Source organism: Ranitomeya imitator, chromosome 1 (assembly GCF_032444005.1).
Source record: "Ranitomeya imitator isolate aRanImi1 chromosome 1, aRanImi1.pri, whole genome shotgun sequence".
NCBI classification, from domain to species: domain Eukaryota; kingdom Metazoa; phylum Chordata; class Amphibia; order Anura; family Dendrobatidae; genus Ranitomeya; species Ranitomeya imitator.
In genome coordinates, this window is record NC_091282.1 from 651604636 (window position 1) to 651676724 (window position 72089).

The window sequence follows — 72089 nt, forward strand, 5'->3', positions numbered from 1 at the left end:
CTGCACAATTGGATTTGGGTGATGATTATACACCAGTGTTATTTGAGGGATGTACAGTGGGAAGTAATGTGAGTCCGAGTGCCCACATACCACACAATTGTCTTAGGCGACACCACAGAGCTGATTGTTGAAGAGGCTGACACTGTGGCTAAGGCCACGTTCACACTAGCAGGATTTGGTCAGTATTTTACCTCAGTATTTGTAGCCAAGACCAGGAGTGGAACAATTAGAGGAAAAGTATAATAGAAACATATGGTCCACTTCTGTATTTATCACCCACTCCTGGTTTTGGCTTACAAATACTGAGGTAAAATACTGACCAAATACTGCTAGTGTGACGGCAGCCTAATAGCGGGGGTCACCATACTGGTCGCCACTCTCTTTCCCTACAATACAGGTGGAATGTCCCTTTTAAGGTGTTATCACGTACAACGCCTGCGGCGACACCAGGAGCATGTGTGTCTGGACAGTCACCCCAGGAGCGTGTGAGCCCTGCCGGTGACCCCAGGAGCCCTGCCGGTGACCCCAGGAGCCCTGACGGCGACCCCAGGAGCGCGGGAGCCCTGAAAGTGACCCCAGGAGCGTGTGAGCCCTAATGGTGACCCCAGGAGCCCTGACGGTGACCCCAGAAGCGTGTGAGCCCGGGCGGTGACCCCGGGAGCCTGAACGGTGACCGTCCCTCTACAGCTCCTCCTGGCACACCTCTGCTAGGAGTGAGTTCTTACATGGAGCACTGCCGGGCTGATGTCAGTTATGGGGGGGTTGGTGTCTACTGACTTTTTATGTGTATTTTTCTGGCTGAAAAAACTATTTGGGGAGTGTCTGTTGATGCGTTTTTCTTAGTTTTTTTTTGCCTCTGAGTTTTCAACAAGACAAATTAATGTTAAAAAAAAAAACCTCCATGCTGGGACTTGTAGTGCTCGCAGCAGTGTCCCTTCTGGGCTGGAGGGAGAGCAGCCAGTGTCAGGGGCGTGGCTCCGGTCACGTGACAGCGCACACAGACTACAGTTCCCGGCATGCCGTGCGGCGGCCGCTGAGTAGTTGGCTTGGCTGGAGCAGGGCAGCTCCGGAGTCAGGAGGGTCCGAGCCCGGTGCTGAAGTCACACGGAGACCCCGGGGGAGGAGCCGCGGGGCGGCTCCGGGAGATGAGCACGACGCCCCGGCCGCAGGAGGCCGCTCCCGGACATGCGTGTGTGGGAACACTGCCCTACTACAGCGCCCGGCTCCGGCCTGCAGTGAGCGTGCGGCGGCGCCCAGCACAGTGACAGACACCCGCGCAACATGACGTCCAGGGGTGAGTGAGCAGTGCGGGGCTGAGGATGCCCCCTGGTGGGTGATGCCCGAGAGAGAGGGGCTAGGTGGGCACCCAGGTATTAGGCGAGGGCCTGACATACCAGATGTGGGGGTCTGACCTATGTAACGTGTGGGGTCCCACCTCCCTGCTGTGTGTGGGGGTCTGACCCATGTAACGTGTGGGGTCCCACCTCCCTGCTGTGTGTGGGGGTCTGACCCATGTAACGTGTGGAGGTCCCACCTCCCTGCTGTGTGTGGGGGTCTGACCCATGTAACGTGTGGGGTCCCACCTCCCTGCTGTGTGTGGGGGTCTGACCCATGTAACGTGTGGGGTCCCACCTCCCTGCTGTGTGTGGGGGTCTGACCCATGTAACGTGTGGGGTCCCACCTCCCTGCTGTGTGTGGGGGTCTGACCCATGTAACGTGTGGGGTCCCACCTCCCTGCTGTGTGTGGGGGTCTGACCTATGTAACGTGTGGGGGTCCCACCTCCCTGCTGTGTGTGTGGGCCTTACCCATGTAACGTGTGGGGGTCCCACCTCCCTGCTGTGTGTGGGGGTCTGACCCATGTAACGTGTGGGGTCCCACCTCCCTGCTGTGTGTGGGGGTCTGACCCATGTAACGTGTGGGGTCCCACCTCCCTGCTGTGTGTGGGGGTCTGACCCATGTAACGTGTGGGGTCCCACCTCCCTGCTGTGTGTGGGGGTCTGACCCATGTAACGTGTGGGGTCCCACCTCCCTGCTGTGTGTGGGGGTCTGACCCATGTAACGTGTGGGGTCCCACCTCCCTGCTGTGTGTGGGGGTCTGACCCATGTAACGTGTGGGGTCCCACCTCCCTGCTGTGTGTGGGGGTCTGACCTATGTAACGTGTGGGGGTCCCACCTCCCTGCTGTGTGTGTGGGCCTTACCCATGTAACGTGTGGGGGTCCCACCTCCCTGCTGTGTGTGGGGGTCTGACCCATGTAACGTGTGGGGTCCCACCTCCCTGCTGTGTGTGGGGGTCTGACCCATGTAACGTGTGGGGTCCCACCTCCCTGCTGTGTGTGGGGGTCTGACCCATGTAACGTGTGGGGTCCCACCTCCCTGCTGTGTGTGGGGGTCTGACCCATGTAACGTGTGGGGTCCCACCTCCCTGCTGTGTGTGGGGGTCTGACCCATGTAACGTGTGGGGTCCCACCTCCCTGCTGTGTGTGGAGGTCTGACCTATGTAACGTGTGGGGGTCCCACCTCCCTGCTGTGTGTGTGGGCCTTACCCATGTAACGTGTGGGGGTCCCACCTCCCTGCTGTGTGTGGGGGTCTGACCCATGTAACGTGTGGGGTCCCACCTCCCTGCTGTGTGTGGGGGTCTGACCCATGTAACGTGTGGGGTCCCACCTCCCTGCTGTGTGTGGGGGTCTGACCCATGTAACGTGTGGGGTCCCACCTCCCTGCTGTGTGTGGGGGTCTGACCCATGTAACGTGTGGGGTCCCACCTCCCTGCTGTGTGTGGGGGTCTGACCCATGTAACGTGTGGGGTCCCACCTCCCTGCTGTGTGTGGGGGTCTGACCTATGTAACGTGTGGGGGTCCCACCTCCCTGCTGTGTGTGTGGGCCTTACCCATGTAACGTGTGGGGGTCCCACCTCCCTGCTGTGTGTGGGGGTCTGACCCATGTAACGTGTGGGGTCCCACCTCCCTGCTGTGTGTGGGGGTCTGACCCATGTAACGTGTGGGGTCCCACCTCCCTGCTGTGTGTGGGGGTCTGACCCATGTAACGTGTGGGGTCCCACCTCCCTGCTGTGTGTGGGGGTCTGACCCATGTAACGTGTGGGGTCCCACCTCCCTGCTGTGTGTGGGGGTCTGACCCATGTAACGTGTGGGGTCCCACCTCCCTGCTGTGTGTGGGGGTCTGACCCATGTAACGTGTGGGGTCCCACCTCCCTGCTGTGTGTGGGGGTCTGACCCATGTAACGTGTGGGGTCCCACCTCCCTGCTGTGTGTGGGGGTCTGACCCATGTAACGTGTGGGGTCCCACCTCCCTGCTGTGTGTGGGGGTCTGACCCATGTAACGTGTGGGGTCCCACCTCCCTGCTGTGTGTGGGGGTCTGACCTATGTAACGTGTGGGGGTCCCACCTCCCTGCTGTGTGTGTGGGCCTTACCCATGTAACGTGTGGGGGTCCCACCTCCCTGCTGTGTGTGGGGGTCTGACCCATGTAACGTGTGGGGGTCCCACCTCCCTGCTGTGTGTGGGGGTCTGACCCATGTAACGTGTGGGGTCCCACCTCCCTGCTGTGTGTGGGGGTCTGACCCATGTAACGTGTGGGGGTCCCACCTCCCTGCTGTGTGTGGGGGTCTGACCCATGTAACGTGTGGGGGTCCCACCTCCCTGCTGTGTGTGGGGGTCTGACCCATGTAACTTGTGGGGTCCCACCTCCCTGCTGTGTGTGGGGGTCTGACCCATGTAACGTGTGGAGGTCCCACCTCCCTGCTGTGTGTGGGGGTCTGACCCATGTAACGTGTGGAGGTCCCACCTCCCTGCTGTGTGTGGGGGTCTGACCCATGTAACGTGTGGGGGTCCCACCTCCCTGCTGTGTGTGGGGGTCTGACCCATGTAACTTGTGGGGTCCCACCTCCCTGCTGTGTGTGGGGGTCTGACCCATGTAACGTGTGGGGGTCCCACCTCCCTGCTGTGTGTGGGGGTCTGACCCATGTAACTTGTGGGGTCCCACCTCCCTGCTGTGTGTGGGGGTCTGACCCATGTAACGTGTGGGGGTCCCACCTCCCTGCTGTGTGTGGGGGTCTGACCCATGTAACTTGTGGGGTCCCACCTCCCTGCTGTGTGTGGGGGTCTGACCCATGTAACGTGTGGAGGTCCCACCTCCCTGCTGTGTGTGGGGGTCTGACCCATGTAACTTGTGGGGTCCCACCTCCCTGCTGTGTGTGGGGGTCTGACCCATGTAATGTCTGGGGGTCCCACCTACCCAATGTGTGGGGGTCTGCCCTATCCCATGGGAGTCTCTATGTTGGCACCCACCTTTCCGCACCTCTTGACAGTAGTTTCCATGTTGGCTGGGTGTTTTGTGGTCCGCACTGTTGGCACCTGGGTCATACCTTTAGGAGGGTGCAACACTTTATATGTCCCTGGGCTGCCCATCTGTGTGTGGAGTTGGCACTGTTTAATAGGCAGTAACTACAACTCCCAGCACGCCCAGCTCCAGAGAAGCGTTTTATCATTGTCTCGGTGATCTGCCGTTTTGTATATGCAGCTCCTCTGCCGCTGTATGTGTCCCCTTGGTCACAGCTAGTGAGTGCTGTCTTTCTGCCCTTTGATCTCTGGTTGCTGAGAGGGCAGAGATGCAGTTGGCATTCCTGACACATGACCTGTCACTATTCCTGCGGGCGTTGGGCATATCTGAGTGATGAGGAGCAGACAGAGGCCCAGAACAGAATGTATAGTTTTGTGTTTTTTTTTGTTAATTTTATATCAAACAAAGATGCAACTTTCACTGCTTTTTTTTTTTGTTTGTTTTTTATTTGTTATATTTCTCCCCTTTCTTCCATCTCTCCGCTTGCTGTCAGTGACTGGCAGCAATAATCCAGTAGCTGAAATCTCACCACGCCCGTGTGCACTGACCGACCATGAACCCTGCAGCTGTGATTGTGCAGGGCAGGAATGTAAACAGAGGTGGCGCAATTCACTGTCAGCAAGCAGAGGATTTAAAGGGAACCTGTCATCAGGGTTATACATATTATACTAAAGGCGCTGGTATACTGACTTACTACGTACTGTCAGCAGTTTGGTGTTTTTTTATTATAGTGCCATTTGTTCCATGGCGCTTTACATGTGAGGAGGGGTATACATAATAAAAACAAGTACAATAATCTTAAACAATACAAGTCATAACTGGTACAGGAGGAGAGAGGACCCTGCCCGCGAAGGCTCACAATCTATGGGTGAGGATGGATGAGGATACAGTAGGTGAGGGTAGAGCTGGTCGTGCAGCGGTTTGGTCGATCAGTGGTTACTGCAGGTTGTAGGCTTGTCGGAAGAGGTGGGTCTTCAGGTTCTTTTTGAAGGTTTCGATGGTAGGCGAGAGTCTGATATGTTGTGGTAGAGAGTTCCAGAGTAGGGGGGATGCGCAAGAGAAATCTTATATACGATTGTGGGAAGAGGAGTTAAGAGGGGAGTAGAGAAGGAAATCTTGTGAGGATCGGAGGTTGCGTGTAGGTAAGTACCGGGAGACGAGGTCACAGATGTATGGAGGAGACAGGTTGTGGATGGCTTTGTATGTCAGTGTGAGGGTTTTGTACTGGAGTCTCTGGGCAATGGGGAGCCAGTGAAGGGAGTGACAGAGGGGAGAGGCCGGGGAATAGTGGGGGGACAGGTGGATTAGTCGGGCAGCAGAGTTTAGAATAGATTGGAGGGGTGCAAGAGTGTTAGAGGGGAGGCCACAGAGCAGGAGGTTGCAGTAGTCGAGGTGGGAGATGATGAGGGCATGGACTAGGGTTTTGCTGATTCTTGGTTGAAGAATGTACGGATCCGGGAAATATTTTCTGCTTGAAGTCGGCAGGAAGTGGAAAGGGCTTGGATATGTGGTTTGAATAAGAGATTAGAGTCAAGGATTACCCTGAGACAGCGAGCTTGTGAGACTGGAGAGAGTGGGCAGCCATTTACTGTAATGGATAGGTTCATTGGAGGGGTCACGTGAGATGGAGGAAAGATGATGAATTCTGTTTTGTCCATCTTAAGTTTTAGAAATCTAGCGGAGAAGAAGGATGAAATAGTGGACAGACATTGAGGGATTCTGGTTAGTAGGGAGGTGATATCTGGTCCAGAGATGTAGATCTGTGTTTCATCAACATAGAGGTGATACTGAAAGCCATGAGATTCTATGAGCTGTCCCAGGCCGAAGGTGTAAATGGAGAAGAGCAGGGGCCCTAGGAATGGACCTTACAGAACTCCGACAGATAGGGGGCGATGTGAGGAGGTGGTGTGCAAGTCATCATTAGAAGTGTTGATCTCTGTGCATCGGGGCGGTCCTGTGGTAGTGCCTGGTGCGGTGAGGCGGTCCTGTGGTAGGGGTGGTCCTGTGGTAGGGCCAGTGGGGTGTGGCGGTCCTGTGGTAGGGCTGGTGTGGTGGTCCTGTGGGTGGGGCGGTCCTGTGGTAGGGCTGTTGTGGTGGTGCTGTGGGTGGGGCGGTCCTGTGGTAGGGCCGGTGGGGTGGGGTGGTCCTGAAGTAGGGCCGGTGGGGTGGTAGGGCTGGTGTGGCGATCCTGTGGTAGGTCCTGTGGGTGGGGCGGTCCTGTGGTAGGGCCGGTGGAGCGGTCCTGTGGTTGGTCCTGTGGGTGGGGCGGTCCTGTGGTTCGTCCTGTGGGTGGGGCGGTCCTGTTGTTGGTCCTGTGGGTGGGGCGGTCCTGTGGTTGGTCCTGTGGTAGGTCCTGTGGGTGGGGCGGTCCTGTGGTAGGGTCTTTGTTTCTGCCATGGTCCCTCAGCTGTCTGTCTTATTTGGATTCCTCGCTGTCCTAGCCGCAGGCGGCACTTGTGCAGATTGATCTCTTGCTGGGCTTCAATAAATTGCTCCGGTAATGGCACATGCGCAGATTGATCTCCTGGCAGTGTTAGGGAAAACGATGTCAGTGGCGGCGCATGCATAGATTTAGATCTTGGCACAATGACGGGCAGAGGAGGGCAGCGCCAGATGATATGCCAGGAGAATAGTGATTGCTGTCCTCATAAATCCCATACCAAGGAAGAAAACTGCTCAAAAGGCAATTCCTGAGAATCTGAAATAGCTGTGGGCGTTGGGGCTGAGCAAAGTGCATGTTGTAGGAATTGCATTTTGAGCGATTGCCTGTTGTGAGCCGAGGATTGCAACCCTTTAGGCCTTTCCCTGCTGTCATTACACTTCCCAATAGATGGGGAGTTGCACTGTAAGCCGTGGAGGTGCGCAGAGGTCCTAGATGTGATGTGACTGCCGGGCGTGGCATGGGGGGGGGGGGTACAATGCCAGGATCTCGTCCACAGGCAGAGCAGGTGACCCCGGCCATGACACCCTGCTTCCTACCTCTGCAGTTTCCTCCCGCAGCCGCACCTTTTCCTGGACTCGGACTTTGCTCAGGTTGTGTCTTATCTCGGTCATTCATTTCTTGTTGTTTTTTGATTCGTGGAAGGAGGCGCCGCTTATAACACAATGTTGTCACCCACGAGAAATTGCAGAGAAATGATTTCTGGTCTGCTCTTCAGACTCGACATTGCTAATCGGAAGCAAAGCTGCAGTGTAAAGCATAGCCTTAGCTGCCTTGTTAAATAGAAATGCAAAGAGATCGGCAAGCCAGCATCGGTCCCCCATGCTTTACACTGAAGTTTTGTCTGCTGAGAGCATAAGGAGCCCATCCCATGGGAGTGGTAGCCATATTGCCTATCATCAGCAGGGTTTTCTATAGGACCTGGCTATCACGTTGCCCCCACAGTAAAATGAAGTATGGGGAAAAAAGTTATACCGCCACATGAGCAAAATCGCTGGTGGTTCAGCAGTAAAACCCTCTGGTAGTTACGGGGTTAATGTTCTGTGGGGTCCCGCTCCGTGACACAGATACAGAGGTGTCGCTTAGCGTTGGCAGATAATTCAATCAACACATCCAGAAAACTATTTATAATCCGCTATTCGTGTCCCCGCCATCATTGCCGGGCCATGAGATCCCGCCATACAGTGCAGCGTTCATCCTGATCCGCCAGTGACACCGGGTAGGGTCCTAGTGTCTCCTCATTGGTGTGGAGCACCCCCTGCCTAATAGGATGTGGGGCCCCCAATCGTCGTATGAGGCGCCACACATTTGTTAGTTTTGGAATGGTTTTTCTAGACCTCAGCTTGCTGTAAGGGAATGGGAACACGCACTTACAGCCTGACCCAGTGCTCCTAATAGCTGAGAGTTTGTTAGTTGTAACACTGGAAAGTGTTTTACAGTGTAAAACTGGAAACTTCAAGTTAAAGGTCCTCAATGGTGATGACCCATAAATGGCATGGAGGTCCATGTCAGTGGCGGCCACCCTTGTGTTGCTCTCTGGGCACACACCCGGTTGTCCTGCCCTGACACAACGTGCCGCCATGTGTACGAGGCTTACTACACCCTGACCTCTTATTACAGTGACTTTCCATGTTACATCAGTCCAACATGTGGGGTGGAAGCGATCAGCATGGCAGTTTACGGTACTCCCTGTCTAATCCTGTGGAGTCTTTGGATCTGGATGTAAGTGGGACTGTTCTCATTCACTGACAACAAGCCGAGATCTTATAATCACCAGGAAGCAAAACCCAAAGTCTATAAGAAGCTGCAGAACTGTTCTTGATGCATGGAGTAATGTCACTGGTGCTGGGGGACTGTATTGATGGGATCCCCCACTGTGTACTGTGAAAGGGGGCTGGTCACTGGTATGAATGTGCATTCATAGGCCCTCTCATTATCTTTAACAGCGGGAGTTCGAGCTCACACATCCCCATCTTTTCCCCTGTAGCCAAGAGATGACTTCAGGAAATCTGCCGGACAGTATCAGGTATAAAGCGCAGTTTACGCCAAATTCAGGATCAGGTGCGAGGGCTGCGGTGTCAGGACCAGGTGCACACTGAATGAGAGCTGCAGAATCAGGTGCATAAGCTGCGGTGTCAGGACCAGGTGCACGGAATGAGAGCTGCAGAATCAGGTGCGAGAGTTGCGGTGTCAGGACCAGGTGCACGGAATGAGAGCTGCAGAATCAGGTGCGAGAGCTGCGGTGTCAGGACCAGGTGCACGGAATGAGCTGCAGAATCAGGTGCGAGGGCTGCGGTGTCAGGACCAGGTGCACAGAATGAGAGCTGCAGAATCAGGTGCCTGAGCTGCAGTGTCAGGACCAGGTGCATGGAATGAGAGCTGCAGAATCAGGTGCCTGAGCTGCAGTGTCAGGACCAGATGCACGGAATGAGAGCTGCAGAATCAGGTGCCTGAGCTGCAGTGTCAGGACCAGATGCACGGAATGAGAGCTGCAGAATCAGGTGCCTGAGCTGCAGTGTCAGGACCAGGTGCATGGAATGAGAGCTGCAGAATCAGGTGCCTGAGCTGCAGTGTCAGGACCAGATGCATGGAATGAGAGCTGCAGAATCAGGTGCCTGAGCTGCAGTGTCAGGACCAGGTGCATGGAATGAGAGCTGCAGAATCAGGTGCGAGAGCTGCGGTGTCAGGACCAGGTGCACGGAATGAGAGCTGCAGAATCAGGTGCCTGAGCTGCAGTGTCAGGACCAGATGCACAGAATGAGAGCTGCAGAATCAGGTGCCTGAGCTGCAGTGTCAGGACCAGATGCACGGAATGAGAGCTGCAGAATCAGGTGCCTGAGCTGCAGTGTCAGGACCAGGTGCATGGAATGAGAGCTGCAGAATCAGGTGCGAGAGCTGCGGTGTCAGGACCAGGTGCACGGAATGAGAGCTGCAGAATCAGGTGCGAGGGCTGCATTGTCAGGACCAGATGCACGGAATAAGCTGCAGAATCAGGTGCGAGGGCTGCGGTGTCAGGACCAGGTGCACGGAATGAGAGCTGCAGAATCAGGTGCCTGAGCTGCAGTGTCAGGACCAGGTGCATGGAATGAGAGCTGCAGAATCAGGTGCGTGAGCTGCAGTGTCAGGACCAGGTGCACGGAATGAGAGCTGCAGAATCAGGTGCGTGAGCTGCCGTGTCAGGACCAGGTGCACGGAAAGAAAGCTGCAGAATCAGGTGCGAGAGCTGCGGTGTCAGGACCAGGTGCACGGAATAAGCTGCAGAATCAGGTGCGAGGGCTGCGGTGTCAGGACCAGGTGCACGGAATGAGAGCTGCAGAATCAGGTGTGTGAGCTGCAGTGTCAGGACCAGGTGCACGGAAAGAAAGCTGCAGAATCAGGTGCGTGAGCTGCAGTGTCAGGACCAGGTGCACGGAATGAGAGCTGCAGAATCAGGTGCGTGAGCTGCAGTGTCAGGACCAGGTGCATGGAATGAGAGCTGCAGAATCAGGTGCGTGAGCTGCAGTGTCAGGACCAGGTGCACGGAAAGAAAGCTGCAGAATCAGGTGCGAGAGCTGCGGTGTCAGGACCAGGTGCACGGAATAAGCTGCAGAATCAGGTGCGAGGGCTGCGGTGTCAGGACCAGGTGCACGGAATGAGAGCTGCAGAATCAGGTGTGTGAGCTGCAGTGTCAGGACCAGGTGCACGGAAAGAAAGCTGCAGAATCAGGTGCTTGAGCTGCAGTGTCAGGACCAGGTGCACGGAATGAGAGCTGCAGAATCAGGTGCGAGGGCTGCGGTGTCAGGACCAGGTGCACAGAATGAGAGCTGCAGAATCAGGTGCGAGAGCTACGGTGTCAGGACCAGGTGCATGGAATGAGAGATGCAGAATCAGGTTCGAGAGCATGGAATGAGAGCTGCAGAATCAGGTGCCTGAGCTGCGGTGTCAGGACCAGGTGCATGGAATGAGAGCTGCAGAATCAGGTGCGTGAGCTGCAGTGTCAGGACCAGGTGCACGGAATGAGACCTGCAGAATTAGGTGCGAGGGCTGCGGTGTCAGGACCAGGTGCACGGAATGAGCTGCAGAATCAGGTGCGAGGGCTGCGGTGTCAGGACCAGGTGCACAGAATGAGAGCTGCAGAATCAGGTGCCTGAGCTGCAGTGTCAGGACCAGGTGCATGGAATGAGAGCTGCAGAATCAGGTGCCTGAGCTGCAGTGTCAGGACCAGATGCACGGAATGAGAGCTGCAGAATCAGGTGCCTGAGCTGCAGTGTCAGGACCAGATGCACGGAATGAGAGCTGCAGAATCAGGTGCCTGAGCTGCAGTGTCAGGACCAGGTGCATGGAATGAGAGCTGCAGAATCAGGTGCCTGAGCTGCAGTGTCAGGACCAGATGCATGGAATGAGAGCTGCAGAATCAGGTGCCTGAGCTGCAGTGTCAGGACCAGGTGCATGGAATGAGAGCTGCAGAATCAGGTGCGAGAGCTGCGGTGTCAGGACCAGGTGCACGGAATGAGAGCTGCAGAATCAGGTGCCTGAGCTGCAGTGTCAGGACCAGATGCACGGAATGAGAGCTGCAGAATCAGGTGCCTGAGCTGCAGTGTCAGGACCAGATGCACGGAATGAGAGCTGCAGAATCAGGTGCCTGAGCTGCAGTGTCAGGACCAGGTGCATGGAATGAGAGCTGCAGAATCAGGTGCGAGAGCTGCGGTGTCAGGACCAGGTGCACGGAATGAGAGCTGCAGAATCAGGTGCGAGGGCTGCATTGTCAGGACCAGATGCACGGAATAAGCTGCAGAATCAGGTGCGAGGGCTGCGGTGTCAGGACCAGGTGCACGGAATGAGAGCTGCAGAATCAGGTGCCTGAGCTGCAGTGTCAGGACCAGGTGCATGGAATGAGAGCTGCAGAATCAGGTGCGAGAGCTGCGGTGTCAGGACCAGGTGCACGGAATAAGCTGCAGAATCAGGTGCGTGAGCTGCAGTGTCAGGACCAGGTGCACGGAATGAGACCTGCAGAATTAGGTGCGAGGGCTGCGGTGTCAGGACCAGGTGCACGGAATGAGAGCTGCAGAATCAGGTGCGTGAGCTGCCGTGTCAGGACCAGGTGCACAGAATGAGAGCTGCAGAATCAGGTGCCTGAGCTGCAGTGTCAGGACCAGATGCATGGAATGAGAGCTGCAGAATCAGGTGCCTGAGCTGCAGTGTCAGGACCAGGTGCACGGAATGAGAGCTGCAGAATCAGGTGCGAGAGCTGCGGTGTCAGGACCAGGTGTACGGAATGAGCTGCAGAATCAGGTGCCTGAGCTGCGGTGTCAGGACCAGGTGCATGGAATGAGAGATGCAGAATCAGGTTCGAGAGCATGGAATGAGAGCTGCAGAATCAGGTGCCTGAGCTGCGGTGTCAGGACCAGGTGCATGGAATGAGAGCTGCAGAATCAGGTGCCTGAGCTGCAGTGTCAGGACCAGGTGCACGGAATGAGAGCTGCAGAATCAGGTGCGAGAGCTGCGGTGTCAGGACCAGGTGTACGGAATGAGCTGCAGAATCAGGTGCCTGAGCTGCGGTGTCAGGACCAGGTGCATGGAATGAGAGCTGCAGAATCAGGTGCCTGAGCTGCTGTGTCAGGACCAGGTGCATGGAATGAGAGCTGCAGAATCAGGTGCCTGAGCTGCTGGGTCAGGACCAGGTGCACAGAATGAGAGCTGCAGAATCAGGTGCGAGGGCTGCGGTGTCAGGACCAGGTGCATGGAATGAGAGCTGCAGAATCGGGTGCAAGAACTGCGGTGGCAGGACCAGATGCTCGGAATGAGAGCTGCAGAATCAGGTGCGTGAGCTGCAGTGTCAGGACCAGGTGCATGGAATGAGAGCTGCAGAATCAGGTGCATGAGCTGCAGTGTCAGGACCAGGTGCACGGAATGAGAGCTGCAGAATCGAGAGCTGCGGTGTCCGGACCAGGTGCACAGAATGAGAGCTGCAGAATCAGGTTCGAGGGCTGCGGTGTCAGGACCAGGTGCACGGAATGAGAGCTGCAGAATCAGGTGCGAGAGCTGCGGTGTCAGGACCAGGCACTCGGAATGAGAGCTGCAGAATCAGGTTCGAGGGCTGCGGTGTCAGGACCAGGTGCACAGAATGAGAGCTGCAGAATCAGGTGCCTGAGCTGTGGTGTCAGGACCAGATGCACTGAATGAGATCTGCAGAATCAGTTGCGAGACCTATAGTGTCAGGACCAGGTGCATGGAATGAGAGCTGCAGAATCAGGTGCGTGAGCTGCAGTGTCAGGACCAGGTGCAGGGAATGAGAGCTGCAGAATAAGGTGCGAGGGCTGCGGTGACAGGACCAGGTGCACGGAATGAGAGCTGCAGAATCAGGTGCAAGAACTGCGGTGGCAGGACCAGATGCTCGGAATGAGAGCTGCAGAATCAGGTGCGTGAGCTGCAGTGTCAGGACCAGGTGCACGGAATGAGACCTGCAGAATTAGGTGCGAGGGCTGCGGTGTCAGGACCAGGTGCACGGAATGAGAGCTGCAGAATCAGGTGCGTGAGCTGCCGTGTCAGGACCAGGTGCACAGAATGAGAGCTGCAGAATCAGGTGCCTGAGCTGCAGTGTCAGGACCAGGTGCACGGAATGAGAGCTGCAGAATCAAGTTCGAGGGCTGCGGTGTCAGGACCAGGTGCACGCAATGAGCGCTGCAGAATCAGGTGCGTGAGCTGCTCTGTCAGGACCAGGTGCACGGAATGAGAGCTGCAGAATCGGGTGCGTGAGCTGCTCTGTCAGGACCAGGTGCACGGAATGAGAGCTGCAGAATCAGGTGCGTGAGCTGCTGTCAGGACCAGGTGCACGGAATGAGCTGCAGAATCATGTGCAAGAACTGCGGTGTCAGGACCAGGTGCACGGAATGAGCTGCAGAATCATGTGCGAGAGCTGCGGTGTCAGGACCAGGTGCACGGAATGAGCTGCAGAATCATGTGCGAGAGCTGCGGTGTCAGGACCAGGTGCACGGAATGAGCTGCAGAATCAGGTGCGTGAGCTGCAGTGTCAGGACCAGGTGCACGGAAAGAAAGCTGCAGAATCAGGTGCGTGAGCTGCAGTGTCAGGACCAGGTGCACGGAATGAGAGCTGCAGAATCGGGTGCGAGGGCTGCTGTGTCAGGACCAGGTGCACGGAATGAGAGCTGCAGAATCGGGTGCGAGGGCTGCGGTGTCAGGACCAGGTGCACGGAATGAGAGCTGCAGAATCGGGTGCGAGGATTGTGGTGTCAGGACCAGGTGCACGGAATGAGAGCTGCAGAATCAGGTGCGAGGGCTGCGGTGTCAGGACCAGGTGCACGGAATTAGAGCTGCAGAATCAGGTGCGTGAGCTGCTGTGTCAGGACCAGGTGCACGGAATGAGAGCTGCAGAATCAGTTGCGAGACCTATAGTGTCAGGACCAGGTGCATGGAATGAGAGCTGCAGAATCAGTTGCGTGAGCTGCGGTGTCAGGACCAGGTGCACGGAATGAGAGCTGCAGAATCGGGTGCGTGAGCTGCTCTGTCAGGACCAGGTGCATGGAATGAGAACTGCAGAATCGGGTGCGAGACCTATAGTGTCAGGATCAGGTGCACGGAATGAGAGCTGCAGTGTCAGAACCAGGTGCACAGTACGAAAGCTGCAGGACTAGATGCGCTATACTAGAGCTGCGTTGTTAGGACCAGGTGCTCTGTGCGAGAGCTGCGGTGTCTGGATCAGGTGAGTGGCGTGGGTGGTTCAGGATCAGGTATACAGTTTGCTGCATGTTTAGGTTCAGGTACACTGTGCTGTATTTTGGGGTCAGGTGAGTGGCATGGGTGCTGCAGGTTCGGGGTTAGATGCGTGGTGTGCTGTAAATTCAGGATAAGGTGCTTGGCTCGAGAACTGTGGTGTCGGGATCAGGTCTGCGGTGCGAGAGCTGTGGTGTTAGGATCAGGTGTGCGGAGCGAGAGCTGCAATGTCAGGACCAGGTGCACAGTACAAAAGCTGCAGGAACAGGTGCGTTGTGAGACCTGCGGTGTCAGGGACATGTGCGCGGCACAGTTACTTCAGGGTGAGATGCGTGGTGTGCTATAGTTTGAGGATCAGCTGTGCTGCTCGGGTGGTCAGTGTCAGTTGTGTGGAGTTTCAGGGTCAGGTGCGCGATGCAAGTGCTGTCGTTTCAGGGTCAGGTGCGCGATGCGAGTGCTGTCGTTTCAGGGTCAGGTGCGCGATGCGAGTGCTGTCGTTTCAGGGTCAGGTGCGCGATGCGAGTGCTGTCGTTTCAGGGTCAGGTGCGCGATGCGAGTGCTGTCGTTTGAGGGTCAGGTGCGCGATGCGAGTGCTGTTGTTTCAGGGTCAGGTGCGCAATGCGAGTGCTGTCGTTTCAGGGTCAGGTGCGCGATGCGAGTGCTGTCGTTTCAGGGTCAGGTGCGCAATGCGAGTGCTGTCGTTTCAGGGTCAGGTGCGCGATGCGAGTGCTGTCGTTTCAGGGTCAGGTGCGCGATGCGAGTGCTGTCGTTTCAGGGTCAGGTGCGCGATGCGAGTGCTGTCGTTTCAGGGTCAGGTGCGCAATGCGAGTGCTGTCGTTTCAGGGTCAGGTGCGCGATGCGAGTGCTGTCGTTTCAGGGTCAGGTGCGCGATGCGAGTGCTGTCGTTTCAGGGTCAGGTGCGCAATGCGAGTGCTGTCGTTTCAGGGTCAGGTTCGCTGCACACAATGGTGGTCTGCGTGACAGGGAACAAGGTGTGCAGCGTGGGCATGCTACGTATTATGTTTCCGGTGGTTACATAGCCGTGCGCCATCTGCTGCAGGCAGGGCCAATTGTGGTCACTCACAGGCTAAGCTGATTCCCCCCCCTCCACACACACATGGCCAAAGCTGCTGCGCGGGCCCTTCTCATTCAGGGACGTGAATAGGGATGAGTCTTACCTATTCATGTGCCAGAGATGGGGGGCGGCCTGCGGGGGAGGAGAGGGGGCTAATTCTGGACAATGGTGGACACAGCCATCTGCCGCCAGCACTGACCCCTCTCAGCGCAGACATCTGCGGGATATAATCCTGGGGGCATCATGTGTCGCTGATCACCTCACATGAGTCCTTCTGGTGCTCGGCCTGTGAGCCCCCCAGTCTCTTCAGTTCTATGCAGGCATTTGTTTTTCCCCCTGACAACACTTCTTGTCTCCATTCCCAGCCTGATTGCCCCGATCACTTCCTCTGTCTTGTGACGCTCTTGACTTCTGGTCTGAGCCTCGGGAAAGAGCTGTCGCTCTCGTCCTCCAGTTCCCCTGTGTTCCTCACTGTCTACATGTCTGCGGTGGGGCCCTGCAGATACTGAGCCGCTGTGCACCTCTGAAAGGGACACTCTGTTTTGTATATAAAGCCAAGTCACCAGAAAAGGGGTTTAAATTTCACGCTTATTGTGCAAACATTCTGGTTTGCTTGTAGATCCTGAAAACTCAGTGACGGGTTTGCTACAATGGATCAGGTGCAGGCAACACGACCTAAATGACTGTTCGGATGGCGCACACGACCATATTACTATGAGACCTGCAGTCAGGCCTAATGTTACCAAATATTGCTCAGGTCTGATCTCCAGGGCAGTCACTGGACGAGTTGCCTGTCGCTGATAGCGGAGGGGCTGACATTGAGGGTCCCATTGATTATTACAGGAGAGTATCTTGGTGCCCTTCTTCAGGAGCGGGGGAGACTGGAGCCTCAGTGATCAGTGAGTAGCCACATGCCAGCATTAGGGTATGTTCACACGTTCAGGATTTCCATCCTTTTTTTTTCCTGACTGTTTTTTAAAAAACTGCAGCTCTTGGCAGAAAACGCAGGTCCTTTTTTTGGTCCTTTTTTGGTCCGTTTTTGATGCGTTTTTTGATGCGTTTTTTGATGCGTTTTTTTGATGCAGTTTTCTAGCCAGAGTCTGTGTGTTTTCTAGGAATTTTTTTAGGGTTAAAATGGCTGAAAATACCCTAACCCTACCCCTACCCCTAACCCTACCCCTAACCCTAACCCTACCCCTAACCCTACCCCTAACCCTACCCCTAACCCTACCCCTAACCCTAACCCTACCCCTAACCCTAACCCTACCCCTAACCCTAACCCTACCCCTAACCCTAACCCTACCCCTAACCCTACCCCTACCCCTATTCTAACCTTAGTGAAAAAAAAAAAAAAAAAATTCTTTATTTTTTTTATTGTCCCTACCTATGGGGGTGACAAAGCGGGGGGGGGGTGTCATTTACTATTTTTTTATTTTGATCACTGAGATAGGTTATATCTCAGTGATCAAAATGCACTTTGGAACGAATCTGCCGGCCGGCAGATTCGGCGGGCGCACTGCGCATGCGCCCGCCATTTTGCAAGATGGCGGCGCCCAGGGAGAAGACGGCCGGACGGACACCGGGACGCCGGGTGAGTATAAGGGGGGGAGATTAGGGCACGGGGGGGGCATCAGAGCACTGGGGGGGGGGGCATCGGAGCACTGGGGGGGGCATCGGAGCACGGGGGGGCGGGATCGGAACACGGGGGGGGCAGCCACACTCCGCCCACGCACTTCCGCCCGCTCCCCGCACTTCCTGCTGCAGCGGTTCTGCACATCAAACCGCAGTAAAACCCGCAGATATATTTTTGATCTGCGGGTTTTACTGCGGTTTGGACCTCACAATGGAGGTCTATGGGTGCAGAACCGCTGCGGCTCCGGAAAAAGAATTGACATGCTCCTTCTTTTTTCCGGGAGCTATTCAGCGCGTCTTTTTTTTTACAATTTCCGGACCATGTGCACAGTGTGTCCTGTTTTCCATAGGGTACAGTGTACTGTACCCTGCATGGAAAACAGCTGCGGAACCGCAGCGGCAAAACCGCCGCGGTTCCGCGGTAAAAAACGCACTGTGTGAACATGGCCTAAGGTGCGAGTATATATCTACCAGTGATGACAGTAGGGGGTTAGGACCGTGACAACCTCTTGCCATTTTTCCTTAAACTTGTCATCATTCATACAGCTTTATTGTAGATTCTGAAGTTTGCAGAACTGCTGGATGGGGCCGGGACAAACTTGTCTGGAATCTGAAGCCCGTGCTCAGTTCCCCTTTAAGTCTTGGCGGTTTCCCGCTAGCTCTTATCACTGGGTCTCATCGGTGTTGTTTCCAGCTGCGTGGTCTGTGCCCGGCACAATAGCCGTCATGTGCTTAAGATATGCCCCAGAACAGGGCTTTGTTTGTCTGCCCTGTGGGCCCATGGTAAACACGGCTTGTAGAATGCACGAGGCGGTTCTGCCATCCAGAGCCTCCCCATTCCCCCTCCTGCGGGCTTTATAGCCTCTATCTATTCTACATTTGGGGAATCCGCCGCCACTCTTGCACAGGCGCTGTTTCTGGCACTGCAGGACTTGAATGCTGCAATACCCGACATGACCTGTGGGATCAAAGTGGCGCTGTGCTGCCTCAGATATTCAGTACTGGAGATATGTGAGAACAAGTGATGATCGGGGGTCATTTGCTTTTACTTCCCGTCTGGTTTCTTTACTTGGGCCAGGACTCCGTGCCCCTTTAAGTGGCCTGTTGTTTTGTGGCCGACAAATACCTGTAGGAGTCAGAACAATGTGCCCCTTCTGAACGGGGAGGCGGGGGCACACGATGAAGAAAAAAAATGTGAACAAAGGGAAACCAGAGAGTGTCTTGATCCAGACGATGGGGGTTATTTGTGTCGGCTGCCGCGCTCCTGCTTTGTGTGGCGGTGACACAGCGCCTCGGCCACCGCCGGCCGTGTAACTCCAGCTTCTGTGCATTCTCCCAGCCGTAGAGTGAAGAGCTGGATGATGATCCATGACCGGCCCGCCATCACATGACCTGCCGACATGGATCTAGTCCTGTCAGATTTCGTGCGCTCCACTGGGGCGGAGCCTGGGCTGGCGAGGGATCTGCTGGAAGGTAAGATCTGATTGGTCAGTGTAAGGAAAGGCCATTTTAACATGCAGTTATCAGTTTAATTTCCAGGAGGAATAACAGAGGAACTGCAGAAAAGAAAATTCTCCAGAATGATTTTATGGCAAATGCAAGTGTTCAGCCAGATATGTCGGGGGAGGCGCCGTGTCCACGTACAACACCGCGGAGGCCTCTGTTGCATACCCCGACAGATGGGTCAAGAGGCAAAGAAAGCTGGGGCACGGCCGACCCAACACACAATTCCGGAGGAGGTTTTTTTACATCTTGTGTTGCACTGTTCCTCTGTTGATCCTCCTGGAAATTTGTAATAAATTAAATCAAATTTGTAAATAAATTGAAAATTGGGGAGTTTGCTTAATTATGATTCCAGAAGAGTTGGGTGAGGCCCCCTTGAGAAAGACCCCGTGTAGGAGGACCATAAAAATATTCATCAGGCCAGAAACATTGCCCTTTACACTGGCAGCCTATCCTGAAACCAGACATATCAGTCTGTGACTTACCCTTATGAGAAACACAAGCTGAATAGTGAGTGCAGCTCTGGAGTATAATACAGGATGTAATTCAGGATCAGTAATGTATGTACACAATGACTGCACCAGCAGAATAGTGAGTGCAGCTCTGGAGTGTAATACAGGATGTAACTCAGGATCAGTACAGGATCAGTAATGTAATATATATACACAGTGACTGCACCAGCAGAATAGTGAGTGTAGCTCTGGAGTATAATACAGGATGTAACTCAGGATCAGTAATGTAATATATATACACAGTGACTGCACCAGCAGAATAGTGAGTGCAGCTCTGGCGTATAATACAGGAGGTAATTCAGGATCAGTATAGGATCATTAATGTAATGTATGTACACAGTGACTGCACCAGCAGAATAGTGAGTGCAGCTCTGGGGTATAATACAGGATGTAACTCGGGATCAGTACAGGATCATTAATGTAATGTATGTACACAGTGACTGCACCAGCAGAATAGTGAGTGCAGCTCTGGAGTGTAATACAGGATGTAACTCAGGATCAGTACAGGATCAGTAATGTAATGTATCTACACAGTGACTGCACCAGCAGAATAGTGAGTGCAGCTCTGGCGTATAATACAGGAGGTAATTCAGGATCAGTACAGAATCAGTAATGTAATGTATCTACACAGTGACTGCACCAGCAGAATAGTGAATGCAGCTCTGGCGTATAATACAGGATGTAACTCGGGATCAGTGCAGGATCAGTAATGTAATGTATGTACACAGTGACTGCACCAGCAGAATAGTGAGTGCAGCTCTGGGGTATAATACAGGATGTAACTCAGGATCAGTACAGGATCAGTAATGTAATGTATCTACACAGTGACTGCACCAGCAGAATAGTGAGTGCAGCTCTGGGGTATAATACAGGATGTAACTCAGGATCAGTAATGTAATGTATATACACAGTGACTGCACCAGCAGAATAGTGATTGCAGCTCTGGCGTATAATACAGGATGTAACTCGGGATCAGTGCAGGATCAGTAATGTAATGTATGTACACAGTGACTGCACCAGCAGAATAGTGAGTGCAGCTCTGGGGTATAATACAGGATGTAACTCAGGATCAGTACAGGATCAGTAATGTAATGTATCTACACAGTGACTGCACCAGCAGAATAGTGAGTGCAGCTCTGGGGTATAATACAGGATGTAACTCGGGATCAGTGCAGGATCAGTAATGTAATGTATGTACACAGTGACTGCACCAGCAGAATAGTGAGTGCAGCTCTGGGGTATAATACAGGATGTAACTCAGGATCAGTACAGGATCAGTAATGTAATGTATCTACACAGTGACTGCACCAGCAGAATAGTGAGTGCAGCTCTGGGGTATAATACAGGATGTAACTCAGGATCAGTACAGGATCAGTAATGTAATGTATCTACACAGTGACTGCACCAGCAGAATAGTGAATGCAGCTCTGGCGTATAATACAGGATGTAACTTGGGATCAGTGCAGGATCAGTAATGTAATGTATGTACACAGTGACTGCACCAGCAGAATAGTGAGTGCAGCTCTGGGGTATAATACAGGATGTAACTCAGGATCAGTACAGGATCAGTAATGTAATGTTTCTACACAGTGACTGCACCAGCAGAATAGTGAGTGCAGCTCTGGGGTATAATACAGGATGTAACTCAGGATCAGTACAGGATCAGTAATGTAATGTATATACACAGTGACTGCACCAGCAGAAAAGTGAGTGCAGCTCTGGAGTATTTTACAGGATGTAACGCAGGATCAGTAATGTAATGTATGTACACAGTAACTGCACCAGCAGAATAGTGAGTGCCGCTCTGGGATATAATACAGGATGTAACTCAGGATCAGTAATGTAATGTATGTACACAGTAACTGCACCAGCAGAATAGTGAGTGCCGCTCTGGGATATAATACAGGATGTAACTCAGGATCAGTACAGGATCAGTAATGTATGTACACAGTGACTGCACCAGCAGAATAGTGAGTGCAGCTCTGGGGTATAATACAGGATGTAACTCAGGATCAGTACAGGATCAGTAATGTAATGTATCTACACAGTGACTGCACCAGCAGAATAGTGAATGCAGCTCTGGCGTATAATACAGGATGTAACTCGGGATCAGTGCAGGATCAGTAATGTAATGTATGTACACAGTGACTGCACCAGTAGAATAGTGAGTGCAGCTCTGGGGTATAATACAGGATGTAACTCAGGATCAGTACAGGATCAGTAATGTAATGTATCTACACAGTGACTGCACCAGCAGAATAGTGAGTGCAGCTCTGGGGTATAATACAGGATGTAACTCAGGATCAGTACAGGATCAGTAATGTAATGTATGTACACAGTGACTGCACCAGCAGAATAGTGAGTGCAGCTCTGGGGTATAATACAGGATGTAACTCAGGATCAGTACAGGATCAGTAATGTAATGTATATACACAGTGACTGCACCAGCAGAAAAGTGAGTGCAGCTCTGGAGTATTTTACAGGATGTAACGCAGGATCAGTACAGGATCAGTAATGTAATGTATATACACAGTGACTGCACCAGCAGAATAGTGAGTGCAGCTCTGGAGTATTTTACAGGATGTAACGCAGGATCAGTAATGTAATGTATGTACACAGTAACTGCACCAGCAGAATAGTGAGTGCTGCTCTGGGATATAATACAGGATGTAACTCAGGATCAGTACAGGATCAGTGATGTAATGTATGTACACAGTGACTGCACCAGCAGAATAGTGAATGCAGCTCTGGAGTATAATACAGGATAAGTAATGTAACATGCTCTCTGGTTTGTTCTTATTGTCACTTCTCCCTTTTTACCTGTGCTTTATATAAACATTGTAGTAATCCGTTTTTCTGGCTTCTGCTGACTTTCATCTTTGTGTATTTGCTCCTTGGAACCAGTGTGATAAGCGTCCTGCACTTTGGCACTGGGATCTGCAGGAATCCTGGGCATGTGCCGCTCTGTCACTTCTCAGCATTTTCCATTTCTGTTGTTCGGCCTTCATATGGCTACAAATGTTGAGTGTTTGCTGCGATGACTATGAGATACTTGGATTTTTCAGGGCCCTTGTCAGCAGTGGACTGTCAGGATCCACCAGAGATCGTGAAATAAAGCACTAGGTTTTATGAATTACCGTAGTTTTTCATTTTCGTTGACTTTGCATAAAACTGGATTGTGATGTATTCCTGCTCATTGAGATTTCAAGGTCTCACCGAAAGATGAATCTGCAGCCCTCGGATGTGTCAGCCAAGTTATTCTTCATAAATAGTATCATTCACAACTCCCCTGAGTTATGTTGTCATATTTAGGGTTCAGTCCTAAAATGTGAACAGGTTATCACTATTCTCAGTGAAGGTTTGTTCACTAGGATCCTCAGGATAGGACATCGCTATGAGATCAGAAGTTAGACCACCAATGATCAGCTGATGAAAGGGCCCGAGTGATCGAATAGTTACACGGTGCCATATGTTGTGCTCAGGCTATCAATGGGGATCTGTGCCATAGAGATGATGGGGGAGGGGCAATGCACATTCTGTATTCCTTATATGCATAGAGGGTTAATAGGGGAGGGGCTGTGCACATTCTGTATGCCTTATATATGGATAATGGGGAGGGGCTGTGCACATTCTGTATGCCTTATATGGATAATGGGGAGGGGCTGTGCACATTCTGTATGCCTTATATAGATAATGGGGAGGGGCTGTGCACATTCTGTATGCCTTATATGGATAATAGGGAGGGGCTGTGCACATTCTGTATGCCTTATATGGATAATGGGGAGGGGCTGTGCACATTCTATACGTTATATATGGGTAGAAGGGTAATAGGGGAGGGGCTGTGTACATTCTATACGTTATATATGGGTAGAGGGATAATAGGGGAGGGGCTGTGCACATTCTATACGTTATATATGGGTAGAGGGGTAATAGGGGAGGGGCTGTGCACATTCTATAGGTTATATATGGGTAGAGGGGTAATAGGAGAGGGGTAATAGGAGAGGGGCTGTGCACATTCTATAGGTTATATATGGGTAGAGGGGTAATAGGGGAGGGGCTGCGCATTCTATAGGTTATATATGGGTAGAGGGGTAATAGGGGAGGGGCTGTGCACATTCTATAGGTTATATATGGGTAAAGGGGTAATAGGGGAGGGGCTGTGCACATTCTATAGGTTATATATGGGTAGAGGGGTAATAGGGGAGGGGCTGTGCACATTCTATAGGTTATATATGGGTAGAGGGGTAATAGGGGAGGGGCTGTGCACATTCTATAGGTTATATATGGGTAGAGGGATAATAGGGGAGGGGCTGTGCACATTCTATAGGTTATATATGGGTAGAGGGATAATAGGGGAGGGGCTGTGCACATTCTATAGGTTATATATGGGTAGAGGGATAATAGGGGAGGGGCGCTGTGCACATTCTATAGGTTATATATGGGTAGAGGGATGATAGGGGAGGGGCTGTGCACATTTTGTATGTCTTTCATGCGTATAGGGATAATAGGGGCCGTGCACATTCTGTATGTCATGGGAAGAGGGATAATAGGGGAGGGGCTGTGGACGTTCTATTTGCCTTATATGGATAATAGGGGAGTGGCTGTGCGCATTCTGTACATCTTATAAGGGTAGACAGATAAAGGGGTGGGGTGTTTTTGTATTTGTGTTTTAGGGACGTGAAGAAATAAGCAGAGGATTTGGCTCTCATTAGCACATTTCTCAGGACGTTTTTCTTTGGTACCCTTGATGCCATTTCTCTACCCCTCTATTGTGACCATCAGTACAGATAACCAGTGTAACCTTGGGCAAGGGCACCATAGTTTCCCATAGTCTAGTCTTTCAGTCTGTGCTATGGATTGAGGTTGGTGACGAGACTCGCTGCCCACTGGCATGTTATAAACACCCAGATGCACTGAGACCAGAAAGGAAAGCTGGTATAGCTACCAGGGGTCATTGTAAGGATGCGGAAGACACAGGGATTAACCTCGTCTCACCGGCCACTCATCTCTTGTGCACTGCAGACTAATAATTGTGGAATAAGGCTCCTGTGTGTACCCGCTTTCCCAGGGTCTCCTCTGCTCTTGGGTTGTGTTGTGAAGGTCTCGGTTCTCTCTCCCTGTTGACTGGTCCTATGCGGAGTCCTCCATCTTCAGAACATTCCCGATCACTGATCTGTGTAAGCTGGGCAGGCCCGTGAGTTTCTGTGGAGCCTGGGGGGACTCTGTGACTAAAGAAGATTGCCATAACTGATAAAAATGGCTGCTGTAATGTTGCTTCTTATCAGCGAAAGAGATGAGACCTATTTCCTGCTTTCTTCTCTCCTCCCTGTTTTAGGGTTTAGTCACACATTATAATTTTTGCCTTAGTTTTTCAAAATTATAGCAAAACTCTGAAACTTTTGCAGATTTCAGAAAATTACATTTTTTCCTTTAAATTTTAGAAACGTATTTTTTATAGTTTAAATAAGTTTTTAATAAATAACATCTTTTTAGCCAAATTACTGTACTTTTTTTTTTTTTTTTTTGCAGATTTCAAGTTTTCTATTCTTTGCTGATTTTAGCTGTTGCACTTATTTTTTGCAGGTTTCGTCTGTTGTGCTTTTTTATATACATATGATGGCTATTGCATTTTTTCTTCTTCAAAAACTGCAGTGTGTGACTAAATCCTTATCCCAGCGCACAACCACTTTCCTTTGCTGTCAGGTGTCTGTGTATTGTGCTCGGTGAATGGCTAATGGCCGCCCTTGTTTCTGCTCCTTTTATTTGCCTTGTTGCGGTGACCTCATCTCTTGGCGGACACTGAAGGTGCAGGGACTTTCCAGCAAGTCCAGATGGGAGGTGAGACTAAATTCAGCGTTCTGGGGAATGAGCCAGACGTGGGAGCTCATGTGACCGCTCTGACACATTAAAACCTTTGTGAAATTTGTGAATATCAAGCTGTGAAGTTTAGGAATTTGTTTTGACTTCATGGAGTCTGTGAGCGCAGTGTTGGTGGTGGGACTTGTGAAATATGAGGTCCTGTGGTGGGTGACAACCTGAGCTTCATAGAGAATGCAAGTATTTGGAAAGGTAGGTAACCACCGGTATTAAATCTTTGAGACCTTTTTTTTTTTTTTTTTTTTTTTTTTTTTGGCGGTTACTTGCTTTGTTGTGGAGGTTTGGCAGGCAGTGACAGGGGGCGGGCCAGACTACACTTTACACTTCCTGTTGTCGGTTGCTTCAAGGCATAGAAGACATTTTCTGGGGCTAGTAAAGCCACCTGCTCCCGCTCAATGACAGGACGTATTTTCTTTCCCACTGATGGGAGACGAAAATATAAATTTGGCGGCGCACATCTCTGTGAGTAGAAGATTACGTTATCCACCGCCATGGTGTAATACATCAGTGTCTGATGGCGGCTCTGCCGACTAGTAACGAAGTGGAAACTCTGCCGCCAAAACACTTCATCTCCAGTGTGATAGAAGCATAATGCTGTTTTTGGACAGAAATAAGGTTTTATAAGTGACTGATCAGTACAGGGACTGCACCAGCAGAACAGTGAGTGCAGCTCTGGAGTATAACACAGGTATTGCACTTGTATATTGGCGTTTCCAGTTTCTACAGTCTGCAGTGCTCGTCTTGTGTTTCTTGTCCGTTCTGTAGTTAATGCATGGACTGATCTTAAATATCTCAGTAATCCAGAACACGTTTATATTTCTTCCTAGGCAAACAATGGGACGTGAACGCGGCACTCGGTGACTATGACCAGCTACGACAAGCTACTGCAGGCGGGCTGACGCACAACCTAACCGATACTAGAGGCTTCATGCCCCCAGAAGTGGCTCGCCCCATGAGACCGGCGCTGCAGAGGCAGGATGACATCGTGCAAGGTGATTATTGCTCTGTCACACAGCGCTCCTGTTATGGGGACCTTCACTACAGTAGGGGGCGCTCTTGCCCTGGTGTCTACAGAATGTCCCCTCTGCATTACTGTAGATACTTGCCTGTAAATGATAAGAAGGCTCAACAATGACCCTTAAATTAGCAGTTATCATGGGTAGCTATTTTGAAATCCATTGAGAGCTGTATTTTCACCCGGTCACTGAAGCACCATAATAACATAGACAAACCTCTTCTCCTTGTTTCCAAAGCTTGTGCCTGTCACCCCCTGTGCTTATTCGGGTTTGTACTTTTAAAAGGGCAATTATCTAGTAAGCTAGGAATGTCCACATGTCAGCCCACGGGCCCCCTCAGAGTGGGAAAAAGACTGGTGAGAAATGACGTAACCCATTGATACTTACTCACCCATTGTTCCTTGTTGACCAGGATCAAATTTTCAGTTTCTTGGTTTCTAGTGGTCAACCTTCTATTACTTCTTTTGAATTGCTTTTGCCCTAGAAAACAGTGCTGACACGTGCCCTGTGTCAGGCCCCCGTGGCATGGCCATGTGGACACTTAGTCTGCCGGCCTTCCCTGCGGTACGAGTCTTCCTTGGCCCCTTTCTCCACAGACCCGCTTATGGAGGAGCGTCCATGTGATCAGGCCCCACGTTCCCAGCACGCTCCACGTCACGGTTGGGTTTCGCTCTTCACACTTGGGTTTTGTAACTTTCCATGGCCTCCGCTTACTTTTTGGGCTTTTATTTGTGATTTTTTGGCAGGTTTGCCTGTTGTCCTCTGTTATCAGCCAGTTAGATCTGTCGTTATTGAATGTAACAGTCTATTCTTGTTTTCAGAGAAGCGCCTGTCACGAGGCATCTCTCACGCCAGCTCCTCCATCGTGTCCTTGGCCCGCTCCCATGTGTCCAGTAACTGTAGCAGCGAGCACCCGCTGGAGCCCCCCGTCTGCACCTTCCAGCTCCCGGACCTAACCGTGTACAGCGATGATTTCCGCAGCTTCATCGAGCGGGACCTCATTGAGCAGTCCATGCTGGTGGCCCTGGAGCATGCTGGTAAGTCCGCGTGGCAAAGTATGGGTGTGAGGGCTCGGATACACATAAGGGGTTTGTGAGCTACACTCGAGACCCCCGCTGTGCTCTTGTTTGATACTACAAGCCCCAGCATGGCATTTGCCTCTTCCTGGTAAATGTCACAGCGTTGGATAAACAAAGCTTTATTGAGCGGTGTGGGAGCGACACAACCTGCAGATTCCTCGGGGCTGATGTCATTCCTGGCCTCCATCGTTACACTGGGGGGCACTGCTGACTGCGAGGATGTATAATTACATGTGGCAATGGATTGTGGGAATTACACCCAGTGCTTATTACAGGGCTGCACCCTGCCAGGCCCCATTATTATCACTCATTACTGGGTGCTCTGCCTATGCTGTGCCCTGAGGATGATGGTGAGGGGCTCTATATAGAGACTGCATGCAACTGTAGCAAACCCTCAGCTGTATTATACTACATGTTTTCAGCCTATGAAGGAAGTTTCCTTTCACTGACTGCAGGCAGAGTTGGTGACAATAGTCACAGGCATGATAGCATGGAGCCCTGGCTTCTGTGTAGTAAAACCCTGAGATCTGTCACCACTAAACCAATAAACTTAAACATAGCTGTCACCTCGCCGCATTCCCAGAATGCCTGCGGTGGTCACATGACCGCGAGGACGGGGCCTGTAAATACCCTTATACATGCTGCTTCATGTCAAGTCTCCAGCAGAGGCCAGGGCTCCCCCAGGACATGTCCCATTACATGAGCACACTGCACTGCTGTATGGGAGATCGCCCTTCTACTGACCCCGAGCCCATCCCCCACCTCCAGGCTAAGATATGTAGTGCACGTGGGGAGGGAGACTTCTACTGTCTGCACTACTGACAAGTTGCAGAAGATTTGACAGATGTTTATAACAAACGTCACCGGGTACTAAAGAGCATTCATAACGTGATGGTTCCGAATACAGGATATGTATATAAATGTATATCTCTGCTCCTGAGTCACATCCTGTACTATACTCCAGAGCTGCACTCACTATTCTGCTGGTGCAGTCACTGTGTACATACATTACATTACTGATCCTGTACTGATCCTGAGTTACATCCTGTATTATACTCCAGAGCTGCACTCACTATTCTGCTGGTGCAGTCACTGTGTACATACATTACATTACTGATCCTGTACTGATCCTGAGTTACATCCTGTATTATACTCCAGAGCTGCACTCACTATTCTGCTGGTGCAGTCACTGTGTACATACATTACATTACTGATCCTGTACTGATCCTGAGTTACATCCTGTATTATACCCCAGAGCTACACTCACTATTCTGCTGGTGCTGTCACTGTGTACATACATTACTGATCCTGAGTTACATCCTGTATTATGCTCCAGAGCTGCACTCACTATTCTGCTGGTGCAGTCACTGTGTACATACATTACATTACTGATCCTGTACTGATCCTGAGTTACCTCCTGTATTATACCCCAGAGCTGCACTCACTACTCTGCTGGTGCAGTCACTGTGTACATACATTACATTACTGATCCTGTACTGATCCTGAGTTACATCCTGTATTATACCCCAGACCTGCACTCACTACTCTGCTGGTGCAGTCACTGTGTACATACATTACATTACTGATCCTGAGTTACATCCTGTATTATACTCCAGAACTGCACTCACTATTCTGCTGGTGCAATCACTGTGTACATACATTACATTACTGATCCTGTACTGATCCTGAGTTACCTCCTGTATTATACCCCAGAGCTGCACTCACTACTCTGCTGGTGCGGTCACTGTGTACATACATTACATTACTGATCCTGAGTTACATCCTGTATTATACTCCAGAACTGCACTCACTATTCTGCTGGTGCAATCACTGTGTACATACATTACATTACTGATCCTGTACTGATCCTGAGTTACCTCCTGTATTATACCCCAGAGCTGCACTCACTACTCTGCTGGTGCGGTCACTGTGTACATACATTACATTACTGATCCTGAGTTACATCCTGTATTATACTCCAGAACTGCACTCGCTATTCTGCTGGTGCAGTCACTGTGTACATACATTACATTACTGATCCTGTACTGATCCTGAGTTACCTCCTGTATTATACCCCAGAGCTGCACTCACTACTCTGCTGGTGCGGTCACTGTGTACATACATTACATTACTGATCCTGAGTTACATCCTGTATTATGCTCCAGAGCTGCACGCACTATTCTGCTGTTGCAGTCACTGTGTACATACATTACTGATCCTGAGTTACATCCTGTATTATACCCCAGAGCTGCACTCGCTATTCTGCTGGTGCACTCACTGTACATACATTACTGGTCCTGAGTTACGTCCTGTATTGTACTCCAGAGCTGCACTTACTGTTCTGCTAGAGCTGTGCGTTGTACATTGGAGCTGCGCTGCCCTCTGTGACTGGGAACAGGTGACTGTAGCCAGTTTGGCAGCTGTATGTTGTTGCCTCGCTCCCTGCAGATGCATATACATAGGCACACTCTCTGCTCTCCTCGCTTTCCCCCTTATCTGACAGTCGCTCCCTGAACAGAATCTCCAGTGACTGGTCTGATCTTCAGTGCTGTTGCTTTTAATATCTAGGCCTATATTAGCGTTAGAGTTTTACTTTCTTGAAGTGGCACAACGGGTTAATCTATGTGTCTGTGTGCATACTGGTGTTGTCCTCTGAGGCTGGATCTCGTCCGCTTGGCTGCAGTTGAATGAGCGGTGTTTGCTGTGTGGCGCTGCTGTCATCTTCCTCTCTGCTGGTTCCTGCACTGGAGGCTTCTGCTGAGCCCAGTACACATTACATTGCAGGGTCTGTCTACACTGCTCAGGTGGGGCCACTGCTGACTGCTTCAGTGTCCTGTGAAACGGGGGAAAAAAAAGTATAAAAAAAAAATCTGAAAATCTGCATGGTTGGGGATATATTGCAAATGTGACACCTGGAACATTTACTTCTGGGGGAGAGCCATCCAAACATGGGTGGTCTCCTGAAAGGGGGGCAGTCGTTTGTCATAAATGCATTTTTTTTTTTACCTGGTATGAAAGGCGCTGTTCTCTTGAATCCGGGGAGGTCTCTCTTTTGCTCCTGCGCTGCTCTATTCCTGAGATATGGCCCCCTTTTTCCTGTATATAAATCTAGCCTTTTTAATCAAATGGGCAGGGTCATTGTCTGTCTGTGTAGGAGGGTACAAGTGTACCACGCCCACTTGTCTAACAATACTAGATTTGTGCATCGGGAAGAGTTGGCCGTGTCTGAGGATCGGAGAGGCGCAGGAAGAAAAGGAAAACCTCTCCGGATTCAGAAGACGAGCGGCTTTTACAGCAGGGAAAAATACATAGCAAGTGACCCGTCCTTGAAGGTTATTTGGGTTGTTTTTGTATGCGATTTATTATACACTTGTAAAGCCTCTGTATTTTACTACCTATATCTGGATGTAGAATTAGTCAGTGAGCGCTCTTTCCTTCTCAGTTGCTTTCGGATGATTTATGACCTCAAAGTCCAGCTCTACTTTCATGTAGTCATAAAACAGAGAGGATCTCCGATGAAGAGCTCACTGACGGATTCTCAGTTCTACAGCCATCAATGTGCAGGGAAAATAAAAGCCTGTAAAAGTAAAACTTTCCTTAATCTAAAGCACTCTGTCCATTAATGACCTGCTGGCATCCCCCGTTTGGCTTTGTGCTACCAATCACATGGGTACAGGTGTATAAATCTATAGTTCCCTGTGTTTTCTCAGGTCGTCTCAACTGGTGGACACAACTTGACCCGTCCTACCAGCGACTTCTTCCATTGGCGACGACTGGTGACGGAAACTGCTTGCTGCATGCAGCCTCTCTGGGTAAGAACTAGTGATGGGTACATGAGGGGGCATATTACCCTGCGGAGAGTCCTAACAGACTGTGTGCTCTCAGGGATGTGGGGCTTCCACGACCGGGACCTGATGCTCCGCAAGTCTCTGTACACACTGATGGAGAAGGGCTCCGAGAAGGAAGCGCTGAGGAGGCGCTGGCGGTTCCAACAGACGATGCAGAATAAAGAGGTACGTGGGTGAGGGTGTATGCAGCCCTCCATACACTTGGATTATTCATTAACTCTCCTGCTGCAGAACCTCAAAGCACGAACGCACAGTGGAGAGTGAGGAAGGGTTCCCCTCCAATAATCTTGTATCTCTTCTTGCAGTCCGGCTTGGTGTACACAGAAGAAGAATGGCAAAGGGAGTGGAATGAGTTAATAAAACTTGCGTCCAGCGAGCCCCGGATGCACTACGGAACCAATGGGTCAAACTGCGGAGGGTAGGTAATAATGGCCGTGTGGAAAGGAGTGTTTAAAAAAACAGACTGCTGAGGTATCCTTGTAAGATGGGGCATTCCCAATTTGTACTTGTACCGCCCTTCCGTGCCGATCCTGTGGTCAGGAGTGGCGCTGTTTGCAATAATCAGTATGGCATCGCTCCTCCGTTGTCTGCAGCCTTTCTAGAATAAGGGATGGCGGGGCTTATTGTCACACCACTAACTCCCTAGAATCGTCCGCCTTTTTTCAGGCTCTGGAGAATAACGGGTTAATGGGCTTCCTCTTTGTGGGCCGGAGACACCGTCCAGGCACGGATAATCCGGAGTGAGGAGCTGCAATGACCGCGAGTGTTTACTCTGCGGCTGGGAGCGGCTTCCTTCCTCCCGGCGGTGACACGGGTCATTCCCAGAGCTGTCACCTGCCGCGTTGTCGTCTGCACCGCAACACCTTCCTCATATGAGAGACTTTCTGTTATTCGTGATCTCTGCCAGCTGAGCGATTATCGGAGCCCCTGTGGTCTCAGGACCCCTGTATTGTTTGCTTTTAGAAATCTCTCCCAATTAGCAATTAAAACGGACGTTACAAACCTGCTTCTGCGGCGCCACTTTTGTCCAGTGGCTGTTTTTGGTATTACAGGTCCTCCTCATCAGGCACAAGCCGAGCCTTCTTTCTAATCTGAATACCCCTTTTATGTCCTTAATGCTTAGTGGTCGCTAGAGCTGATTAGGTGTGCTTGTCCTGCAGGGCGGAAAGCTCGGAGGAGCCGGTGTACGAGAGCCTGGAGGAGTTTCACGTCTTTGTACTCGCTCATGTACTCAAGAGGCCGATCGTGGTGGTGGCAGACACCATGCTCCGAGACTCGGGAGGAGAGGGTGAGCCCTGTCTGCCTATATGTTTAGCACTTTCTCCATACTTCTGGCTTTTCTATCCCATTGTGAGTGGTGTCCGGCATGAGAGTTCAATGGTGATGATCATCGCTGGGGTGGGAAACCGGGCAATTGCTGTATATACTATTTATACATGGGTGCAGGAAGTGTGCACACGGAGGGAGCGCACACACACGGGTTGTGCTCTGTATGTACGTACTGTGTATCCGTACACATGTGTACACTGTAAATACATGTGTATATACATGTTTGAGTTAGGAGGTGTAAATCAAGTAGAACGCTGCTCATCCATCAGGTGATTGGATTGTTTATGCCTGAACAAAAGCCCTTGTTCTCGGCAGCCCGGTGTGAATTGCATACATGACAGGTACAATCAATCAATTACTGATCTGTTCCCATTTTTGCCAGCTTGAGTAAAAAGGCCAATAAACAAGTGCTGAACGACTCCAATATTGTCAATTGCGCTCATGCAACTGTCTGAAATCTACTCGTGTAAATGCAGCTGAATGTTTGTATGTGATGGTGCAATAGGTGAGGCATTTTGGGCTGCACGTCTTGACCTTTTGCCCAGGGCCCCACTTTGTATAATGCCAGCGCAGCTTAGGATCGAAGATTGCTGCTGCTCTGGCGCCCACGATCCACTGTGGCTGGGGAAGGGTCTCCATAGTTAGACTACAAATGTTGTGTAGTTAAGGCTGATCCAGGACAACATGGACCCGTTCTAGCAGTGGCCACCAGAGGGTCTCCAAACTGAACACTCTGCTTTCTAGGCATGTATGAAGCAGGTGGCTCAGGTCGGGAGACTCCGCGTGGGGCCGGGGTCTTCTTGATGCTCGAGCTTGGTCTTGTTTCATGGCTATGTGAGAGCTGCTGCTGGCTGACACTTACCTTCTCTTCTCTTTCCTTCTAGCATTTGCCCCAATACCATTTGGAGGAATCTACCTCCCTCTAGAGGTTCCACCTAACAAGTGCCACAGCTCTCCGCTGGTGCTGGCGTACGACCAAGCCCACTTCTCTGCCCTCGTATCCATGGAGCAGGGTGACCAGAGCAAGGATCAAGGTACAGGCCTCTTAAGCCATGTTTGGGTGTCCACATCTTGGACGTCTATGTAGATCTCGGCCCCTAGATGGTGTTTGGTTTGTACCACAGTACTGCACCTGGCGGAGAGTGTTTCTCAGTGGTGCGGCATCAGATGATACAAAACTACCTTAGGAGTCCACTCTTTCCTGCTGCTCTTGTACTGTGGGATTTATAACCGCCCCTTTATGAACAGAATTTATTTTTGATGCTGTGAACATGCGTCTGACTTCCCCCTCTGTTCCTTGTGCACAGCGCCTTTCATCCCCCTGACGGACTCTCAGCACAAGTTGCTCCCCGTACACTTTGCGGTGGACCCTGGGAAAGACTGGGAGTGGGGCAAGAACGATTCTGACATTGTCCGCCTTGCGGGGTAAGTTACACAACTCATAGGCTATACGGTGGTATGCTTGCTGAGGCGGTATTACAGTATGGAATTCTCTGTATGTCCAGCTTCCCCTATATGTGTGCCACCTAGCACAGCCAATCCACAATGTTCCCCACACCAAACGCCCATCTGACAAGCTGTATTCCGATTGCTCCTGATAGGTTTAAAGGGAACCTATCACCCCAAAATCGATGGTGAGCTAAGCCCACCGGCATTAGGGGCTTATCTACAGTATTCTGTAATGCTGTAGATAAGCCCCCAATGTATCCTGAAAGATGAGAAAATACTTAGATTATACTCAACCAGGGGCGTTCCCACTACGGTCCGGATCCGATGGGTGTCGTGGTCCGGTCTGGCACCTCCTATCTTCATACGATGACGTCCTCTTCTGGTCTTCACGCCGCGTCTCCGGCGCAGGTGTACTGATTTGCCCTGTTGAAGGCAGAGCAAAGTACTGCAGTGCGCAGGCGCCGGGCCTCTCTGACCTTTCCCGGTACCTGCGCACTGCAGTGACAAAGTACGCCTGCCCCGGAGCCGCAGCGTGAAGACAAGAAGAGGACGTCATCGTAAGAAGATGGGAGGCCCCGGACCGGACCGCCCACCCAGGTGAGTAAAATCTAACCTCTTTTTCTCCTTTTAGGATACATCGGGGCTTATCTACAGCATTACAGAATGCTGTAGATAAGCCCCCGATGCTGGTGGGCTTACTTCACCATCGATTTTGGGGGTGACAGGTTCCCTTTAACTCCCTTTTTCATACCTTGGCCAAAAAATACAAATCTATACTTGACTACCAATTGGCAGGCACTATTGTCTGGGTCTCCTTGCTTCCTTTTCCAGCAGGTGTGGACAGGTGATCGCTGCAGCAGTGACGCATTGATCTCTGTTCCAGCCACGGATTGGTACCTTGTCCATAGGATCAGAATAGGCTGTGCAAAGACTGGCACTGTACACTGTGTTCTGGTCTTGCTGATATGACCACTGCTGACCATCCAGAAAGGGAAGTTTGGGGACCCTACTAGTGTTACCAAGGAGAGGTGGGGGACTGGTAGGGGAATATAAGATCCTCCGGCTACTATTGGGGTCTCTTGTACTTTTAAGAGCCGCATACATGCACTGTACCACTTAGGAGGGGATGCCTTTTGGTGGCAGACATAGGGCTCATGGCCATGATGCTGCATCCTCCTTCGTTATGTCATCCTATCACATGTGCCTATAAATGTTTTATGCGCTCCTGTGCTGAGGCTGTAATATAATCTGCCGCACACAGACTGGCGGTAAGGATGATGCCCAGACCAGGGCACCGTGAATGGTCTGTCTCGGTGAAGTACTACTGATGAAGTGCAGTGTTGGGATACAGATTGGTTACTGCTGCCCTCTGCTGGTCACTCTCATCCTGGAATTTTAGGATTCATGTATAATCAATTGTGTATTAACCCATTAAAGACTGACTTTTGTATTTCTCAGCCATAATTTTTTTTTTTCCAGCTGATTTGAGTCTGCACGGTCTTGTTTGATGCTGGAGAAAAAAAATAACATTTTGTGCAGTTCTTACAACTTACTGTCATTTCTTTATATATTTGTTTTCATAACGTGATTGAAGCAAAATGTAATATTTTGGGGGATGGGAGTTTTTCTTTAATTTTATAAATATTTATTACGGTATTTTGTTTCTCAAGATGTCACAGGACATTGATTTTTTTTTTTTTTTTTTGGGATTTGTGCCATTCATAGAAGCTCAGTTGTAAGGAAATCTGACCGTCCCCTAGTCTTGCTCTAAAACCCTAATAGGAGCAGTGATGGCAGTCAGAAGAGGTGAAAATGCTGGGATGTGGTTCCCCTCCGATCCCAGTCATGTATTTTTCCGTGCCACCTAAACAATGGTCAGGCGTTGTGTGATCAGAGAGGGTAGTCTCGCTGGCACGCACCTTCTGTTCCAGAGACCATTCGGTCTGTCCATGGCTCTGTGGCTGCTGTGTGCCATATACCTTAAGTAACGTCATGTTTTGTTTCCAGGGTCACGTTGTCATTGGAAGCAAAGCTAAGCCTGCTGCACAATTACATGACGGTGACGTGGCTGTCGCTGCCCTGCGAGATTCAGGTGAGTGGTTGCTCCTGATGACAACTTGTAGGCAACATCAGCCATTTTTCCTCATTTTTATAGTCTACCGTCAATCTGAATTCGCTCCGTGGAGCACACTGACCGGAGATTTGTGTGTCTGAATGAGGCCTTACGTTTACTGTCGAGTTGGGGTCATTACAACCAATGTCTGATATTGTTCTCTGTCCGCAGGCCCCCCTCGCCCAGCCGGAGTCCCCGACCGCATCGGCCGGAGATGACGCGAGGTCCGCTGCAGAATCTGGAGAGTCCGACAAAGAGTCCGTGTGCAGCAGCTCAGCGAGCAACGGAGGCAGCAAAACCGGGAAGGAGAAAGACAAGGAGAAAGAGAAGTTAAAGAAGGAGAAGGACAAGGAGAAAGATAAAAAGCGGGCGGACTCTGTGGCCAACAAGCTGGGCAGCTTTGGGAAGAGCCTGGGCAGCAAGCTGAAGAAAAACATGGGCGGCCTAATGCACAGCAAGAGCGGAAAGTCTGGTGTGAGCAACGGACAAGGGGACACACTGGAGAAGAAGAAGAAAGGGTCTTTAAAGGGCCGAAAGGGCAGCAAAGAGGACTCCTCGCAAGGCGACATCTCCACGTCCTCTGAGAAGTCCTCCAGCAAGTCCGCCACGGACAAGACCCAGGGCGATCCCTACAAATACAGCCACGACGTCAAATTGAGTCTGAGCATCCTGCGAGCAGCCATGCAAGGGGAACGTAAGTTTATCTTCGCCTGCCTGCTAAAGACCAGCGACCGCCATCCTTACCAGAAGCAGATGATCCAACGGTACCTGGCTGATGCCCATGACCGGTTCATAGCGGAGCAGAAGCAAAGGGAGGCCGAGAAGAAGGCCCTGATGAACTGTGGTGCGGCAAAGAGACTAGAGCAAGACATGCTGCTGCCTAAGGCCGACGAGCTCCTGCCCCTACCATCGTATTCCCAAGTGACTGCTACTTATGGGATGGAGTATGGTGTGAAAGGGCCGCTACCCTCCAGTTATTCCGGGGGCTTCACCATCCCGAGACCTTCCATCGTCAACACGTCAGACTGCTCCCACCCACACAGCTACCAGGACAGTAGGCGGCAGGTAGCGGGCGGCTCTTGCAATAATCTGCCCTCCTACGCCACCCTCCCCCGGCACTGCATGCAGACTCGGCCTCATCCGTACCAGTCCAGCCCTCCGCACATGGGTAGGCTTTCTCCTTCCGAGTCCGAACTTCCCCCGGTCTATCCCGAGGGCGACCAGACTGTTTGCATTATGCACAGCAATGGCTACCAGGAACACATAGATCCCAGCACCATGTCCAGAGCGGCAGATGGCAACAAGGTGCGGACGCACTATAACGTCCAGCAGACCAAGTGTAAGCAGACGCACTGCAATTTTTATGGACACCCTGAAACGGGCAACTACTGTTCGTGCTGTTACAAGGAGGAACTGAGGCGGAAAGAGCGTGAAAAACAGGCTTTAATCCACAGGTTCTGAGGGACACCCATAGGGGGCAGCATTGGGGAGGATGCAATATGTTTCTACAGACTTTTCCTTTGTATTTTAGGGTTGTTTTTGGGGCCGAGTGGCTGTACAAATTCTAGAGGACGAGGAACTAGTCATTAGAATTCGCTATATACATTTTTTTTTTAAGGTGCAAACAAAAAATATTAATGCAAATTTGGTAATTTTGTATGTGATGACGCCCTCCATAGCACTTTAGGTTATTTTCCCCCCTTCCTGTTATTTAAAGTCACAATTTTTTTTTTTTTGATTGTGGAGTAAAGCAACCATTTTTCCTAATCTTGGACAAACAGCGCCATCTGTATCTACAGGTTGTATGTGGTACTGCAGCTTTGCAACATTTAGTTCAGTGGTGCTGTAATACCATATACAAACCTGTACATATCTCTTTCCAAAATAGACGGCAGCCATGTTTTTCTAATTGTTGACATCCCTCAAGGACGGTCACACACATGGCAGGGAGAAAGCCTCTTTCCTGCAGCAAATTAATTAAAAAAATTTTTATTTCTTGTGCTGAGCGAAAGGGCGCTTTTGGCTGCCTGTATGAGGGGGTGTCACATGCAACGGGGGGGAATGTAACAAAACAAAACACTATATACATAAATTTTCCACAAATTGTCAAATCCTTCATAATAAAAACTATAGAAATTATTGTATAATCTGAAAGTTGACAATTTGTAAAAAAAAAAAAGAAAAAGTGGATGACTTGAGGTATTGTCTTTAATTTGCATAGTTGGTTTTTTCTTTTTTTTTTTCTGCAAATGTGACTTTTTTTTTCCCCCTCTGGCAGCACACGTGTAGTTCAGACAGCGCACCATCCCCGAAAGATTGCTTCAATCTTCCCATTTACGTGAGGTGTCTTATGATGGGCTGATGAAGTTTTATATATTTAGAAGTGATTTTTTTTTCCAAACAAGAGCGAGCTGAATCATTCTTTCTCGCGGCCCAGGCGGTGCCCATGCGCGGCCCGAAAGATCATACATCTACACGGTCACTGAGGCTCACGCTGCAGATTTTTTTTTTTCTCCCCACCATCCCCTCTTAATGCGTCACCATATCTGCCGATGGCATGAAGTACAATTAGTTAATTGTTTTTTGTTTTTTTTAGTGAATATATGCAATTTCCTATAATTTTATTTTTTTTTTTTTTTAATTCTCACGCCCCTAAGCATGAACACTAATTATAATTTTTTTTTTTAAATAAAGCTGCTAACTATCTTCCTCCCCCCCCAGCCCCGCGATTTCTACACTACCTCTGTCCTGGTAGATAAATAAGGTTAAAAAAAAAATAATAATAAAAAACCTTATTGATGAATAGACTCGTGTATGTCCATCGATGCTCTATATATACAGATGTAAGGATATCGCTCTGTTTTCAAGAGTGGAGAATGTTAAGCCTGATCTCGAGGCGACGCTCGGAGAAGGAAATTCTATTTTTTTATATTTTCATGTTTTAAGATGAACCGATGGAAAGAAATAAGATTAAAACAAAAATGTTCCTCCTTGAAATGCCTTTACATGACGATTCTACTCATCTCTTGGGGGAGGGGCCGTTTTATCTGCCATCTTTGACCCTTTTATGCATTTTTTGGGGGGTGGGGGCAGCTCAGCCATTGTAAATAGGACTACGGCATAAGTAGGGAGCTTTATGCAACGCTTTGAATGTTTTTTTTGCTAAATGTAACTTTTTTTTTTAATCCTGTGAGGCACTTTCTCAATGCAGTTACTGATTCTTCCTAACTTGTATACCTGGAAAAGTAACGATTTACCCTGTAAGAGGTACGGGCGCCATTTTATAGACTAAACCAACATTACCTTCTTTTTTTTTTTTTTTAATTGAAACTTTGATTTATTTATTTTTTTCCCCCCTTTTTTTTTTTCCTGTCTAGACTAAATCAATGTTAAATTATTATTTTTTTTAATTGAAAAGTTAAATTTTCACAATTTTGTGGGGTCTATTGCCGCAGTGTATGTCAACCTGCATCGCTACAGTCAAATTCTGCGCGACTTCACTGGCCGGGCACGATGGGAGTTGTAGTTTTGCAACATTTGCATAGATGACCGGCCCGGAGTCGCTCATCACTTCGGCTTCTGTCTCCAACATGGTCGCCTCTGCCTCAATGCGGTTGGTAAATTCATGTCACAGCAGCTTTTTGTTTTTTTACAGCATTAACGCTGTAGAATATAGATTTACTTTGTTTTTGTTTTTTTTAATGCAATGTTGCATTTCTTAATGTTTAAATATGCAAAATGTCCGTGTACAGAAGACTAATGCGGGAAGGTGACCGAACTGTACGGTGTGTGTGTATATATGTGTGTACACACATACAATACATGTTACACACACGTAGATGCATCTATATATTTATAGAATATTCTGGTCCTGTCCTCTTTGGAACTGACGACACGATCGGGGAAGACGCCCGCGGTGAAACTTAGCAGTATTTGCACAAACCTTTCTAACTGTAGAGCACAATGTGGCAGTGCAAGGTTATCATGACGACGTGTATTATATCGGTGTGTATTATATCGGTGTGTATTACTTGTGTATTTTATTTTTTTTTTTTAATTTCCCCCCTCCCCCACCACTACCCTCCTTTTAACAAAAGCTTTAATAACCAGACTTGTGTTGGGAGCAGCGGCGCCACTTACAATGGATCGCAATAAAGGATTATTAATTGAAGGTTTTTACCATTTGGCAGAATTTCATTGGTTCTTTTCTTGTCGGGATTTGTCTTCTGCCCCCCTGTGGGTAGAACTGATCATTACATGGAAAAGTTGGTCATTAGTTAAAGTGCCTTCAATAAAGTATATTACGCAGCAGACGATTGTGCTTCCATGTCGCCTTCATTCGTGCGCCGGCTCCTTGTTAATGACGCATGGCTTGTGTGGCTGCTGGGATTTATGGCGCTCACCAGGGCAGAAGTGACCCATGTGCTTCTCCCGATTTATTCTTTGCTTTATTAAATCCTGCTTCCGGCTACAGAGAGTTCCCTAATTAGTGCTTCTCCAGCGTGTAGCACAATTATCAGTCTATTTCTGATTGTATGCAGCTTAACCCTGCTGTGGTCTGGGTCCATAAATCAGTGGGCAGAAGCTACAAAGCCCCCCACTGATGGAGTAATACAATGGCCAGGGACAGAGGAAGCCCAAAATCCGCCAGTGGGACCGTTCTGATGGGAAAAGAAAAACCAATTCACACCACATTAAAGTTAAGCTGATCTTTGATGTGCTCCTAAATCACCACATAGGAAAAACACACATAAGAGGCTCACTGATGGATTCTCCGTTACCTCCAATGTGCAGGACAATAAAGTCAAAAACACTGCAAAATTTTAACATTAATGTAAAACTTGGCATATTTTGAGCTGAGTTGTTTTTAAACCACTTAACATTTTCCTACTGATCTACACACCCAACCATTGAATGGCTCTACACCCCTCAAAATTCAAGGATTTCATTGACTCAGTAGTGACAAGAAATACTAGCTTCTGTAACCTGTCGGATCATAGGTGTGTTTTGGACTGTACAGCCTTAGTATTACCACAAGGTGGCGATGTTTGGTCACACAGTACATGTGACAGCAGTCAGCATAGAGCTCAGGTACTGCTTACACCTGGATGTGTGTCTGGGGGTCTCTGAAGCTATACCTGCCGTAATTGGGGCAGTGTAATGATGGACACATTATCCTATACAGAAGAGAAAAAAAGGATATATACCAATCACACTTTTTTTTTTCTTTAAATTGCAGTGCCAGAACACGTCACTGGGGTAAATTCATGAAAGACGAGTCACATACGGATGGTAACCCGGATATGATGTGTCCATCCACGGTCCTCGTCTGCTTCTCTCTGGCCCTCCGATTCAGTCTTCCCAGACCTGACCCTGCCTTATTCAAATAATTTATTCCAATGATTACCTCATTAGCATAAGTTTCTGTACGTTGTGTAGGCATTGGAAATTATAAATCAGCATGAGGAAAACATTTAGAAAAGTGTTAGTGGTCGGAGATTAAGTTTTCATCGCCTCAGCTGAATGATTTACAGCTACTAGACAGCTTGATTACATGTGAGGATTCCCAGGCAACCCCCACATGTACTCAGCCTGACTAATAGCTGTAAATCATTCAGCTGCAGCGATGAAAACTTAAACTCCGACCACTAACAAATACTCAGAGGTCACCCGAGCATGCTAGGGAAAACCCGAGCAACGAGTATATTTACTCATCACTAATAGCAACCTCTGTGCTGAGCATCTGCAGTTACTTTGTGAGAGGCAGTGAGTGGCGACTCCCCAGACCACCTATATTCCTGCTCGAGAGCTGTGATTGGCTGCTGCACTTACTGGTGGGAGAGCAGGGGGACACAGAGGATATTAACCCAGGTGGGAGAGACAGGAGATACAGATCAGATAGTGGTGATCCACATGTTCCTGACCGCTGCCACCCCTATTACAAGGGAACATAAAGACACTGACACTGGGGGTACAGGATACTGACAATTGGGGTATCATGTGCTCTATGGATGATGTTACCAGGTGTGTGTTTTGTAAGCTGTATGCTTGCATTGATCAGCTGTTTGAGGGGTAGTCTGCCTGTTTGGCTGTTTTTAGGAATACAAGCCCAGGACTAGGATCACTACAGCAAGAAAACGACTTCTGTAGGAAGGAGAGTGATTGGAGTGCAGCTAAGGCCAGACAGATGTTGGTGGTAGGGGACTCTCTAATTAGGAGGACAGACGGCGTCATCTGCCACCGAGACCATGAATGCCGAACAGTGTGGGTGCGGCATATTGCAAATCGAATAGACATTACAGGGTGAGGATGGGGAAAACCCAACAGTCATGGTACACATCGCTACCAATGACAAATAGGGAGGTGAAAAGTCCGAAAAATTATTACAGTGAACTAGGAGAGAAGCTGAAGGCCAGGACCTCAAAGGTGTTGTTTTCAGAAATTCTGCCGGTGCAACAAGCATCTCTTGAAAAACAGCGGGAGCTTAGGGAGATAAATAAGTGATGCAAAAAATGGTGCAGAAAGGGAAGGTTTGGGTTCCTGGAGAACTAAGCTGGCTTTTCTGTCGGCTACAGGCTCTACTGTATGGACGGGCTGCACTTCAATGGGGAGGGTGCAGCTTTCCTTGGGGGGGGGGGGGGGGATGGTCAGACGGATGAAGAAGAAGCTTTTATACTGGGGGAGGGTAGTTGTGCTAATGAGGGGATAAAGTAGAGAGCGAGGCAGTAAGGGTCAATGAGGATTTAGGGGGGCTTGGGACATGCAAGGAAAGCAGGGAGGTGAGAAGGAGTAATGTGTGTCAAGGAAAAGATGAATGGCACTGCTGCACAACTCCGAGGACAGAAGCCCAAGCCAGCGCAAAACGGCCGTCCGTTTGGCCGGGCCGGGCGCGACAAATCAATCAGTGAAGCCAGGGCCTGCTCCAGGTTTTTGAGGACCCCGGGCGAAGAGTCTCAGTGCCTCCCCCCCTTTAACACATACTGCGATTCATGATGCACAGATACAGCAGAGAAATATAGCACAGCCATGTAGCATATAACACAGCCCACTTGGCATATAACACAGCCCCATAGCATAGAACAGCCACGTAGCAGATAACAGCCCACGTAGCATATAGCACAGCCATGAGGCATATAATACAGCCACGCAGTATATAACACAGCCACGTACTATATAACAGTGTGGGCACCATATCCCTGTTAAAAAACGAATTAAAAAATAGTTATATACTCGCCTTCCGGCGGCTCCCAGATCCAGCCCAGGCCTTTTGCGATGCTCCCGCCAGGTCCGTTCCCAGTGATGCTTAGCGGCAATAACCCGTGATGATGTAGGGGTCTCGCGAGACCGCTACATCATCTGGGGTCATTACCGCAAAGCATTATTGGGACCGGAGCATCGCGAGGAGCGGGAAAAGCTGCCGGGGACACTGGAAGGTGAGAATATCACGATTTTTTTAAAATTATTTTTAACATTATATCTTTTTACTATTGATGCTGCATAGGCAGCATCAATAGTAAAAAGTGAAGCCGTGTTTAAATCCAGCTGCAATATTGCTGATTGGTCGCGCCAATTCACGGCCGGACTGCGCCTGTCGCTGATAGGTCACGCCCAGCCAGCCGCGACCAACCAGCGATGCGGGATTTCCGTGACAGACAAACAGACGGAAGTGGACCTTAGACGATTATATATATATCGATAATACTGCTCCTATGTACACAAATATAACTACTATAATACTGCTCCTATGTACAAGACTATAACTACTAAAATACTGTCTCCTATGTACAACACTATAACTACTATAATATTGTTCCTATGTACAAGAATATAACTACTATAATACTGCCCCTATGTACAAGAATATAACTACTATACTACTGCTCCTATATACAAGAATATCACTAATATACTACTGCCCCCTATGTACAAGAATATAACTACTATAATACTGCCCCTATGTACAAGACTATAACTACTATAATACTGCTCTTATGTACAAGAATATGATGACTGTAACAGACAGACCCCACCCGTCTCTTTTCAGTAAGTAAATGTGGCATTTTTATAGCCCAGATTGGAGAATGGATTTTGGAGCAATATAATAAGCGCCATCCTGCATGTGGCAGCCATTTTTGTAGCCAAAATAAAGTATCTTGGCCCTTTAACCCATGCTACTGGTCAAGTATGTTGATGCCAAATTCCTAGCCGTCTGTTTCTTCAGACTTTATTCCCCCTGTGGCCTGTCGGCCAACTGCACGGAGCTGGCCACACTCCGCAGGATTCATTTTTCTGTTGGGATGATGGTGACTTCACCCTGCTATCTCCCAGCTGCTTCTACTTTGCAGCTCTCTGATGGGAAAAACAACTGTTTCTTATTCCATCCAGAGATTCACGTGGCTTCAGTAGATGTTTTTGCTTTTTCTAGCTGAGGGGAGGGAAGAAATTCCTCAGCGCACACAGTGTTCCTGGACCCCAGAGCTGACATTCCACCTAAAAACCGTCTTTTCATGGAGAGTGGCTTTGGCAGAGGAGATGACTGCTCCGTAGATTAGTAACATGTTTGTACATTCGCTTAACAGTTTCCAAGGAAATCCCCACCCAAAATTGTGAAGAAGTACGAGCGTGAAAACAATCCAAAAAATCTAAATGAACTCCCATCTATCGAGACTGATTGATGTATCAACAGCCATAAGAGATTATATGTGAAGGATGGGACAAGTATGATGGCAACCACACATCCCCTGAACCCATGGTTAGGCCCTCAGATGATGGTCAGAAATCTCAACCGATGGCCCTCAATTTTGTACTCCTGGAGATCCTCTCTAAATCAAGTCACGTATGAAATTATTAATTTACTAGAGGAAGGTATCCCAGTAAAATGGAGATGGAGCAATTGGAGTGCCGTGGTCCTTCAGTCACATATGTAATGATTAATGTACTAGAAGATGGTCTCTCAATAAAGACGGAGTAGATGGAGCACTTGGAATGCCGTGGTCCTTCAGTCACATATGCAATGATTAATGTATTAAAGGAAGGTCTCCCAATAAAGATGGAGTAGATGGAGCACTTGGAGTGCTGTGGTCCTTCAGTCACATATGCAATGATTAATGTACTAAACTTTAGTAACTAAACGAAGGTCTCCCAATAAAGATGGAAGAGATGAAGCACTCGGAGCGCCGTGGCCCTTCAATCAGCCCATTGTCACCCATCGTCCTGAATTTTGTCCCCTATAAATCAAGTCATGCATGAATCAACTGAAAAATGTTGCCGAATTAAAGGGATTTTATGTGAAAAAGTCTAGATTTACCAGTATTATTGCCCAGGTAGTGGGAGGAGGACAACACCTGAGACCTGGTTCTTGTGGAGACCTGGCGCTGGCCTTGGATGTATTTTTCTTATCTGCTTGCTGGAGGTTTTCTCCATCCCTTTCCTCAGTCTCCATTTTTATCGCTGTGACTATTTTGCAGAGCTGGGAGGGCGGTGATGTTGGAGGAAAGTGGTTTGGAAAAGTATTATTCAGAATTATGTAAGTTTCGTGATTGAAAACAGGAAGTGTTAGAAAAGCATTGTTTCATCAGAACGTTCTGTGAACCAGGACCTTCTGGAGGACCGAATGTGAGTAATAAGTCCCTTATTGGGAGCTGTCCTTACACTTGAAGGTTCACCATGAGGCCTTTACTACAGGGCTGGTGATTATATGAGCAACCATTCTCAACATGGACTGGCAGAACCATGAAGAACTACCATTTCCCTTTGATCGAGGGCTAAAGGGAACTCGTCACATGAACTTGTTGCACTAAACTGCCACCACTCCCAAATTCGCTCTAGATATCCTGCCTCCCAGGACGGTGCGGATTCATCTGTGCATCATACATGTCCTAGGAGAGGGTGTTGCACCTGTGCAGGACTCGAATAAGAACGAGGCAAGTGTCCAGCCATCTTGGCATCCAATCTGAAGTTTGGTGCACTTGCCTGGGCTTCACCTGCGCCCTGCGCTTGTACCGGAAGACAGGTAACAGAGCCCGACTGCAGCACTTTTCCTCCTTCGCTTCTGGCTTCACACTTTATGCTCGAGGGTGGGATTTCAGGAGCTATTTGGGAGACAAAAGACTCTCTTTTTGGCATATAAAGGTACCTTCACACTGACCAACTTCACAACGATATCGCTAGCGATCCGTGACGTTGCAGCGTCCTGGATAGCGAAATCGTTGTGTTTGACACGCAGCAGCGATCTGGATCCTGCTGTGACATCGTTGGTCGGAGCAGAAAGTCCAGAACCTTATTTCGTCGCTGGATCTCCCGCAGACATCGCTGAATCGGCGTGTGTGATGCCGATTCAGCGATGTCTTCACTGTTAACCAGGGTAAACATCGGGTTACTAAGCGCAGGGTCGCGCTTAGTAACCCGATGTTTACCCTGGTTACCAGTGTAAATGTAAAAAAAACCAAACACTTCATACTTACATTCCGGTGTCTGTCGCGTGCCTCGGCGTTCTGCTTCCCTGCACTGTCAGCGCCGGCCAGCCGTAAAGCAGATTACAGCGGTGATGTCATCGCTGTGCTTTCCGGCCAGCCGGCGCTCAGTCAGTGCAGGAAAGCACAGCGACGGGGGACAGACACCGGAATGTAAGTATGTAGTGTTTGTTTTTTTTTACATTAGCACTGGTAACCAGGGTAAACATCGGGTTACTAAGCGCGGCCCTGCGCCCTGGTTACCAGGGGACTTCTCATAGTTGGTCGCTGGAAAGCTCTCTGTGTGACAGCTCTCCAGCGACCACACAGCGACGCTGCAGCGATCGGGATCGTTGTCTAGATCGCTGCAGCGTCGCTAAATGTGACGATACCTTTAGTCACCCTGGATTACAGCCCATTAACAGTTGCATACCGCCCAGATCACTAGTTGTGCGTAATTGGCATATAGCACACACTGGGGCCTTCCCAGAAAGGTGTATAGGAGGATATCTTCAATGCAGAGGTTTGGTTTGGCAAATACAGGTGCTTCTCATTAAATTAGAATATCATCAAAAAGTTAATTTATTTCAGTTCTTCAATACAAAAAGTGAAACTCATAGTTTATAGAGTCATTATTATTATTATTATTATTATTATACATTTTTATAGCGCCATTTATTCATTACAAACAGAGTGATCTATTTCAAGTGTTTATTTATTTTATTGTTGATGATTATGGCTTACAGCCAATGAAAACCTAAAAGTCATTATCTCAGTAAATTAGAATACTTTATAACACCAGCTTGAAAAATGATTTTAAAATCCGAAATGTTGGCCTACTGAAATGTATGTTCAGTAAATGCACTCAATACTTGGTCGCGGCTCCTTTTGCATCAGTTACTACATCAATGCAGCGTGGCATGGAGGTGATCAGCCTGTGGCACTGCTGAGGTGTTATGGAAGCCCAGGTTGCTTTGCTAGCAGCCTTCAGCTCGTCTGCATTGTTGGGTCTGGTGTCTCATCTTCCTCTTGACAATACCCCATAGATTCTCTATGGGGATAAGGTCAGACGAGTTTACTGGCCGATCAAGCACAGTGATACTGTTGTTTGTAAACCAGGTATTGGTACTTTTGGCAGTGTGGACAGGTCTCCAGTCCTGCTAGAGAATGAAATTTCCATCTTCAAAAAGCTTGTCAGCAGAGGGAAGCATGAAGTGCTCTAAAATTTCCTGGAAGACGGCTGCGCTGACTTTGGTCTTGAGAAAACACAGTGGACCTACACCAGCAGATGACATGGCTCCCCAAACCATCACTGATTGTGGAAACTTCACACAAGACCTCAAGGACCTTGGATTGTGGCCTCTCCACTCTTCATCCAGACTCTGGGACTTTGATTTCCAAATGAAAAGAAAACTTTACTTTCATGTGAAAACAACACCCTGGACCACCGAGCAACAGTCCAGTTCTTTTTCTCCTTGGCCCAGGTAAGATGCTTCTGGCCTTGTCTATTGGTCATGAGTTGCTTGACACAAGGAATGCGACACTTGTAACTCATGTCCTGGATACATCTGTGTGTGGTGGCTCTTGAAGCAATGACTTCAGCAGCAGTCCACTCCTGAATCTCCCCCCAATTTTTGAATGGCCTTTTCTTAACAATCCTTTCAAGGCGGCGGTTATCCCAGTTGCTTGTGCACCTTTTTCTACCACACTTTTTCCTTCCACTTAACTTTCCATTAATATGCTTGGACACAGCACTCTCTGAACAGTCAGCTTCTTTAGCAATGACCTTTGTGGCTTACCCTCCTTGTGGAGTGTGTCAATGACTGCCTTCTGGACATCTGTCAAGTCAGCAGTCTTCCCCATGAAGAACTGAGACAAATTAACTTTTTGATGATATTCTACTTTTGTGAGAAGCACTAAGTTGTACATGTCATGGTTTGCCTTTAAACCCTGTAAAAGGGTCCTACCTCATGGAAAGACACCAATAGATGCTGGGCCGTACAGTGGCTGGAGCCACCATTGGACGCCAGATAAGTTTTCTGCAGAAACTTTGCACTGCAGGGTAATTAATCCCGGATCTTCTGAGAAGAATTTGAGCCCTAGACACAAACATCATAAAATCGGCCAGATGTGATGTTGCATAATTCTCGCTACAGTCATGTGGGGGACCCCGTGTCATCACCACATTAACCGTTCAGAAACTAGGTTAGGAAAAGCTCAGCTATGGGGTGACTCATGGGAAAAGTCATCATGCGGTGGGCCAGGAGTGGGCGACATGATGAGGTCATCAGGCCCCACTGTGGTGAGTCAGCGGACAGTGTTACAGAGCAGCTCCGGTGTCACAGCACATAGTGACCACACAGAGGTGTGCCAGCCGTCCTCCAAAGATACACAGCCAAGCAGTCAGCACCACACAGGATGGGATGAGATACACAAGCCCCACAAACAGTACCACAGAGGATGGGATTAGATGCATAGTCCCGCAATCAGTATCACCCAAGATGGGATGAGATACAGCAGCCACGCAGACAGTAACACACAGGATGGGATTAGATAAACAGCTTCATAGTCTGTATCACACAGGATGGGATGAGATACACCAGCCCCACAGACAGCATCACACAGGAGGTGATTAGATACACAGCCCCACAGTCAGTATCACAGTATGGGATGAGATACACAGCCCCACAGTCAGTATACCAAAGGATTGGATGAGATACACAGCCCCGCGGACACTATCACCCAGGATGGGATGAGATACACAGCCCCACAGTCAGTAACACACAGAATGGAATGAGATACACAAGCCCCACAAATAGTATCACAGAGGATGGGATAAGATACACAGTCCTTCAGTCAGGATCCCGCAAGATGGGGTGAGATACAGCAGCCACGCAGACAATAACGTACAGGATGGGATTAGATACACAGCCTCATAGTCTGTATCACACAGGATTTGATGAGATACACCAGCCCCACAGTCAGTAACACAAAGAATTGGATGAGATATACAAGCCCCACAGACAGCATCACACAGGATGGGATGAGATACATCAACTCCGCAGATAGTAACACAGTATGGGATGAGATACACTAATCTCATAGTCTGTATCACACAGGATTGAATGAGATAAACCAGCCCCACAGTCATTATCATACAGTATGGGTTTAGACACACAGCTCAGCAGACAGTATCACACAGGATAGGATTAGATACACAGCTCAGCAGACAGTATCACACAGAATAGGATTAGATACACAGCTCAGCAGACAGTATCACACAGGATAGGATTAGATACACGGCTCAGCAGACAGTATCACACAGGATAGGATTAGATACACGGCTCAGCAGACAGTATCACACAGGATAGGATTAGATACACGGCTCAGCAGACAGTATCACACAGGATAGGATTAGATACACGGCTCAGCAGACAGTATCACACAGGATAGGATTAGATACACGGCAGATAGTATCACACAGGATAGGATTAGATACACGGCTCAGCAGACAGTATGACACAGGATAGGATTAGATACACAGCTCAGCAGACAGTATCAGACAGAATAGGATTAGATACACAGCTCAGCAGACAGTATCACACAGGATAGGATTAGATACACAGCTCAGCAGGCAGTATCAGACAGAATAGGATTAGATACACAGCTCAGCAGACAGTATCACACAGGATAGGATTAGATACACAGCTCAGCAGGCAGTATCAGACAGAATAGGATTAGATACACAGCTCAGCAGACAGTATCACACAGGATAGGATTAGATACACAGCTCAGCAGACAGTATCACACAGGATAGGATTAGATACATGGCTCAGCAGACAGTATCACACAGGATAGGATTAGATACACGGCTCAGCAGACAGTATCACACAGGATAGGATTAGATACACAGCTCAGGAGACAGTATCACACAGGATAGGATTAGATACACAGCTCAGCAGACAGTATCACACAGGATAGGATTAGATACACGGCTCAGCACACAGTATCACACAGGATAGGATTAGATACACAGCTCAGCAGTCAGTATCACACAGGATAGGATTAGATACACGGCAGATAGTATCACACAGGATAGGATTAGATACACGGCTCAGCAGACAGTATGACACAGGATAGGATTAGATACACAGCTCAGCAGACAGTATCAGACAGAATAGGATTAGATACACAGCTCAGCATACCATATCACACAGAATAGGATTAGATACATGGCTCAGCAGACAGTATCACACAGGATAGGATTAGATACACAGCTCAGCAGACAGTATCACACAGGATAGGATTAGATACACTGCTCAGCAGACAGTATCACACAGGATAGGATTAGATACATGGCTCAGCAGACAGTATCACACACAGGATAGGATTAGATACACTGCTCAGCAGACAGTATCACACAGGATAGGATAAGATACACAGCTCAGCAGACAGTATCACACAGGATAGGATTAGATACACGGCTCAGTAGACAGTATCACACAGGATAGGATTAGATACACAGCTCAGCAGACAGTATCACACAGGATAGGATTAGATGCACAGCTCAGCAGACAGTATCACACAGGATAGGATTAGATACACTGCTCAGCAGTCAGTATAACACAGGATAGGATTAGATACATGGCTCAGCAGACAGTATCACACAGGATAGGATTAGATACATGGCTCAGCAGACAGTATCACACAGGATAGGATTAGATACACAGCTCAGCAGACAGTATCACACAGGATAGGATTAGATGCACAGCTCAGCAGACAGTATCACACAGGATAGGATTAGATACACTGCTCAGCAGTCAGTATAACACAGGATAGGATTAGATACACAGCTCAGCAGACAGTATCACACTGGATAGGATTAGACACACGCCTCAGCAGACAGTATCACACAGGATAGGATTAGATACACAGCTCAGCAGACAGTATCACACAGGATAGGATTAGATACACTGCTCAGCAGTCAGTATAACACAGGATAGGATTAGATACACAGCTCAGCAGACAGTATCACACTGGATAGGATTAGACACACGCCTCAGCAGACAGTATCACACAGGATAGGATTAGATACACAGCTCAGCAGACAGTATCACACAGGATAGGATTAGATACATGGCTCAGCAGACAGTATCACACAGGATAGGATTATATACACAGCTCAGCAGACAGTATCACACAGGATAGGATTAGGTACGTGGCTCAGCAGACAGTATCATACAGGATAGGATTAGATACACAGCTCAGCAGACAGTATCACACAGGATAGGATTAGACACACGCCTCAGCAGACAGTATCACACAGGATAGGATTAGATACACAGCTCAGCAGACAGTATCACACAGGATAGGATTAGATACACGGCTCAGCAGACAGTATCACACAGGATAGGATTTGACACACGCCTCAGCAGACAGTATCACACAGGATAGGATTAGATACACAGCTCAGCAGACAGTATCACACAGGATAGGATTAGATACACTGCTCAGCAGTCAGTATAACACAGGATAGGATTAGATACACAGCTCAGCAGACAGTATCACACTGGATAGGATTAGACACACGCCTCAGCAGACAGTATCACACAGGATAGGATTAGATACACAGCTCAGCAGACAGTATCACACAGGATAGGATTAGATACATGGCTCAGCAGACAGTATCACACAGGATAGGATTATATACACAGCTCAGCAGACAGTATCACACAGGATAGGATTAGGTACGTGGCTCAGCAGACAGTATCATACAGGATAGGATTAGATACACAGCTCAGCAGACAGTATCACACAGGATAGGATTAGACACACGCCTCAGCAGACAGTATCACACAGGATAGGATTAGATACACAGCTCAGCAGACAGTATCACACTGGATAGGATTACATTTCAAAAAACCTGATCTGCACATCCAAACATAGACACAGTGTGAACAGGTGCTGAACCCAGAGTCGCCAACTCGTATATATTTAAGTAAATAGGGCAGCACACTGCAGCGCCAAAACATGCAAACTTGAAAACACAAAATTTGAACTGCATTACTGCACTGAAAATATGAAAAATGAGAGCTTTTAGCGCATAAAAATGGCCAATTTTATGTGCCCCTCGTAGCCACGATAAGGCATCTCTCTTATACGAGGCCCTACGCTTGACCTACCTCTCTGAGAATAAACGTCTCCATCTGAATGGGTACATGTGAAACCTCTCCTTGCAGGGCCGGCTCCAGGTTTTTGAGGGCCCTGGGCGAAAGAGTCTCACTGGGCCCCCCTTTAACTCATACCACAATTCGTGAATCACAGATACAGCAGAGAAATATAGGTATAGTACAATGCCAGATTTCACTTCTTACATGAGTGATAGCTATTGTAAATTCTACAATACCATACAGCAGAGGGGCTTTTAATGGAAAACTTTTTAGACTATGTGCACATGTTGCAGAATTGCTGCAGAAATTTCCACGGCAATTCTGCAACTCCTGCTGCGGGTATATCGCATGCGGAATTGGCATGCGTTTTTCCGCTAAACACTAGCGTTTCACAAGCATAACTAGATTGCAGAATGCTAGCGTTTTCCAAGCGATCTGTAGCATCGCTTGGAAAACTGATTGACAGGTTGGTCACACTTGTGTGACCAACTTTTTACTATTGATGCTGCCTATGCAGCATCAATAGTAAAAAGATAGAAATAAAAATCATGATATTCTCACCTTCCAGCGTCCCCGACAGCCTTCTCGCCCCTCACGATGCTCCGGTCCCAATAATGCATTGTGGCAATGACCCCAGATGAAGTAGCGGTCTCGCGAGATCGATGTCATCACAGGTCATTTTCGCAATGCATTATTGGGAATGGAAGCATCGAGAGGAGCGGGAAGGCTGTCGGGGACGCCGGAAGGTGAGAATATCATGATTTTTTATTTTAATTCTTTTTTTTCTAACAATTATATGGTTCCCAGGGCCTGGAGGAGAGACTCCTCTCCTCGACCCTGGGTACCAACTGCACATGATACGCTTACTTCCCGCATGGTGGGCATAGCCACATGCGGAAAGTAAGCGGATCAATGCATTCCTATGTGTGCGGAATCCCTGCGATTCCGCACAAAGAATGAACATGCTGCATTTTTTTCCAGAATGCGATTCCGCTGCGGAAAAAAGTGCAGCATGTGCACAAAAATTGCAGATTGCATTCTAATAATAGGATGCTTAATGTGAGCGTTTTTCCGCGTTTTTATAGAGAAAAACCGTGGGGAAAAAACGCAAAAAATCCTGAACGTGTGCACACAGCCTTAAAGTAAACATTATAAAGTATTAAAGTAGAACATTTGTAAAAGGGCAAAATGGGTTGCAGGCTGCAGCAGCACAACACATCAGTATTCGTTGTCCCATTGTTTTGAATTCACTGTCGATTTGTAGTGCTGATGACTGACCCCAATAAGTGACCTGTGCAAAAATGTATACATACAGTACATGTACATGGCACACACACGTACATACAGTACATGTACACAGCGCACATACATACAGTACATGTACATATCGCACACACGTACATGGTACACACAGAGTAAATGTTGCACACACGTACATGGCACACATATACACAGCACATACATACAGTACATGGCACACACACATGCATAGTACACACATACATACAGTACATGTACATGGTACACACATACAGTACAGGTACATGGCACACACGTACAGGGCACACACACGTACATACAGTACATGGAACATATGTATATGGAACACACATGTACATGGCATTCACATACATACATGGCACACATAGATACATACATGGCACACACATACATGGCACACACATACATACATGGCACACACACATACATACATGGCACACACACATACATACATGGCACACACACATACATACATGGCACACACACATACATACATGGCACACACACATACATACATGGCACACACACATACATACATGGCACACACACACATACATACATGGCACACACACATACATACATGGCACACACACATACATACATGGCACACACATACATACATGGCACACACATACATACATGGCACACACATACATACATGGCACACACACATACATACATGGCACACACACATACATACATGGCACACATACATACATGGCACACACACATACATACATACATGGCACACATACATACATGGCACACACATGCTGCACAACAAATGCTCATTTGATACATGTGATTCATATAAACACATACACATAGCTAACAGACAGCACACACTACACATACCACACACTATACACACATCAATTACACCTCACATACACTGCTTTATACTGGAGGGAATGAGATGTTCCACACTATCAGCTGCAGCTCCTCCTGCTCCCAGCAGCACTATCCCAGGAGACACCTCCCTGCCCTCTCCTCTGCTGGGACTGCCGACAAGAGCAGGAGTTGCTGAGGAGCCATCATCACCAGGAGCAGCACACACAGAGGGTGCTGCACGACTTATGGTACCTCACATCACAGCCCAGGTATGTAGGTGCCGGCTCAGGTCTTAGCTCTCCCTCCCCTCAGAAGCTCCGTGCAGGAGGACAGGAGCCAGGGGCACTGGCCTATGAATACATGGCCTGTGGTGACATCATGGTCACATGGCAGGTCACATGATCGTGATGTCACTACAGGTCCTCAACCAGTCTCTACACCGGAAGCTTCACTGATTATGATTACCAGTGGAGCTTCTGCCAGCCCTGGCTGTATCCCAGACAGAGTGAGTGGGCCCCCCGTCTCGCCAGGGCCCCGGCACTTGCCCAGGTGCGCCGGGTGCTGACGCCGGCCCTGTCTCCTTGGACTCAAATTCTCTCTCACTGTGGAGGGGTATTGGACCTATTATAATTAAAACACCTGAAGCTAGGAGGCGGGGAGTGCACGATCAGAAGGCTAGAGAATACATTTCAAAAAAACCTGATCTGCACATCCAAACATAGACACAGTGTGAACAGGTGCTGAACCCAGAGTCGCCAACTCGTATATATTTAAGTAAATAGGGCAGCACACTGCAGCGCCAAAACATGCAAACTTGAAAACACAAAATTTGAACTGCATTACTGCACTGAAAATATGAAAAATGAGAGCTTTTAGCGCATAAAAATGGCCAATTTTATGTGTACCTCGTAGCCACGATAAGGCATCTCTCTTATACGAGGCCTCGTATAAGAGAGATGCCTTATCGTGGCTACGAGGTACACATAAAATTGGCCATTTTTATGCGCTAAAAGCTCTCATTTTTCATATTTTCAGTGCAGTAATGCAGTTCAAATTTTGTGTTTTCAAGTTTGCATGTTTTGGCGCTGCAGTGTGCTGCCCTATTTACTTAAATACTGGATAGGATTAGACACACGCCTCAGCAGACAGTATCACACAGGATAGGATTAGATACATGGCTCAGCAGACAGTATCACACAGGATAGGATTAGATACACAGCTCAGCAGACAGTATCACACAGGATAGGATTAGACACACACCTCAGCAGACAGTATCACACAGGATAGGATTAGATACACAGCTCAGCAGACAGTATCACACAGGATAGGATTAGATACACGGCTCAGCAGACAGTATCACACAGGATAGGATTTGACACACGCCTCAGCAGACAGTATCACACAGGATAGGATTAGATACACAGCTCAGCAGACAGTATCACACAGGATAGGATTAGACACAAGCCTCAGCAGACAGTATCACACAGGATAGGATTAGGTACATGACTCAGCAGACAGTATCACACAGGATAGGATTAGATGCATGGCTCAGCAGACAGTATCACACAGGATAGGATTAGATACACAGCTCAGCAGACAGTATCACACAGGATAGGATTAGATACACGGCTCAGCAGACAGTATCACACTGGATAGGATTAGACACGCCTCAACAGACAGTATCACACAGGATAGGATTAGATACACGGCTCAGCAGACAGTATCACACAGGATAGGATTTGACACACGCCTCAGCAGACAGTATCACACAGGATAGGATTAGATACACAGCTCAGCAGACAGTATCACACAGGATAGGATTAGACACAAGCCTCAGCAGACAGTATCACACAGGATAGGATTAGGTACATGACTCAGCAGACAGTATCACACAGGATAGGATTAGATGCATGGCTCAGCAGACAGTATCACACAGGATAGGATTAGATACACAGCTCAGCAGACAGTATCACACAGGATAGGATTAGATACACGGCTCAGCAGACAGTATCACACTGGATAGGATTAGACACGCCTCAACAGACAGTATCACACAGGATAGGATTAGATACACGGCTCAGCAGATAGTATCACACAGAATAGGATTAGATACATGGCTCAGCAGACAGTATCACACAGGATAGGATTAGATACACAGCTCAGCAGACAGTATCACAGGATAGGATTAAATACACAGCTCAGCAGACAGTATCACACAGGATAGGATTAGATACACGGCTCAGCAGTCAGTATCACACAGGATAGGATTAGATACACGGCTCAGCAGACAGTATCACACAGGATAGGATTAGATACACAGCTCAGCAGACTGTATCACACAGGAGACGATTAGATACACAGCTCAGCAGACAGTATCACCCAGGATAGGATTAGATACACAGCTCAGCAGACAGTATCACACAGGATAGGATTAGATACACAGCTCAGCAGACAGTATCACACAGGATAGGATTAGATACACGGCTCAGCAGACAGTATCACACAGGATAGGATTAGATACACAGCTCAGGAGACAGTATCACACAGGATAGGATTAGATACACGGCTCAGCAGACAGTTTCACACAGGATAGGATTAGATACACGGCTCAGCAGACAGTATCACACAGGATAGGATTAGATACACGGCTCAGCAGACAGTATCACACAGGATAGGATTAGATACACAGCTCAGCAGACAGTATCACACAGGATAAGATTAGATACACAGCTCAGCAGACAGTATCACACAGGATAGGATTAGATACACAGCTCAGCAGACAGTATCACACAGGATAGGATTAGATACACAGCTCAGCAGACAGTATCACACAGGAGGATTAGATACACGGCTCAGCAGACAGTATCACACAGGATAGGATTAGATACACAGCTCAGCAGACAGTATCACACAGGAGGATTAGATACACGGCTTAGCAGACAGTATCACACAGGATAGGATTAGATACATAGCTCAGCAGACAGTATCACACAGGATAGGATTAGATACACAGCTCAGCAGACAGTATCACACAGGATAGGATTAGATACACAGCTCAGCAGACAGTATCACACTGGATAGGATTAGATACACAGCTCAGCAGACAGTATCACACAGGATAGGATTAGATACACAGCTCAGCAGACAGTATCACACTGGATAGGATTAGATACACAGCTCAGCAGACAGTATCACACAGGATAGGATTAGATACAGGACTCAGCAGACAGTATCACACAGGATAGGATTAGATACACAGCTCAGCAGACAGTATTACACAGGATAGGATTAGATACACAGCTCAGCAGACAGTATCACACAGGATAGGATTAGATACACGGCTCAGCAGACAGTATCACACTGGATAGGATTAGATACACGGCTCAGCAGACAGTATCACACAGGATAGGATTAGATACACAGCTCAGCAGACAGTATCACACAGGATAGGATTAGATACACAGCTCAGCAGACAGTATCACACATGGTAGGTGTGGGGGAATACATGTTTCTGGCTGGGATCCTTCACATTTGGTCCCCTCTATCACACACATATGAGACGTCAGTCACTCATTAGTCTCCTCCGTCCTCCCTCTTGTTATTTCTTCCTTATTTCTATCTTATGCTGTAGGTGTTTCCCAGAATTGTATAAATTGCTTTTTGAAGGCTATTTTGTGCTGTTCTCCTGTTAGTCCACACCCCCAATTTGTACCACCCAGCTGCCAATTTATTCCTATATTTCCAGGGGGAATAACAGAGGAATGTCACCACATAGACTTGTGAGAAAAGATGATCCAGAATTATTATTTTATGGGAATAATAAGCATTTTCTGAAATACTTCAAAGCTAAGACCAGTATGGCAGCCAGCAGACTGGTGGGCGGCTATGAGCGGTGGCGGGCATGGAGGCCTGTACACATGGTGTGGCGCGTGCTTCCAGGCTAAATTTGCATGCACTGATTTCATGGTGTGGAGGAACTATGGGTGCAGGCGAAGGAGGCATGTGTGCTGATTTCTTCCAGATGACTTCTGTACAGGCCAGGCTCAGGCCTGACAACTTCAGCAGTATGGCAGCCAGAACGGATCTGCAGCCTGTGTGCACGCTCCCGGTCCTCCCTGGTAGAAATTGGCAAATGCACCAAGGAACTCGTTGTCGGCTCGTTATTGTCATAACCTATTAACCCATGTGTTCCCAGGGTGCACCGACATCAGTTTCGATTATAGATTGCAGCACAGCCGTAGAGTAAGGGTCAATGAGCATTAGACAATAAGGGTAAGTTCAAACACGGCGTTTTTGCAGGGTTTTCTTGCTGCATTTTTTATGCTAATTTCCAGCTGCTTTTTCCATTACCAGCAAAGCCTATGAGATTTCAGAAATCTGATGCACACACATTGTTTTTTTGTGTCCTCGGGATTTTGTGCTTTGCTGTGTTTTTTGGATATAGAGCATGTCACTTCTTTCAGCGTTTTTTCTGCGTTTTTGCAGCATTTTTCACCCATTGGCTTGAATGGGTGTTTGGAAAAAACGCAGGTATCATTACTTGCTGCTTTTTTTGTGCAGAAACGTCATGGCCAGCAGGAAGTGATCTCACAGCCAAGAGCTTTGGGGTGTAATTAGTGAGGTGTCCATAGTGAGAGTGAGCTATTGTAAGGTAGTGAGGTGTCCTAAGGCTAATTTCACACTAGCGTCGGATTCAGCCCGTCGCATTGCGTCGGGCCGAGATTCCGACGCTAGCGTTTGATGCGCCGCACAACGGGGGCAGCGGATGCATTTCTCCGGCGCATCCGCTGCCCCATTGGGAGGTGGGGGCGGAGTTCCGGCCGTGCATGCGCGGTCGGAAAAAGCGGTCCTTCGGCAGCAAAAAACGTTACATTTAACGTTTTTTGCTCCCGGCGGTCCGCCACAACACGGCGCAACCGTCGCACGGCGGTTGCGGCGTGTGTCAATGCGTTGCAATGCGTCGCAAATGTTAATCTATGGGGCAAAAACGCATCCTGCAAACAACTTTGCAGGATGCGTTTTATCCCATAAACGACGCATTGCGATGTATTGCAAAAAAATGCCAGTGTGAAAGTAGCCTAGAGAGCTATTGTGAGGGAGTGTCTGGTAGTGAGGTGTCCTGATAGAGAGCTATTGTGAGGGAGTGTCTGGCAGTGAGGTGTCCTGTGAGAGAGCTATTGTGAGGGAGTGTCTGGTAGTGAGGTGTCCTGTGAGAGAGCTATTGTGAGGTAGTGTCTGGTAGTGAGGTGTCCTGTGAGAGAGCTATTGTGAGGTAGTGTCAGGTAGTGAGGTGTCCTACTAGAGAGCTATTGTGAGGGAGTGTCTGGTAGCAGTGAGGTGTGAAGAGCTATTGTGAGGTAGTGTCAGGTAGTGAGGTGTCCTGATAGAGAGCTATTGTGAGGGAGTGTCTGGTAGTGAGGTGTCCTGTGAGAGAGCTATTGTGAGGTAGTGTCTGGTAGTGAGGTGTCCTGTGAGAGAGCTATTGTGAGGTAGTGAGGTGTCCTGATAGAGAGCTATTGTGAGGTAGTGTCAGGTAGTGAGGTGTCCTACTAGAGAGCTATTGTGAGGGAGTGTCTGGTAGCAGTGAGGTGTGAAGAGCTATTGTGAGGTAGTGTCAGGTAGTGAGGTGTCCTGATAGAGAGCTATTGTGAGGGAGTGTCTGGTAGTGAGGTGCCCTGTTAGAGAGCTATTGTGAGGTAGTGTCTGGTAGTGAGGTGTCCTGATAGAGAGCTATTGTGAGGGAGTGTCTGGTAGTGAGGTGTCCTGTGAGAGAGCTATTGTGAGGGAGTGACTGGTAGTGAGGTGTCCTAATAGAGAGCTATTGTGAGGGAGTGTCTGGTAGTGAGGTATCCTGTGAGAGAGCTATTGTGAGGTAGTGTCTGGTAGTGAGGTGTCCTGATAGAGAGCTATTGTGAGGGAGTGTCAGGTAGTGAGGTATCCTGTGAGAGAGCTATTGTGAGGTAGTGTCTGGTAGTGAGGTGTCCTGCTAGAGAGCTATTGTGAGGGAGTGTCTGGTAGCAGTGAGGTGTGAAGAGCTATTGTGAGGTAGTGTCAGGTAGTGAGGTGTTCTGATAGAGAGCTATTGTGAGGTAGTGTCAGGTAGTGAGGTGTCCTGATAGAGAGCTATTGTGAGGGAGTGTCTGGTAGTGAGGTGTCCTGTGAGAGAGCTATTGTGAGGTAGTGTCAGGTAGTGAGGTGTCCTACTAGAGAGCTATTGTGAGGGAGTGTCTGGTAGCAGTGAGGTGTGAAGAGCTATTGTGAGGTAGTGTCTGGTAGTGAGGTGTCCTGATAGAGAGCTATTGTGAGGGAGTGTCAGGTAGTGAGGTGTCCTAATAGAGAGCTATTGTGAGGGAGTGTCTGGTAGTGAGGTGTCCTGTGAGAGAGCTATTGTGAGGTAGTGTCTGGTAGTGAGGTGTCTTGTGAGAGAGCTATTGTGAGGTAGTGTCTGGTAGTGAGGTGTCCTGATAGAGAGCTATTGTGAGGTAGTGTCAGGTAGTGAGGTGTCCTACTAGAGAGCTATTGTGAGGGAGTGTCTGGTAGCAGTGAGGTGTGAAGAGCTATTGTGAGGTAGTGTCTGGTAGTGAGGTGTCCTGATAGAGAGCTATTGTGAGGGAGTGTCTGGTAGTGAGGTGCCCTGTGAGAGAGCTATTGTGAGGTAGTGTCTGGTAGTGAGGTGCCCTGTGAGAGAGCTATTGTGAGGTAGTGTCTGGTAGTGAGGTGTCCTGATAGAGAGCTATTGTGAGGTAGTGTCAGGTAGTGAGGTGTCCTGATAGAGAGCTATTGTGAGGGAGTGTCTGGTAGTGAGGTGTCCTACTATACTAGAGAGCTATTGTGAGGGAGTGTCTGGTAGCAGTGAGGTGTGAAGAGCTATTGTGAGGTAGTGTCAGATAGTGAGGTGTCCTACTAGAGAGCTATTGTGAGGGAGTGTCTGGTAGCAGTGAGGTGTGAAGAGCTATTGTGAGGTAGTGTCAGGTAGTGAGGTGTCCTGATAGAGAGCTATTGTGAGGGAGTGTCTGGCAGTAAGGTGTCCTGATAGAGAGCTATTGTGAGGGAGTGTCTGGTAGTGAGGTGTCCTGATAGAGAGCTATTGTGAGGGAGTGTCTGGTAGTGAGGTGTCCTGATAGAGAGCTATTGTGAGGTAGTGTCAGGTAGTGAGGTGTCCTGATAGAGAGCTATTGTGAGGGAGTGTCTGGTAGTGAGGTGTCCTGTGAGAGAGCTATTGTGAGGGAGTGTCTGGTAGTGAGGTGTCCTGATAGAGAGCTATTGTGAGGTAGTGTCAGGTAGTGAGGTGTCCTGATAGAGAGCTATTGTGAGGGAGTGTCTGGTAGTGAGGTGTCCTGATAGAGAGCTATTGTGAGGTAGTGTCAGGTAGTGAGGTGTCCTGATAGAGAGCTATTGTGAGGGAGTGTCTGGTAGTGAGGTGTCCTGATAGAGAGCTATTGTGAGGGAGTGTCTGGTAGTGAGGTGTCCTGATAGAGAGCTATTGTGAGGTAGTGTCAGGTAGTGAGGTGTCCTGATAGAGAGCTATTGTGAGGTAGTGTCTGGTAGTGAGGTGTCCTGATAGAGAGCTATTGTGAGGTAGTGTCAGGTAGTGAGGTGTCCTGATAGAGAGCTATTGTGAGGTAGTGTCAGGTAGTGAGGTGTCCTGATAGAGAGCTATTGTGAGGGAGTGTCTGGTAGTGAGGTGTCCTGATAGAGAGCTATTGTGAGGTAGTGTCAGGTAGTGAGGTGTCCTGATAGAGAGCTATTGTGAGGGAGTGTCTGGTAGTGAGGTGTCCTGATAGAGAGCTATTGTGAGGGAGTGTCTGGTAGTGAGGTGTCCTGATAGAGAGCTATTGTGAGGTAGTGTCAGGTAGTGAGGTGTCCTGATAGAGAGCTATTGTGAGGGAGTGTCTGGTAGTGAGGTGTCCTGTGAGAGAGCTATTGTGAGGTAGTGTCAGCTATTGTGAGGTGTCCTGATAGAGAGCTATTGTGAGGTAGTGTCAGCTATTGTGAGGTGTCCTGATAGAGAGCTATTGTGAGGGAGTGTCTGGTAGTGAGGTGTCCTGATAGAGAGCTATTGTGAGGTAGTGTCAGGTAGTGAGGTGTCCTGATAGAGAGCTATTGTGAGGGAGTGTCTGGTAGTGAGGTGTCCTACTAGAGAGCTATTGTGAGGGAGTGTCTGGTAGCAGTGAGGTGTGAAGAGCTATTGTGAGGGAGTGTCAGGTAGTGAGGTGTCCTGATAGAGAGCTATTGTGAGGGAGTGTCTGGTAGTGAGGTGTCCTGATAGAGAGCTATTGTGAGGGAGTGTCTGGTAGTGAGGTGTCCTGTGAGAGAGCTATTGTGAGGTAGTGTCAGGTAGTGAGGTGTCCTGATAGAGAGCTATTGTGAGGGAGTGTCTGGTAGTGAGGTGTCCTGATAGAGAGCTATTGTGAGGTAGTGAGGTGTCCTGATAGAGAGCTATTGTGAGGGAGTGTCTGGCAGTAAGGTGTCCTGATAGAGAGCTATTGTGAGGGAGTGTCTGGTAGTGAGGTGTCCTGATAGAGAGCTATTGTGAGGGAGTGTCTGGTAGTGAGGTGTCCTGATAGAGAGCTATTGTGAGGTAGTGTCAGGTAGTGAGGTGTCCTGATAGAGAGCTATTGTGAGGGAGTGTCTGGTAGTGAGGTGTCCTGTGAGAGAGCTATTGTGAGGGAGTGTCTGGTAGTGAGGTGTCCTGATAGAGAGCTATTGTGAGGTAGTGTCAGGTAGTGAGGTGTCCTGATAGAGAGCTATTGTGAGGGAGTGTCTGGTAGTGAGGTGTCCTGATAGAGAGCTATTGTGAGGTAGTGTCAGGTAGTGAGGTGTCCTGATAGAGAGCTATTGTGAGGGAGTGTCTGGTAGTGAGGTGTCCTGATAGAGAGCTATTGTGAGGGAGTGTCTGGTAGTGAGGTGTCCTGATAGAGAGCTATTGTGAGGTAGTGTCAGGTAGTGAGGTGTCCTGATAGAGAGCTATTGTGAGGTAGTGTCTGGTAGTGAGGTGTCCTGATAGAGAGCTATTGTGAGGTAGTGTCAGGTAGTGAGGTGTCCTGATAGAGAGCTATTGTGAGGTAGTGTCAGGTAGTGAGGTGTCCTGATAGAGAGCTATTGTGAGGGAGTGTCTGGTAGTGAGGTGTCCTGATAGAGAGCTATTGTGAGGTAGTGTCAGGTAGTGAGGTGTCCTGATAGAGAGCTATTGTGAGGGAGTGTCTGGTAGTGAGGTGTCCTGATAGAGAGCTATTGTGAGGGAGTGTCTGGTAGTGAGGTGTCCTGATAGAGAGCTATTGTGAGGTAGTGTCAGGTAGTGAGGTGTCCTGATAGAGAGCTATTGTGAGGGAGTGTCTGGTAGTGAGGTGTCCTGTGAGAGAGCTATTGTGAGGTAGTGTCAGCTATTGTGAGGTGTCCTGATAGAGAGCTATTGTGAGGTAGTGTCAGCTATTGTGAGGTGTCCTGATAGAGAGCTATTGTGAGGGAGTGTCTGGTAGTGAGGTGTCCTGATAGAGAGCTATTGTGAGGTAGTGTCAGGTAGTGAGGTGTCCTGATAGAGAGCTATTGTGAGGGAGTGTCTGGTAGTGAGGTGTCCTACTAGAGAGCTATTGTGAGGGAGTGTCTGGTAGCAGTGAGGTGTGAAGAGCTATTGTGAGGGAGTGTCAGGTAGTGAGGTGTCCTGATAGAGAGCTATTGTGAGGGAGTGTCTGGTAGTGAGGTGTCCTGATAGAGAGCTATTGTGAGGGAGTGTCTGGTAGTGAGGTGTCCTGTGAGAGAGCTATTGTGAGGTAGTGTCAGGTAGTGAGGTGTCCTGATAGAGAGCTATTGTGAGGGAGTGTCTGGTAGTGAGGTGTCCTGATAGAGAGCTATTGTGAGGTAGTGAGGTGTCCTGATAGAGAGCTATTGTGAGGGAGTGTCTGGTAGTGAGGTGTCCTACTAGAGAGCTATTGTGAGGGAGTGTCTGGTAGCAGTGAGGTGTGAAGAGCTATTGTGAGGTAATGTCAGGTAGTGAGGTGTCCTGATAGAGAGCTATTGCAAGGCAGTGTCTGGTAGTAGTGAGGTGTTAGCTTAGCCCTGTCTTGGTATAGGTTGAACATATGGGTGGTTCTACAGGAAGCAGGTTTTTTTTTCTCTGTGGGCACTCAACTTTATTAGCATGCACCAAAACACACCCAAAAACGCACCTAAACCTGCGTTCTTTTTTGACACAGCTTCTTTCCTGGCAAGAAATCAGGTTTTGCTGCAGAAAAAAAAGCATCAAAAAAGCTCTGTGTGAACTTACCCTAACTTGCTGAATGGAGTACTATACAGCATGGGGGAAATATTGGAAATCTGATCATATTCTAAAGGGTTAAAACAGGTTGGTTGTGTACATGACCATTCAACTGGTGGCACAGGATCCCCTGCTTATGTCTCCCAGTGACTCAATTTCTCAAAAATCATACATGAGAGTAAGAGTCTGAGGGGTGTGGTTCTGTGTAAATGAGTCTGTGGGGTGGAACTTGAATACTTCTTCAGCGAAGGCCGTGACCAATCACAGACGAGGAAGGGGTGTAATTGGTCTGTGTCACTCTGCAGGAAGCAGAGGCTAGTCTTGGTCTCTCTAGAAAAAGTACAGTAGGGTCTTAGGCTGGTTTCACATTTGCGTTTAAAAACGCAGCGTTTTAAACGCAAACGCATGTGGTGCAAAAAACGCATGTAAACGCGTTAAAACGCTGCGTTTTTTAGACGCATGCGTTTTTGCATGTTTTAATACAAACGCGGCGTTTTGACGCGTTTAAATGCGTTTTTTCCTGCGTTTGCGTTTTTGAAACGCATAATGAGAAGTTTGTGACAGCTGGCAATCATCAAAATCAACAAGAAAACCCACTATAAACAGAAATAGCTAGGGTTAGGGTTAAGATCCCTAGTAACCCTAGGGATCTTAACCCTAAGGGATCCTAACCCTATCCCTAACCCTAAGGGATCCTAACCCTATCCCTAACCCTAACCCTGAGGGATCCTAACTCTAACCCTAACCCTTAGGGTTAGGGTTAGGATCCCTCAGGGTTAGGGCTAGGGTTTGGGGTTGGCTTATCAGTGTGTATTCTTGTGTTTTTCTATTAAAACGCATGCGTTTAAAAATGCATGCAAACGCATGTGCTTAAAAACGCATGCGTTTACATAGACAGCAATAGGTTTTTTTGCCGCAAAAAAAACGCCGCTAGAAATTACTACATGTTGCATTTCTGCAACACAACGCATGCATAGAAAAGACGCATGCGGCGGCAAAACGCATGCAAAAAATGCATGCGTTTTTAATGTTAAGTATAGGGGAAAAAACGCATGCGTTTTTTGGGCTAAAACGCAGCGGCAAAAAACGCAAATGTGAAACCAGCCTTAGACTCTCTACAGAAATTGGGGATGGCTCTTTGCACCTTCTCCTGCTTTCCTTTTTGTCAAGATTCATACAGGATCAGCTGAGAAGGGCTTTCAGTGCAGGGCAGGCAAACAGTTGGACAATGTTGGGATCAATTCAACTGGATAATTATGGAAAGGAAGATGCAGCACCTAAGGTGCTGGAAGGATGCTGATTAAGATGAACAACTCACTCAAAAAAGTGGATGGGAAATTACAGAGCATAAGATTCCTAGAAATAGTAGCTTAAGCGGTGGGGGATGAGGGTAGCAAAGCAGGTAGGAAAAAGTGAAGCATTGGAAAAGTTACTGAACTTATTAAGTACCTTTGTAAGAGATCAGCCACAGCTATAATTAAATCATCTTAATTCCATCATTCTAGAAGATCTGCTGGTTTCAATACACAATATATGATAACTCTATGGGACTGTCACTAACCCTAAATAATAGATGTGCACCTGAGTGTTGTGAAGCTCCATAATACCATGGGATACGGACGCCTATGAGTGTCAAATTCCAGGTTGTGCCTATTCTCGGTGTGCCACCAATGCCTTCTGCACCCTTTGTTAGATGAGGACCATTATGGATCTGTGAAATCTTACTTTTAGTTGCCCCTAATCATATTATAACAGCTTCCCATAGATCAGCATACTTCCACAGCCAGCTGTTTGGTGGTTTTTGCCCCTCTTTAGTGTCGAGTAGGATACTGTTCCCAGGGAGCCTTGCCTGGCCAAAAAGTCTCTTTACATGTTACACAAATAGGAACATTATCTCGTATTCCATTTTTAGTCAAAGATCCAGATCAGATCAGATGGTGGATCCAAATCTGATGAGTGTCCGACAGAAGAGACAGCTGCCTAGAGCGCATCTGTCTAGCCTTGGCAAGGGTGCAATTTCAAGCTGATGTGCAGAAGCCCTCACACAGAGTTACATCCTGTCCAAACCTAAGAGAGGACTACAGGGACAAGAAGCTTCATCTGGTCCAATATATCTTCAGCTCTGCAAAGGATTAACATCTTCGCAAATATGAAGGTACATTAACCAATTACAAGCCACAGCAGGTATAGAGTCACAAACTGGTGGCCACATGATCCAGGGGCATTTGGCACCAGATTGAACCTAGTAAACAAGACAGTTCTAAGAGCTTAAAAAAAATAACTTGAGGAACAAAATGAGTGGTAACCTGGAAGAAGATGGGCCATCAAAAAGTTACTGTGGTTTGCATATGAGTGGTCACTTGCATCTCTACAAGGAGCAGGAACATTGAGCAGTGAAAGTAAGGGACTGGGGCCAACAAACCAATGGGCAGCAGATTGGACAAAAAAGTCGAAAAAACAAACAAAAAAATAACTTAGGAACAAAACGAGTAATCATCTAGGATAAGATGGGCTGTTGAAGAGTAACATAGGACACAAAACCAGTGGTCACCTGGAAGCCTACAAAGGGCAGCTACTTAAGTGGAAGTGCCTTGGCCCAACAAAGACCATTGGGCACCAGATTGGACAAGATACTGTCCACAAGAGACATTCTCCTTATTTAATGGAAGTGAGATACATTATCAGATACAATTTAAACGGCTTGTTCTCACCCACAAAGCTCTCCACAGTGCGGCACCTCCCTACATCTCCTCCTTCATTTCTGTTTATTGGCCTACCCATGCTTTATGCTCCACAAGCCACTTTCGACTAACCTCTGCACTAATCCATACCTCCCAGTTTTAGGCGCTCCCTAAAAACACATCTGTTTATGGAGGCCTATCACATTCCCTAATCAAAGTCCTTTTATACAGTACATAGCCCATTCACTATTTCTCTGAACATAAATCCCCATCAAACTCCACCGCACACAAAAGCACTACAACTATTGGCTGGTGACCTGCTCATGCAGCCCCTATCTAGCCCCCATTTCCTCAAAATGGCTGGACCAGCATTGTAAATAAGCCTCTGTACTGTGTGTCACCCCCACCTCATTGTAGATTGTAAGCTTTCACGAGCAAGGTCGTCATTATTTTTGATTTAGTTATTGTTGTAACATCATTAACTATGTTTCAAATGGCTGTTGTATATGAACCTATGAATTGTAAAGCACTGCAGACTATGTTGGCGCTATATAAATAACGATTATTATTATTATTTGAGCCTTGATCCAATAAAACAGCTGGGTACCACTGCCATATTGCCATATTGGATCTAGTGCAGAGGCGTATCTAGGGTCTCTGGCACCCGGGGCAAGAATTCATTTTGGCGCCCCCCCTTCCCCTCAGGACATATACGATTTTCACACTTAGTCATGTACCGACGAGCTCCTCTCCCTAATGCTCTCAATGATCAGTGAAAAACAGAGAAGCAGAAGAGAAGCTCGTTGTCACAGGACCACAAGTATGAAAATCACATATGAGTGAAGTGTCCATGTGACGACTACTGCGACCTGCAGAGCTGAATCCTGACATTGCAGGCTTCTGAATTCTCACAACGAATGCACTGCACACTTTTAGGATTCTCCCTTGCCGGTGGACAGTCATGTCAGCACAAGCATGCGATTTGTATACTTCTAAACACATTACGACTAGACGTGCCCAGCCTCGCTCAGTTCATTGAGTGAGGCCACACATGTCTAGTCAACATGTGACCGCATGTATCTAAATCGCCAGCATGAGAGAATCCTGACAGTGTGCAGGGCGCACTGTGAGAATTCAGAAATCTACAGTCACAAAGAATAACTGCAGACTCATTACAAACCTGGACATTCCGTTTAAAGCTCCTAACATAAATAAAAACATGAGCATTAGTTAGTATCACAAATAACATTTACATCCAGGTACCTTATAGATGACGTTGTCTCTGGAGCCGATCTCCTTCTTTTCTTCATCTTGTCCAGACCCCATGATGAGTTTTCTCATCCATAGCTGTCTCTGCAGATTTCCATCTTCTCCGTTCTTTTGCAGAAAATCTCCACATGACGCCCTTAAAGATACAAGTGTCATTAAAATGCTCCTGAATAAAAAATTGCCCCTCACTATATTGTCTGCACAAAATATGACCCCACACACTGTCCCTCTTATGGTTCATGCTCTTCACACTGACCTCTCCTTTCCATACCGGTCCCCTCTTCACATTGTCCTCTCATACTGTGTTCCCCCTATAGGGCCCAGTATTTATACTGTACTCTATCATCAAACTCCCCCTTCCTGGTATACTGTCCCCTCCTGGCTGTGCCCTCACACTGTCCCTCCATGCTACACCCCCACTATTCAGTTTCTATTCTGTGCCCACTCACTTTTGTCCCCCCATACTGTCTCCTCACACTATTCCCCTCTCTCCTTATACTGTCTCCTCTCACATCCCTCCTGTTCACCATACTGTCTCCTCATATATTTACCCCCTCACTTTCTATACTGCCTGCTCACCTAACTCCCCATACTGTGTCTGCACACATCCCATCACCCTCACTTCCCGTACTCTGTCCACATACATTTTTCACATCGCTCTTTATACTGTGCCCTCATTCTCCCATATTGTTTCCTAATACATGCCCCCCATTCCCTCATACTGTTTCTTCATACATGCCCCCAATTCCCCCATACTGTTTCCTCAAACATGCCCCCAATTCCCCTGTACTGTTTCCTCATACATGCCCCCCATTCCCCCATACTGTTTCCTCATACATGCCCTCATTCCCCCATACTGTTTCCTCATACATGCCCCTAATTCCCCTGTACTGTTTCCTCATATATGCCCCCCATTGCTCTTCATTTTGTGTCCTCAAGTCTCCCACACACATTAAATCCCCCATCCCCACTACAAATCTCACCCCACACATAATAAATTTCCCCATCCCCATATTCTCCCCACACATAATAAATCCCCCCATCCCCACTCAAATTGTCCACACACATATTATTGTCCTCTACCCCACCCCATCATTGCTCTCTTCACCACCTCCATCATTGCCTTCTCCGTCATGCCCATCATTGCCCATTTCACCACCTCCAGCATTTCCTCCCCAGCAATCCCATCATTGCCCTTTCCACCACATCCATCATTTCCTCCTTCTCCACCATCCCCATCCTTGCCTATTCCGCCACTTCCATAATTTCCTCCTCCCCCACCATCCCCATCCTTGCCCATTCCACCACTTCCATCATATCCTCCTCCCCCACCATCCCCATCCTTGCCCATTCCACCACTTCCATCATTTCCTCCTCCACCACCATCCCCATCCTTGCCCATTCCACCACTTCCATCATTTCCTCCTCCACCACCATCTGCATCTTTGCCCATTCCACCACTTCCATCATTTCCTCCTCCACCACCATCCCCATCCTTGCCCATTCCACCACTTCCATCATTTCCTCCTCCACCACCATCCCCATCCTTGCCCATTCCACCACTTCCATCATTTCCTCCTCCACCACCATCCCCATCCTTGCCCATTCCACCACTTCCATCATTTCCTCCTCCACCACCATCCCCATCATTGCCCATTCCACCACCATCCCCATCCTTGCCCATTCCACCACTTCCATCATTTCCTCCTCCACCACCATCCCCATCATTGCCCATTCCACCACCATCCCCATCCTTGCCCATTCCACCACTTCCATCATTTCCTCCTCCACCACCATCCCCATCCTTGCCCATTCCACCACTTCCATCATTTCATCCTCCACCACCATCCCCATCCTTGCCCATTCCACCACTTCCATCATTTCCTCCTCCACCACCATCCCCATCATTGCCCATTCCACCACCATCCCCATCCTTGCCCATTCCACCACTTCCATCATTTCCTCCTTCACCACCATCCCCATCATTGCCCTCTCCTCCTTCTACACACAGACACACACACACACCATTTACTTCTCTGCACATTCCCCTGCAACGCACAACACACATGCACGCGCGTGCGCACACACACACACACACACACACACACACACACACCCCTCTCACCTCTCCTCGCGCTCTGCCGCAGCATCTCCATCGCCTTCCTCTGACACAGCTGGCCGCTGAATGATGACGTCATCCAGCGGCGCGTCTGTGTAAGAGGAAGCGCGGGCAGCAAGCAGGAAGACAGATCGCTGCAGCTCCGCTGCTATTTTCTCTTGTAGGCAGCGGAGCTGCAGGGATTTCTCCTTTGCCGCCACAGCCACTCTGCTGGGGCCCCCCTCCACCTCTGCACCTGTTGGGAGTTGGCGCTCTGCAGCTTCTCTGTGTCAGCTGTCAGAGAACAGCTGACTCCCAGACCAGGGGCGGCAGAATGCATCCGCCGGGGGAGACGCTGCGGACTGCCACATTAGGCGACCCGACTGCGCCCCCCTGCCGGCTGCACCTGGGGCACATGCCCCAACTGCCCCCCCCTAAATACGCCACTGATCTAGTGGACAAGAGAGTCCTAAAGAGGTAAAGAAAGGACACAAAATATGTTGTCACGGAGAAGAATTGTAAAATTACAGTAGAAAATGGCCCAATCACTGTCCAAGGTGGTCAAGCTCTTTAACAAATGGAAGCAAGGGGGGCCTTGGTCCAACAAAGCCATGTGGCACAAGATTGGATCCAGTGGCCAAGAGGGTCCCAAGGGCTAAAAAAGTTTTAAATAAAGTAACTTGGATACCAGGTGAAAGATAGGCCAATCACTGGTGAAGAAGGGGCAGGCACATAAGCCTTAATCACCAGAATGACTGCCAATCAAACCATGGTAAACTCAAAGCAGATGCCATCATATGCCCAATGCAAAACCCTGCTATATACCGGTAATTAGCTTTTTATATATAGTCTTCACCTCCGAGGCACATGTTTAAAAAAAGGTGGTGGCCACAAAGTCTCAAGGTCAAATTTGCATGAATTTTCTGGTTCCGTATTTGGGAATCTCACAATGAGCCATCCAGGAGGAGAGATATGTATAATTCATAGGGTTATACCGTCGTTTCTTTCCGTGAGATTCCTTTCGCCCAGTCGCCGCGAACCGTCAGGAATGTATTGTTATTGTGTGACCACAAAAAGACCAAAGTCCTCAGAATCTGCATCAGCCTAATGGC

The 72089-nt window shown here is 48.6% G+C and overlaps 1 protein-coding gene across 2 annotated transcripts; it reads left to right on the plus strand.

Moving 5' to 3' along the window:
• The first annotated feature begins 1013 nt into the window (after window positions 1–1013).
• OTUD7B (OTU deubiquitinase 7B) lies at window positions 1014–40254 on the plus strand. 2 transcript variants are annotated; one of them, XM_069728654.1, is made up of 11 exons: window positions 1014–1294; window positions 25935–26099; window positions 26945–27160; window positions 30913–31014; window positions 31088–31215; window positions 31356–31468; window positions 32211–32338; window positions 33264–33413; window positions 33687–33804; window positions 35836–35920; window positions 36113–40254. In XM_069728654.1, exons 1-11 carry the CDS (start codon window positions 1282–1284, stop codon window positions 37400–37402), a joined length of 2508 nt encoding a protein of 835 aa, XP_069584755.1. In that variant the 5' UTR covers window positions 1014–1281; the 3' UTR covers window positions 37403–40254. The 2 variants fall into 2 exon arrangements, with proteins under 2 accessions (XP_069584755.1, XP_069584746.1); XM_069728645.1 differs by lacking the exon at window positions 1014–1294 and adding an exon at window positions 18467–18688.
• Window positions 40255–72089: the final 31835 nt, after the last annotated feature.

Coding starts and splice junctions, on each gene's coding strand:
- OTUD7B (XM_069728645.1), top strand. CDS start 18,616: ATGGATCTAGTCCTGTCAGATTTCGTGCGCTCCACTGGGGCGGAGCCT. Junction 31,216..31,355: donor AGACGATGCAGAATAAAGAG/GTACGTGGGTGA, acceptor CTCTTCTTGCAG/TCCGGCTTGGTGTACACAGA. Junction 32,339..33,263: donor CCGAGACTCGGGAGGAGAGG/GTGAGCCCTGTC, acceptor CTTTCCTTCTAG/CATTTGCCCCAATACCATTT.